At 43.8% G+C, this 51,009-nt stretch overlaps 1 protein-coding gene across 1 annotated transcript; it reads left to right on the top strand.

Annotated features, from left to right (window-relative positions):
- The first annotated feature begins 21,360 nt into the window (after positions 1-21,360).
- LOC105567023 (thyroid receptor-interacting protein 11-like) lies at positions 21,361-50,081 on the top strand. Its single transcript, XM_012021532.1, has 13 exons — positions 21,361-21,715; positions 22,349-22,428; positions 26,778-26,852; positions 41,314-41,481; positions 41,566-41,673; positions 42,611-43,007; positions 43,101-45,821; positions 46,179-46,282; positions 46,383-46,482; positions 49,253-49,334; positions 49,402-49,570; positions 49,683-49,778; positions 49,851-50,081. The coding sequence occupies exons 1-13, from the start codon at positions 21,613-21,615 to the stop codon at positions 50,010-50,012; spliced, it is 4,365 nt and encodes a 1,454-aa protein (XP_011876922.1). The 5' UTR covers positions 21,361-21,612; the 3' UTR covers positions 50,013-50,081.
- The last annotated feature ends 928 nt before the right edge of the window (positions 50,082-51,009 follow it).

Here is a 51,009-nt window from a genome sequence, read left to right as displayed (position 1 = left end):
GAGAGAGAGAGAGACGGGGGGGGGGGTTGGGCGAGAACGAGAGAGTGGCGAGAGGGTGGGAACGAGAGGGTCTGGTCTGTGCTTCGCTGAGCGTGGAATCAATAGGGGGTCACTGGCACCAACAGATACAATCGGCACATTTTGAATCCCGCCGTGCCGCGCCACGACGCTCAACGTACGCCGAGCGTCGTCGTGTCGCATTTTTTCCCTGCTTCCTCGGGAGGGAAAAACCGGGCGGACGGTGACTCTTTGAAACGGCCAGGACGATTCTCCGGCGGTTCTCTTTTTTTTTCGGGAACGCACGACAATGGCGCGCGAGGAGAGGCGCCCGACTAAAGTGCCGTGGCGTCCTGGCGATCGATTATCGCCGACTCGTGCCGCGAATTTGGTCTGCGTTTTCCGCACGTATCCCTCGGGTACTTCGCGCTACGAACGAGGTTCGTCCCGACCCTCTGTAACGACCACCGTCGACCGGGGAGGAAAGCCAACCCTCTTAGACGGTGGCGACCCGGCGGCCGCTGCGTCTGGTTTCGCAGAGCCGCGAGGGGTTTTAATATCAGGCCAGATAACGAAGAATATAAATTGACATCCCGCGCTTTTAATCGAATCAATAAACGGCAATTTCGCAACTTCGATTCGATTTAAAACTCGTCAGCAGCGCGCGGCTTATAAATAGCCTGCTATATTAGAAGCTTGTGGCAACGCGAAAGTAGTAATTCTGTAGCCACACCACTCGAGATCACAACTTTTGTAATCTCGTTACGCGGATAATTTTGTAGAGTCGACTTTACGATCGGCGAATTCGCCATCCGTTCGTTATTCCGATTCCGTCGCAGATGTGGGGATTCGCAGTCGCGCGGGGCATTTTAGAACATTGACGCTTATTAAAAAGCATCGGCCACTTCCAAGATGTATAAGGTACCTGGCACTTCCACGACGTCGACTGAAATACTGATCTTTCCTACACGCGTCGATACGCTCGATATACGCCCGCGTACGTGGACCGCGGCGGTGCTCGGATGATGCAAACTCTTAAGCGTTTGGGCTCGGGCCAATATACAACATGCTTCAATTTATGTGGCATCGTTTCGGTCGCGAAGGTCTCCCACCGCGGCTGTCTACGAGGCGCGCTGCAATTACGGGCAATCACATTAGCCTTGTTTTCGGCGCTGTCGTATATCGCGAATTATGATCGGTACGTGGATACAATGAGTTCTTACGAAGCCCAGCCGATCGTTAAGCCGATCGTTAAGTCCGTCCGTATTGTTGTCCGTCGCGCGCACGCACACCACAGTCCACATCGGCCGACTCTTTTGCCAAACTCGGAGATCGATTCGGCCAAAGTTAAGCGTCGTCATTATCCGCCACGGTATTTACTCCAATTCTTGGAGTGAGATACGCTGACGACTCGGTCTTAAAGCGAGATTCAAACACCAATTCTTCAAGCAGAACTTCTGTTATAAGCCTTTCTATATGTCGCGCGACACACATTAATTAATTAATGAACACAATGGTGTTTCTAGAATAATAAAGCCTAATCTACAATACTGAGAATCTTTCCTCCGCCAGTTGAAATGAAACGTAAGGGGAAAAATTATTCGGCGTATCTGGCAATATTTTACTTAAGGGATACACAACGTTTCGACTGAGAATTCCGGTCCCTTTCAGGTGAAAGGCGTCTTGATTACATTCTACAGTCAGACAAGTGCCAATCAGTCGGAATCTGAAGACTATAAAATTATCGCGTGTCAAAGAAACAGAGTTACAGAATATAAAAGTGAAAAGGATACCAAAATTTACTCGTTTGTCAAGAAACATAAGCAAAATTGAAAATTCCACTTTACGTATAACTACTAATCTACAATGTGCTCTCTGCATCTAGAAACAGTCTATTTTATATAAACAAACCGAACCGCTTAAAACAATTGTCGACAATGTACGATTGTACGGTGCATGATATACAATTTATCCACTTGCGCAAATTTTTTAAACGAATTTATCGGCTACAAAATATAATAGAATGTTTCTATAGACGCAAAGAGCGCATTCCCATAAAGCAAAAAAAAAGTTACAATAATATGTTGCTGAAACGTTGCAATGTTGAATGTTGAAGTATAAATGTCCTTTCGACGTTGAATCTAGGTTAATGTCTGTACATTAATTCTTTATATTGCTGCAACGTTAAAACAATCTTGAACAAATTATTATTTTTTGACACTCAAATAGACACTTAAAAAATGTATAATTATGAAATGTACATATAATATTTTTGCAACGGTCTGAAATTTTCCGAGCTAAGATTGGATTATTATTTTAGTGGAATAATTCAATTCCAGAACTTCCAGCAGTCGTAAACACATTCTGCTAAACGCGACCGATGTTAAACTCAATATAATTTAACAATATTTTCTGAATGTTGAATAGCAACGTTTACAAGACATTATAATTCAGCAGACATTAGACATCTTTGCAATATCTTTTCAACGTTGAATTGTAATGGAACGTTTCTGAGTACCAGAGCGGCGTGTGGACTGCACAGTAGAACACTTTCATCTAAAAAACATTGAGGTTTGAAGTCTAATTCGTATCGTATTATGCCTTTGAAAATTTCAATTATCCCGTCGGAGTTCAGTCGTCACTCCAGCATCCCCTTTCCGATCTAAATTGTACTGTATTTAATACTATCTGACACTCCATTAGGTCTTTTTGAACGCCCTTGTTTTTATTTATTAATTTTCGTCGATATCCAGCTTCTTATAAAAAAGTAATCGAATAACGGATTTAGGATAGCGGGGACCGAACGTCACTCCTCTTTTGAGAAAAACTAAAATTCTCCGTTAAAGGAGCTGGATTTAGAACACACGTCGCGCTCTTCTTGTGAAAACTAAAAATGCCGCGTCACGTTCCCTTTTTGTTCCCCGGGATCCGCGCATATCGTTCCCCTTTTACAAAAGTCGAATAAATCGGCAAGCAAATTTATTAGTAGACGGCGTACCCGCGCGAGATATACGGACGCACCCCGGCACTGCCCTTTATCACGCGATCTCGATCGCGATTCCCCGTACCTCGCGATTCCGTAAAAAGCCGCGGCCGGCACCTCGGGATTTCTGTAAATCCAATGAATTTCAAATAATCCCGCTTCTCGCGGCCACTTAAGATTATTGACATTCGCCACGGCGACGTCTGAAATGCCCGACGCGTCTCCATAATCCGATTCAATTAAAAAGAGGACGCTCTCGTGGAGGGTGGAAGGGTGACGAGGGGGGAGAGGGAGAATCTGATCAATTCCACGATCGCGCGGGGCGAATGGCCCATAATTTTATGCTCGTTATCCCGCCGGCAGAACTTTGATTTGTCAAAGGGAAAGTTCGGCGAGAAAAAGGGAAAAGATCATAATTAGTCAACTCGATAATCAACGCAGACCTCGGGTAGTTTTATTGGCGTTAATTCAGTGACGTAGTACGGATCGTTGACACGTGGGATTTAATAACCGTTTGTACCTCTCCCGTCGAACTCTCCCCTTTCACGTTGTACAATATGTGTGTGTGCGTGCGGTGAATTTCGCAGCTACGCCTCTAAACGAATATATTAAACGCATATGAATAAAAGATGGATTATTATAAAATCACCGGGTATCCCCTCGGTCATCATAGATTACGTGATGCAAAGTTGATCCGGAAAAAGCTCCTCTAATTTCAATTTCAGTTTTAATCCTCCCTTGATTAACTCACAAAGTTAATAAACCTCAGCAAGCCTAATTTGATGTTAACGCGCCGGGCATTTCGGCCATTGTGCGCGCGTTAAATAAAATTTCGGTCAAAATGGAATCCAATTAAGACTTATTGAGATACGTAATTCTATTAAACGTACACCGCCGGTCGTCGGGCGACGGGCCTCTTCCGCTCTCCGTGCTAACGGCGTCGTTGAGTCAACTTATGGGGTTTTATGGAGTCTCATGGAGTATCGGGCCTTCGGTAATAATGCTACGGATCTAATGGCTTTAATTTAAAAGATCGTGCTCCAGCCCGACGTATATTGTCGGATCGCGACGAGTTATGGGCAAGTTTCATACGCGGCACGTCTCGCCGTGAGATATCGCCGACGGTCGGGCACAAATTAAAGGGATAAATAATAATAAAGGAGAGAGAGAGAGAGAGAGAGAACGAGGAAGAGAGAGGTAGATGGAAAAAATGAGAGAAGAATTTAGGTAATGTCGACCTACTAACTCGTTCATTTTCCGCGTTGAATCCGAGAGAACGCCTGTGGCGATGCGATCTTCTACTTTCTTGTATGACAAGTGTTTACATAAAAAAAGATTGCACGGATAAGCCAATGTTATTCTATAATCTTCTTGATGTCCAATCTTTGTTGAATCGTACAGGATGCATATAGGATAAGTGATCTAATTTGAAAAAAATTGTGATAAGTCGGACTCTCGTCTACTTGCTCTATATCTTGTCATATTTCTCTTCCCGGGGATCTTTAAAAGTTCTTAGGAAATAAGGAAACTTTCTGGGGACGCATTTCCATTTTTTTACAGGTATTATTTTATAAGTGCTTGAAATTAATCCTGGGAACATATTCTTGCCGCCAACGTGCATTAATAACGCGACTTTTTAATGCAAACTAGTGGAGCGCCAGGTCTCCGTTTTACCTTAGAAATTACATGTACATTGAGAAACGTTATATATGTGTACTGAGCACAAATACCATTATAAGTATAGGTCATCATGTACCAGGTATATATAATAAAGAAATCCTTTCCGTGAAAGTTATATATAGCTCTTAGATGGAAGATGTTACTGTGTTATCGAAGCAAGGAGGTATTTGAGAAAATAACACACTTTCTAAATAAAATCGCCGTACGGAATAAGAAATAGCCGATAAATAAGTCATAATTATTCGAGGTGTAATCAAATCAGGTGCACTACGGCGATAACGAATAAAATAAATCAACGAACGTCCTACTAAAATGGATCTGATCAATGGAACGTTGAATCACACATCGACCACGAGAGTTGAATGGATTAATCTCAAAATCAAACGCAAGACGAAAGACGTAAGAGTTTTCTTTCGCGATCGTATCGAGTCGGCGCCGCCGAGGGCTGGGATCGTCGTTCTGAAAAGGTATTAACATTATCTTCTTTTCCAGAGGTGGATATATCCCGATTTAGAAATTTACCTCGTCTATCGATCTCGGCATTTGAAACAACGTCGGGCGGAAAGCGCGGAATAAGCTCATCGGATTTAAAAGACAACCCGACATACCCACCCACTCGAGTAATCTTGGAATAATAACGCACAGTAGAGTGTGGGAGGGTGGCGAGTGTGGCGCAGAGAAATGCGCGCTGCTTGGTAAACAAATGAGCGAGACGATCCGAGTTCAAATCCACGGACACCGCTGGTTTTTTCTCGGAACCTCCCGAAAGAAAGTGCACAACCACCGAGGGGGAGTATCTTGCCACACATAGCCCTCCAGAAGGGAGGTTTCCTAAGGTTAGCAGCCTACCGGGGATGAAGTAAAACCAACTGCTCAAAGCACCAGACCGAGAACTGGATAAAACAGGCTTTAGGCCTAACACACGAGAAAGAAGAAGAAGAGTGTGGGAGGTTAACATTACCTCTCCTTACGTTACTCGCTTGTCATTCGGCTCGCCGCCATCGCCGACGGTCAACAGATCGATACAACCGGCGGTCCCTTTGGAAAAACGAAATTCAAACGATGTAGATGTCGGTTACTCGTTGATGTTACACGCCAGGATGCGCGATCGATCGATTCGGAATCTCAATGGACGGGTAAACGCTTCCTATTTTTAGCGGCCGAATGTCGCGCTGGATTTCAGGTCGAGCTCGCGCCGACACGTTATCAAACGAATTTCTTGCCACCTAATTGTCGCGCCGCACGGCGACGTGTTGACTCTCGTTGCGGCACTCGTTAGCCCCTTCTTCACCTTCGTTTCTCCCTGGTTACGGGAACATATACGCGTAACGACTTGAAACTGGACCTCCTATCCCTATCCGGAAATAAGATTGGATTTCTCGCCGTACGGAATGGCATTTCTTATCCCCCGGACACGATAAACCTGTGCCAGTTAACCGATATCCCGATAATCAATTTTTATATTTATTGTCGACGGCTAGTTTGAGAAAGTCCGTTCTCATAATTGCGCGCCGAGTTTCACGTGGCTCATTAGCTCCAACTTGTATTCTGATATTTCACGTTAGAATTGGCAATCGATCTCGACGGAGACCTTGCATTAAACCGGAACACGGGGGAAGACGGCGCGCATCGAGTCGCTCCACCGCAATCAATTCTGTCCAATTACACAAATGTCGCATTTGCAAATTCTGCATTGGCGCAGCCCAAACGCCCGGTCGTCGGGCGCAAAACAAAATTCTGACCCTCCCCCCCCCCCCCGCTCGTCATTAACGTCCGCGAACTGGTTCTCAAAATTTTGCCACCCCCTCTGACGTCGCAGCCCGCGATATAGGGCCACGTGTCGATATGTCTCCGGCCATATCGGACGTCGATACCAGGCTGATGATTCACTTCTACGAATCGCTGGGAGAAGACGTCGAGACATCCATCTCTCCTGGTCCCATTCTCACTCCGTATTTCCGCTCCGGCAAGCGGAAATACCTCGAGCGTCGAAATAAAAGGTCCAAGGATTTTAATCGCTTGGCCGTGCTTCATATTTGGATAATAAAGTTCGCGACAACCGCGGACAATGGTGCGGCTGAAATTCTTGGGCCTCTCGCTCGCTCTTCTGTAGCGATAAATTACGCGGCATTTGTTGCAGCGCACTCAATGAGAACTCGCGATTGAGAATCGAAAATTACTGAAATCATATATTTGTTTCGTACGGTCATTCTCTACGGCTCTCCTCGCGTCTCTGCAATCTGCATGTATGTACAGTACAAAAAAAAAAGAAGGAAACGCGCCGGCGATTATTTATGCCCGGGCGGGACGGGGAGTCATGCGAATAAACTCGTTGAAACAAAGGGTAAGGTATTAACGGCGCGATTAATTTTGTCGAGAGTATTTTTCCGCGGTATTGTGATTTCCGCGTTTAAGCTCTCGGAACGGCACCGGATTCGGACGCTGAGCAGGGTAGGAGAATATAATGTACGTCACAACGGCTCTCCGTAATTTAAATAAATCACGCGAGTACTGTTCAAGAATTGAGACCGTGTAACGTTCTCCTAAATAACCCAGAAAATGTAGGAAAGAAAATATAAAAAAGAAGGTATCGATCTCGAATATATTACGAGGAAACCTGTGCATAGCTGTCCCGCACCTACAGAGAAATCCATTCTTTTAACGCTACCTTCCGGCACCTGCGAGTGTCAATCGTTTGAGACGCGACGCGTTTTTGAACAAAAAAAAGCCCGATTCGAAATAATACCATTTATTAGTTTTTTTCCCCCCCGTTCTCTCCGTTGAGTCCTTTTTAGTTTGTATTCTTTTCACATTGCAAACCGACGAAAGCTCGCGGAATTAAACGTCCTCACGGCAGCTTCTACGCGCGTGCACGTCGGAACGTATTGTTAGGCCGTCGCATCTTGGCGGCGTTATTGACAATGCCCGATGCACATGCAGCATCCGCTTTAGTGGCGCGATGCAAGCGCTGCTACACAGCATCGTCCCCAACGGCCCTGTCCTACCACCGTCGCGTATTTTTAGCGGTAACGTACAAAGTGAAGCCCGATCTCTCTCCCTTTCTCCCTGTTTTTTAGTGCGACACGCTTCTAACGATGCCCTCCCCCCCCTTCCGGCGAAGAAATGCAAAACCGATGCAAACTAGATGCAGGGAGACCCCCAGCCATACTTGCCCGCTATTTCGAACCAGGTCGGGGTCAGACCAGGAATGCGAGATTTTTACGACAGCTCGTCCTTCCCCCCCCCCCCTCTTCTTTGTTTAGAGAAACATTCGCATGTGCGTTTTCTGAATATGTCGAACGAAATTGTATTTTTTATAGTTTATAGCTGCACGACTTATATTTATCTACATAAAGATTTCTTCTATCGGAGAACAAAAATAGCCTTGATGATAAAGGCTATTTAGCACAGGTATCGTCATTTAAATAGAGAAAGGAAGAAACAAGGTTTAGTTTATATTTTCTGGTAATTATCTCGTTCTGGAATCGGACCTTTGTCGCACAAGTAATAATTTTAAAGGCTGTGTTTGCAGAATCGGTAGCAAAAATACGATTTTGTTTTGAAACAGCAAGGGTTGAAACGTACTTGCTTGCTCAGCTTCCTCTTTTCTAGTTACCGCGGATATATCTGTACGCTACCTATCTTTCGATCTTTATCATGCTCGATCTCTTTTCTTTTCAAGTCAATTGTAATATGGGGGCACGTGGTGTAGGGGTGTGAGCAATATTTGAAATTATTATCCTTCATATTCCCTCAGCTCTTTCTAAGATTGTCCCGATTGGTATTCGAGTAAATGCACTAGACAGACAGCGACATAGCTGTCGTAAAACTGTTACGGATAAACGACTTACGATAAAGAGCAGACTCACATTTCCATTAAGGATCTATCCGCTATCTTATGTTTGGCGAGCCCTTACCTGATGGGTAGAGAATTAATGGGAAGAATTCACGGGCGTTAGAAATCCGTAAGGGAGAACGCGCGCGACAGGGAATGAAGTTATACGGGAAGGGAGGGGGGGGGGCGAGACGACCATTTGTTTCACTCGATTCTAAAATACGGATTGCCCAGCGAAGATAAAAGAACTCGCTCGAGAAGCGCCGTTAAGATCGAGCCCTTTTTCGCGCTGGCGTTAAGATCGACGAGATTAGAGACGTACGACTCGTCTGGGAGAGGTGAACGGCACCGTTACGATAGCGACGTACACTTACTCGGAAATTCACGATAGGACGCCCGATATTCCACGAGCACCTGTCGGCAACACGCCGCAAAAAACAGGTACGCCAAACGGAATCGACAGGAAGTCACTCCGGCGGATCGCGTACGTCGAATATTTCATATCACAGGGCGATCGGTTGTGAAACAGCGCGCCTGGGCGCTTTCCCTCCTGTCCTCCTGCCCTCCTTTCCGTTCGGATTCGGATAAGCAGGTTTTTCGAAATTTTCTTTTGTGTCGAATCGACACCCTCGCCCGCGTCCCACTGTAGCGTCGCGCCGCTTGTAGTCATTACACTTCGTTACGTCGATTGTGAAATTATATTCTCCGCGGATCATGGAGTTTTTAATGAAGTCGAAGCCGAGAGAGAGAGGAAAAAAAACGTTCGGGGCTTTCCCATCGCTATTGTTAACTAAATCACGCGGCAGGATTTTATTCTCCGACAGTGACTCTCACTTGCGGCGTTAATCTCGCCGGCGGATTTTGCTCTTCGATTAAAATTCGCCGGTGGAGAACATTCGCGGAATCTCACTCTCTAAAAATTTATCTCTATTTATAAAGGAGGTTTAATTTTATACATATAGAATTAAATCCTGACGTGTAAAACTAGTCTGATAACCAAGAGTACGGTATAACAGTTAAGCAATTATGTCAAAGACGGAAGTCAGCTAGTACGCGGAAGTTGACGAAATTTAATGCCACAGAGATAATTAAAAAACCCGCCAAGTTTACTAGCTGGTTAATTTTGAAATTGCGGCCCCGTAATATCTAATTTCAAAGATTCCGCGAGGAAAAAACCCAGTGAGGGAAAAGATCCTGGCTGTCGAAAGGAGCTTCGTGTTTAAACGTGGGCAGAGAAAGCTTTTTCGATAATACAGAATCGTTTGCTTTGTTCGTTATAACATTAAGCCTCGTAGCCTCATCTGCCGGTCCGCCTTCTTTATGTTAAACAAGATTGTGCGCCACAGAGGATTAATCAAACTTGATTGTACATCCCGGAGGGACGTCTTGCCTCTGGTAAGATTGGACGATCAACGAACAGCACTATGCGCGGATGCACTATACGTGGTATCGTGAATACTTTGGGGGAAGCTAGCGTACGTCCGAAAGAGAGGAAAGAAAGAGAAGGGGGTAAAGAAGGGAGAGGTTTACCGGAGTCATACAGCGTTCTCGATTGAAGCAATCTGGGCCGCTCCGACAACAGTTTTTACGAGCTCGTTCGTTCAATTAACCACGCACGTGACACACACGTAGGCAGCGAATGCTAAACATATTCCACCTTATTTTACGTTACTTTTTATGTACAGTTGCGATTGCACAGACATTTTTGCTGGGACACGTGTGATTTGTGCGAAAGGGCAGGTCGAAATCGATTATCCGGGAAAACCCCGAAGGGTCCGTGTTACCAAAATCAAGTTTTTCGTTGTAAAACTACTAATGGAAAAGATTACCCTGAGATTCAGATCGGCAGGGGGGGGGGGGAAAATATCAAGCTACAAGTGGAATTCTTCGTTATCTTGTGCAAAGTCTACGTCCATCTCTCCACTCGTTAATTAAACCGACCTTCCAACGTCCCATCCGTTCCCGGATAGATTCGAGATCGCTCTATCCCGGCGCGACAGAGATCGGCGAGGCGGGGGAGACAGCGTGAAAAACTGCCACGTACCTGGAATCCTCAAACTCATTTCGGTTCTCCGACCGCAAGTACGGAGTCGCGGAGCGACACATTCGTCGCCGCTCGTATCTATAGAGCTAGGAACGGTCACACCGCGACGACTGTGGGCCTGAGCAGAAAGATTGTCGTAACCGTTTACGATTCCGTCGTAAGACTGAAGTCGATGTCGGAAGTCAACGCACAAAGAGTTGCCGTAGACGTATGTCACTTTGCGATGCGACGAGGGCCTGTTGTACAATACGTCGTATGTCGGAGCGTAGCTGATGGTTTTTGAAAAAAAAATTTTCTCAACTACCTTCCGACATCCGACAACGACATACGTCTACGACATAGTGTAGAAATGCGATATACGTCCATGACAATTCCTTATGCGTTGACTTTCGACATCGACTCGTGCCTTACTACGAAATCGTAAACACTTACGACAATCTTTCTGTTCAGGCTCGCAGGGCCTGAAAGATTGTCGTAACAGTTGACAATTCTGTCGTAAGACCGAAGTCGATGTCGGAAGTTAACGCACAAAAAATTGTCGTAGACGTATGTCGTATTTGTCGCGTCGCAAGGCGACATACGTCTACGGCAATTCTTTGTGCGTTGACTTCCGACATCGATTTCAGTCTTACGACAGAATCGTAAACGGTTACGACAATCTTTCCGCTCAGACCCTATTGCGGGAGACACTCGACCTGAGACCTGAGCCCTATACGTGAGAAACGAGCGTGAATCCCCCGTGTGCCAGGTACATACCTGTGTGTGCGCACACGGATTGTACGTCGTACGCGCTCGGCACCGCAGCCGACGATGCGATCGTCGCACGCCGCGGGCGCCGCGGAATCGGGAGCGGAAAATCGATCGCACTCGCCGCGTGTGTGCGTTTGTGTGCGTGCGTACATATTTACATTCGCACCGAGCGTGTCCGTGGGACGACGCGCGAGTCAAGGCCCGAAAGCACGAGAAAACTTAAACTTAGGACTTAAGGGAAGTGACTAATGACAGTCGCGAGAACGTAAGCAGCCATTTTTTGGAACTTAAGCAACTCCGAAAACTTGGACTGGTTGAAATTCTGAAGACTGATGGCAGAGAACGATCCGTGAACGCTTAAGACCTGGTTTCACCAACGTTTAACTTTAAGCTCAGCTTCATTCGTTGTTTGTCTCTTTCCAAGTGTTACTTTAGAAAGAGACAAACGTGAATAAAATTAAGATTAAAATTAAGCAACGTTTGGTGAAACCGTACCTAAGTCTTAACTCTTGCTACTTACGTTGTGTAGTGTTTCCAGCTTTATCGCCGAGGAACGGTACGACGTTTACGGAAATATGGGAGGTCAGAGCCCCAGCACATGGTGACTCATATACCCCATACAGCACACAAATGTTGAATGAACATCTCGGAAACGTTCCATTGCAACATTATTATATATCGATTACAAAATATAGATTCAACGTTGAAAAATATTGCAAAAACGTCTAATGTCCGTTGAATTGTAATGTTTTGTGAACGTTACACTTCAACATTCAGGAAACATTGTTAAATTACATTGAGTTAACATTGGTCGCGTTTAGCAAAACTTTATTTACAACTGTTGGAAGTTTTCTGTGCTGAAATTGGATTATTCCTCTAAAAGTAACACTGGTCATTGAAAAAAATTTCATGAAACTCGTGATTTGTTTGAGAAGGACCATACGAGTTTATGTGCACTTGTAGGCAACGTCAAGATTTATTAACTTATCAACTTTACTAATTAACTAAACACAAAATGTGATAAGAACATTTCTGGAATAATGGAACATTTCACGCTTGTTTGGATATTCTTAGATATTCCGCAAATATTCCGAAATGTTTTGAAATATTCTTGGGATGTTAATTTCGAATTTTAGGAACATTTTATAAATATTCCAGCATTATTTAGCGATTACTGGGTACTGTACGTTTTCTTCGATACGCAGACATTTTCTAAGAAACAAATAGACACACAATAGCAATGGATCGCAATTGAGTATTAAAAATAATAATTTGTTCACTATTGTTTTAATGTTGCAGCAGCATAAAGAATCAATGTACAAAAATTAACTTAGGTTCAACGTTGAAAACATATTTACACTTCAACATTCAACATTGCAACGTTTCAGCAACATTATTTTAACTTTCTGTGCTGTATGGGATACGTTTCATACGTGTTTCTTAAAAATCTAGGCCAGTCAGATTTTATACTTAAAATAGTTGTAGATCGTCTTTAGATACTCCGTAGCCAATGAAATGTTCCATACAGCATAGGATAAACTTAAGACGGTCTTAAATACGAGTTCCGGCTATGAATACCGGCCCTGTTTTATTAACATTAGGAAACATAAAAAACCAGTATGTTCCACTTGGGTGGTTAGGAAGAGAAGCAGGTCAGACTCGCCTATCTCGCGTTTGCGAGATTAGATAAATTGACTGAAATATCGCCCGCGATTCGCTAACATCCGCTAACATCGCGTACCTGTACACACCGAGCGTGACGGCGGGTTGCACGAAACCCGAGGGAAGAGTCGAGTCGGGTAAACGCGAGTTCGAGAAAAGATCGGAAAGGTGGGCGAGCGAAGCGGACGCGTTAAGCTAGCGCCACACTATGCGCGATTCGTGATTCGCAGTTTGTCCTTCGTAATTGGTTATTTGTCGTTTCGTTCGTGTTAACTTGGACAACTTTTAACCTTTACTGCAGTTACCGCAGGACTTGTATAATGAGTCTACAATTGGTCTAGTTGCGATATTAATCGAGAACCACCACTGTTCTCGTCAAAAAAACTGCCCGGCTAGCGAATCGCTGCGAATGGCGAATTGCGAATAGGGTGGAGGAACTTTTCCTCCACTCTATTCACGAGTATGCGAATCACGACTCGTGCGTTACGAATCGCGCATAGCGTGGCGCTTAGCTTTACTCGGCGCGATTCTTCTCTCCCTCGATTTCGCGCAAGTTCGCTCGGGATTTCGCGGGAGGCGCAGCGAGAGGGCAAGTTAAACGACTAGCCGATTCGTGAGCGCAAAGCGATATCGAATTACTGAAATCAGCGTGCGCGGAAAACCGGATAGCGAGCGGGCCTCGGCCTCTGAATTAACTTCCTTTGAATAAGGCGAACGGGTATCTGTATCCAGATTTGCCTGCCTGTGACTCCGCGTTAAAAAGAAAAAAAAAACAAGAAAAAGCTCAATGTTAAATGCGCGAAGCCGGAGAGAAAGAGTCAAACAGCGAGTGATCCTTCCTATTGCATTTTCTCGGGGTAAATAGGCAGCTCGAGGGAAGATGAGCGTTTTCTCCTGACTCGATTCCGGCGTTCCGTATCCGTCACGATTTATGCGCCAAGGGGCGAGAGGCCGAGGGGGGCGGACACAACAAGCGGCACAAATCGTTCGCTTACCTCCCGTATCTCTTTCTTTCGCTTCTCTCCTCGCGAGAGCTAGAGCGAACGACTCGCCACCTGACTCGCCTCGCCGCCAGTGGCTCCGCGTAAATTCGGCATCGTCGTGGCGGGACGCGCGCCCGAGGTCACGTTTCGGGCTTAATTAACGGGCGAGCGATCCGAGTCACGTCGACCGAGTCCGGGCGGGAAACCTACTTTGGGAAAAACGTAGACGACGTCGCGGAGTTTCTCGCGGGGACGAGGGGAGGAGCCGGGGGAACAGCCGCGACAATTGAACGCGCCGTTAATTAGTCGGGAGAATCAACTCGGGTCTCGCGCTCATCCGGTCGCGCTCCGGATGAACGCGGGAGGGGAGGGGAAGGAAGATGACACGCCGGAGGAGAGCGGTCGGAGACCGAGTACCGCAAAGATTCAAACTCCGGTCGCGTCCAACGTGCGGGATCCGGCGGCACGGCGCATGCACCGGCCGTGAGAAAAGCCGCCAGCGGCCCGTACGGTTCGTCCACCCGGATCATCCGCCGCCGCCGACGCGCAGCCACGCCACGGGGAGATGGAGAACGAGAGAGCGTTTTCCACGTCGCCGTCGACACGCGCCTACTGCCGCCGCCGCCGAGCGGGACTCGAGCGATGACGCGCGGCCGCGCGCCGCGACGACGATCAATCGCGCGCGGGAGGTAGACCCGACGGACGCGGCCGAGCGTCGGCGAGAAGGTGGTGCGGCCGGCCCACGTTTCCACCGATACCGCGCGCTCCGTCGCCTCTCTCGGCAAGCGAACCCCCCGAGGAGTCTACCCCCGTGTGGGCGAATCGAATCGCAACGCGCCTTCGCCCCTGTCGACCGTACCGATACTACGTCGCCGACATCGGCCTCGCGGCGGCGGGGGGTGGCGCCCGAAGGGAGATAGGAACTCGGGGAACGGACCCCGCGCGAGGACTCGGCGGCCGACGTGGTTCCCACCGGACGCGACGCGACGCGCGCGGGCACACGCGATCGCTCGCCCTCGCGATCTCCTTTCCGGCGTACCCGCGCAAGGGTCGCGCGGATATCGTGCCGCGGTATCGGGGCGGCAGACGGGTGGATCGATTTGTCGACTCGCGTGCGCCTCTTCTCGACGTCGCCTCGCGAGGAGCGAGCGATCCCCGTCTCTACGCCGCGCCGCCGTCGTCCTCGCCACCTTCGCCTTCCCTCTGCTACGCCACCTTCGCCGTCGTCGCCGTCGCCTGCGCGCTTCCCGTTACTTCGTGCATCTCGCCGTCCGAAGGGGCGAACGAGAGCGAGAGAAACAGCCGTTCTCTCTCTCTCTCTCTCTCTTTCTCTCTCTCTCCCTCGCGCATCGCCGCCGCCACCACCGCCGGCGATAATTACCTTTTTTGCCGCGCCGCGTTCAAGGCATACACTGGTCACTGTATTTTAAGGCACGGTGCACTGTACTGGCGTCTCGATCCCTCGGGCCCGCAAAACTAGCCGCGATAATCCGGAAGCCGCGAGCGCGGAGTCGCACACGGGGTGTACCGAGGGTGGCCGGGCACTGAACGGCCAGATGGCGCTCGTGCCCGCGCGCCACCCCTATCGCCGAAGCCACCGACGCATCTCTCGCCGCCGCCGCCGCCGCCGCCCCCCCCCCTCTCCGCCGGAAATCCCTCGCGCCGCCGCGTCCTCGGGAGAGGGGGCGCTCGACTCCGTCCCCGATTCTGCCCCCATGGGCGCCGACGGGCATTTTCGCGGTGGGTTGGGAGGGGTGGAGGCGGGTACCACGTGTTCGAGCGAGTTTTTTCGGACGTACATTACCGCGCCACCATTAAAATTCCCCGCTGTCTCGCGCCCGTTCCGCGGGGCCTTATGGAAAAATTCGCTCCGCGGGGCGAGCTCTCGGGGAGGAATTTAATATTAAGTACGAGTAACGAGGTGTTTATCGGGTGAAAAAAGTAATGACTCTCGGGAGGTCCCGTGCTGTTGATCTCGCGCCACTTTTAAATCACGCCGTGCAATTCCGTCGCGTTGAAACGTGCCGGCGTAAATTAACGCGAATGTAAAACTGTCGGAAGTAAAAGGGGATTTCCGACGGTCGAAACGACGTCGAGGGGGGTGGGGGGGCATTTGTTGCTCGCGAGTATCGCGCGGATCTCGGAACCTGCGTGCAAAATGTTTACCTTTCTTTTTTTTATCGGACAACAGGGTGGGAGTGACGCAATCTAAAGTCCACGCGGGTCTAAAGTTAGACCCTTATTGACGCTTCTATTTACGGCATTTTGTATTCCGTTATCCTTTTGTGGATTCGTGGCTTGTTCGGAGGGGCGAGTGTTTTTTAATAAATCAATAATCAGGGCAAGTAAGGTAATGAGACACGGCGACGATGCTGCACTTTCGCTCTACCTAAAGAGAATAGCGCGAAGGGGACGCAGTTTCCACCGCGCAGCCCGAGCACGGCGTGCTTTCGTTTTCCAGATAATTTTTCGAATTCTCCTCCGTGTACTTGACACACGATATTGACCGCGCGGAATATTCTCCGCGTACTCTCGCGAAACATCCGCTCGCGAGAATAATAACCCGCGAGAAAAATGAAGGCCGTGCGCAAACACCAATACGTTAATTTTTTTTTATACAAATTATACGCCGTGTTTTTCATGCGCGTAATTGTTCCTGCTAAACGATGTCTTGATTATAATTTATGTTATGTCTAATAGTTTTATTTTATGTATGACTTATACAGGGGAAAGTCCCCTATTATGGGATAGGCTTCTAATGCGAGATCAGCAGGTTTTTAACGTCCAAATTCAATCACTAATCTTTTTCCGTGACGATTACACGAGCTAACGATGAATTTTCCATTAAACAGATTTCACCTCAAATCCCGCTATCCCATATTAGGAACTCGTCTCAATAGTAGGGGATATTCCTATATAAGTACGATATTTTTTAATACTAGAAACGATAAAACGCGCGCTTCGCGCGCGCAGGTTGTGATCGAGCATTGTATATTTTTAAAAATTTGTATACACACGAAGAAATAATTGTATGCGCAACGTCAATTTAAAATAATAAGTAATTTGTCACTCACTGATACGGTTCGCAACAGCAAAGTTGAACATCGCTAACCGTGTTAAACTGTAACAGTACAAAATGTATACGATTATTATAGACTAATTATGTAAAATCCAAACTATTGTATTAAATATACTTTATATTTTATATTTTTGAAAATGGGTATTTATTAAGACGATTATATAGAATACCGAAAGTCTCCCTTTTAAATATGAACTCGCAAAATTTTATTTAATGAAAACTCATAAAATTTATATGCATGGTTTTGTCTCCTCTAACACTTATTCGAATGCTCGTTCGAATCATTTGAATAGATAAAATAAAAGCACAGAACAGATGATTCACTTTGCACAAGTAGCAAATAACAAAAATGTAAGACACTTACCTTACGATTTCTCTGCCGTTGCCCGATGCCGCCTATGCCTGCTCCTCCTCTCAGATTTTCTTGTTGCACTTACACTCACAACACTCGCGAAAATCGATCGCGCGAAATTTCGGACACTCCCGTACGCGATGTGAAATATCGCGAAACGCACGAAACATTATTAACAAATATCGCGTGACTTTCATGCAAATTACTATCATGCAAATTACTCAAACTAACAACTTGCATTTTTTATTCGGAAGAATAGGATAATGGATATCACTTTTGAATTGGCGATGTAACGACGTGCAGTAAGCGACGTTCTTTTCTTCCAGCCTGTTCGAGTTGCGAACAACGACGGAGCGAATTACAGCGCGAACGCCGAAGTCGCACAAATATCTCTCTTTTCCCGAAAATGGAACAGATTACACGAAATCGATAGATAGTTAAAAGTGCGGTGTGTAAACGAGATGTAACCGCGACAAAGTACCACGTTTTACTTTCATATTTTAGATGCGTTAGTCTCGTAAAATATCCAAATACACGTTGATAAAGAGCCGTCGCCTCAACGCGCAATTCGTTTCTCATTACAAGTTGTAGAAACTCAATAATTAATCTAGTAGCGTTACTTGTCACTGATAAAGGTGTCCAAATCAATAGCGTTTTATCCTTACATTCTTCACGATCGAGTCTTGGAAACCGACAACGCAAAAACAATATCACGCACGGAGCAACTCGCGCCACTGCTTACCGGCTCGACGTTCGGCGAGTGACTGCGCGGTGACCTTCGTGTGAACAATGGTCCGCGTAGCGTCGTACGATACCGCGCCGAGTGAAAAACAACAAAAAAACGTTCGTTTTTGTGTTGAGAATTCGTTGGCCCATCTACGTAATGGAAAATTCCGTACTTATCACTCTCTCGCCGAACATCGAGCCGGCAGGCAACAGCGAGAGTTGTTCCGTGCGTGATATTATTTTTACGTTACCGGTTTCCAAGACTCGATCGCGAAGAATATAGGAATAAAACGCCATTGATTTGTACACCTTTATCAGTGACAAGTAACGTTACGTTCGGTTAATTATTAAGATTCTAAAACTTGTAATAAGAAACGAACTGCATGTTGAAGCGACGGCTCTTTATCAACGTGTACATGGATATTTTACGAGACTAACTCATCTAAAACATGAAAGGTAAATCGTGGTACTTTGTCGCGGTTACATCTCGTTTACGCACCGCGCTTTTAACTATCTATCGATTTCGTGTAATCTGTTCCATTTTCGGGGAGAGAAATTTGTGCGACTTCGGCGTTCACGGCGTAACTCGCTCTGTTGTTCTTCGCAATTCGAACGGGCAGGAAGTAAAGAACGTCGCTTACTGCATTTCACGGTATTTTACGTCGCGTACGGGAGTGTTCGAAATTTTGCGCGATCGATTTTCGCGAGTGTTGTGAGTGTAAGTGCAACAAGAAAATCTGAGAGGAGGAGCAGGCATAGGCGACATCGGGCAACGGCAGAGAAATCGTAAGGTAGGTAAGTGTCTTACATTTTTGTTATTTGCTACTTGTGCAAAGTGAATCATCTGTTCTGTGCTTTTATTTTATCTATTCAAATGATTCGAACGAGGATTCGAATAAGTGTTAGAGACAAAACCATACGTATAAAATTTTGTAAGTTCATATTTAAAAGGAAGACTTTCAGTATTCTATATAATTGTTTTAATAAATACCCACTTTTTTAAATATAAAATATAAAGTATATTTAATACAATAGTTTCGATTTTGCATAATTAGTCTATAATACGGTCCTTTAAAGAGAAGTGAAGCACATCGCGCTTCGAGAAAATCAATCGGCATCGCGGAGAAGGGCCTTAACTGTTCGATATTAACGACATTCGCGCTGGTAACATGTCTTTTTTAGTAAGGGATTATGACGTTCGCTTAGACCTTCCTACTTTGGTGCAGGCATCTCGAGCGGTAACAGAAAGAAACATCATACTTCGGCAAGTTCTCCTCGCGCTTCCTAAACGCGGTTTGTATGCGTTTCATCAAGCGACTCTCCAATTTTCGACGTAACGAGGGAGACGTAACGACAGAAATAACATTGGTTTCCATGCGCGGCGAGTATATTTTCAGTAAAAATAAATTAGCATCGCGCGGACGCCGTACTTGCGGCAAAAATCGATAATTCGCGATAACATTTCCGAAATTGCAGTCATTCGCATGTCACAAATTCACAAGCTCATGAATGATGTACAATTTCGACGTAACAAACCTCGCAATTATAATCGAGCTATAACAATATTGGGATTGAATATGAGAGCAAGAGGATAAACGGTTCCTGTATATTTAGCGTTTTATTAGAACTTTTATTAAAATAAGAATGTAAAATAAAACGGGGAAATATAAAAAAAACCTTAGGTATGTACATAATATCGATAATCTTATATACTTTTAAGCTGCAGTAATTTTATTTTTAAAAGCGTTCTTTATTTGTGACATAGATGTGAAACTTCAATTTTATTTAGATGAAATTTGAAAACAAATCTGAAAATAGTCTTAAATATAAGATCAAATTACACATATGATTACTCTAGTAATACTGTGTATTGGCTAAATATTTACTAAACATTGACTAAACATTGACCCAATTATTGGTTATATTGGACCAATGTTTAGCCAATATTTAGCCACTGCACTGTACTACTACGGTACGCTAGAAGGCAATTTTTATACAATACACACATATCAAGATACAAATTTAGATACTGCGATAAATATATTACCTGAAAAGTAAATTTTTATTACGGAAAACTAATTGAAGATTTAAGGACACTCGTGAGATATTCATATAAAACCAGTCGTATGCGTGGCACTACAATAAGTTTTTACATGTAAAGAAAAAACTAAAGGCAAGAACCAATCATGTTAAAGAATCACTGAATATTCACCGAGTTGCTCGTTTTACTGCACGTAGCCAATGAGCGCATTATAACAGTTGATAGATACATAGCAAATGAATGTGATTGGTTCTTACTCTTAGACCCAACCAATCACATTTAATTTTGCACATTTAATACTATAACCGCCCACAAAGCGGACTGGTTTATAGAGTCCGTAATGCGAGGTCTACAATGCGAGTCGCAGAGTCGTAGTCGTAAGAATAATCGACTGCGATTGGTCAATTCCATTAGACACATAAGAATTGACCAATCATAGTCAATTATTCTTACGACTACGACTCTGCGACTCGCATTGTAGACCCCGCATAACCTTAAAACAAAAACAGGAAAGTTCAATACTGAAATCTCAGTGCTTTCGTTCAAGAAACATTGTGAATTCTTCGGCTTTCATAGACCAGCCTTTAAGTTGTTAAAAGAAGAAGAAAGTAAATAAAGGGAAGTAGGTTAACCCCTGGTCCACAATCTTGCTTTAAGTAAGCTGTAAGCCTTAAGCTGTAAGAAATTAACCAATCACAGGCGAGAGTGAGGGGAATAAATGCCTGTGATTGGTTAATTTCTTACAGCTTAAGGCTTAGCTTACTTAAAGCAAGATTGTGGACCGGGGGTAAGAAGAAAGATCACATTAGAACATACATTTGATATGATTTACAAATATCGATAAAATAATATACCTTTCAATTGCACGTCTCGTGTTCAACTAGAAATCCAGAGGAGAGTGGTTTTCTCGATGAGTTTCGGAACGCAATGATAATACTAATTTCGAGATTCTCAAAAGATAAGAATTCTTTTATTACTTCATTGCGGAATTGTGTTTTAACTTTGATGATTTTCCAAAGACCCGGAGAAGTTTTGATTTTCGAAATTATCAATTTCAATAATTGAAATACTATACTTTTATGTTAGTGCATATAAATTACACGTTAAATATCTTGTTTTCTTTATTATTTTAAATGTTTTGATCTTTTAAAGTTACGTCAAATTGTAATATTAAATATCATACCATTTCAATTGTTTCAGGCGACCTCGACAGTTGGCATAATCGCTCACTGCGCTGACCCGTGGACGAGTGGCTCGCGCTTTACTGTAATTCAGTGCGTTACCAAACTCATCAAGAATGAAGTGTTTCAATGTGTCTGCCGCCGAGTGTACGTGTTGGCATGTTTTGTAATTCGCATGGACATAACGAATCCGAGTTTTCCGTCATCGCGATGTGTCACGCGCGCCACGATCGTCCTCAGTGATAAATTCCAGTGCGCTTATCGAATAACACAAGCGACGTACGCCGTTAACACGTAAAATGGCGTGGTTCGGAGATGGTTTTTCCAGCCTCTCCAGTTTAAAGGGACAGGTCACGAATTTCACGAAGGCGGTCCTATCCGATGGCATCGTCGACGAAATGGGTGCGTGTTAATGTTCTAAAAGTATAGCACGATTCCGGATCTCATTATTTTCGTAAGGCGCAGTTACTCCAGGAAAAGGTTAGGTTACAGCTGTCAAATGACGGTTCTACCTTACCGAGCAGCTATTACCGACCGAGTGAAGCTGACCCTGTAATTCGCGCGAAATTCTTTTCTTGTAACACTGTTTTAACGGCTGTAATTAAAACAGTTATGCATACACTGGTCAAGTACAAAAACCCTTATCTTTTCTGTATCTGTGTTTATTTAAAATATAAATTTATTAAATATGATATGGTTAAAACTCAAGTCAAGAATTCATGCATTTTAAAAAAACAGCAATTCATACTAATCTTCCGTAGTTTTTAAAATTTATTGCTTTATTTATTCTACTGTAAGTTAATTTTACGTTATTATTTCAATGTTTGTAATTGTTTGATTCTTTATTTATACATTTTTTGGATTTCTGCGAGAAAAAGTTTACGGCTTTTGCATTTATTTAAAAACTCGCCATAATAATTCTTTTCCAATTATGTCATCTTTAAATTAATAGTCCAAGTTAACAACGACAAGTACGATTTATAAGACTCCATCGAGCGCATCCGTCAGTTAATTCTGACTGTTGTTTACTTCCAGACGAGCGATCGAAGGCGTTGAAGGAGGCGAACGAAAGATGTAGCCAGCTGCAAGATCTGCTCACCGCCAAAGATGCGGAGGTGAGTGTATTTGTATTACCTAAATTAGTTTGTGTTGTATTCAATTATACGTATGTTATACATATACGTACATTTATGTTGTATGTTTATAATTCTAAATTTTTTGGAACCGCGCGTTTAACTCTTTCACAATTTTACCCGTAAAAACGACCCGAAGACATTCGGGCGATCGACTTATAACTCGATACGCACGTTCGCGGTGTCCTTTTAAATAATTTTCACTGATAACCTTCGTGGGTGCGTTTCACACATAGGAAGAAAGAAATGAAAAAAAGTCACGCTCGATATACGCACAGATGTCTGCTGGTCGAGATAAGGGGGGAAAGGGCTACGTTGTGATTAGAAATTATTTTAACAGATGTCGCGTTCCCCAATAATCGCGAACGAGTGTAGAGCAAACACCGCGTCCCGCCTTATCCGTTATAACGATATTACGATCACGGATCTTTTAGACCGGTCGAAGACGACGGATCGGCGCGTAAAATATGTAGGGTACGATGACGAAATTAGGATCGGATACCAGATGCACAGTTGGAAAATTTTTGTTTTCTTGTTAAAGAAAATGCCGTTTAAAATTTTTGTGCTGAATGTTTAACACATTTATGTGTTAGTTTAACATATTACTCTTGTGTTAGTGGAACTCAGATGTAAAATTATTAAAATACTTGAAAAGAAATGTTAAAACAACGCAATGTGTACTTACTTTTTAATCTTACACAATACATATGTTCTATATTATTAGTAACCAAATTTATTTGTTCAAATTTACAGAATAAAATGTTGATTTTATTCTATATAATATGATTTCGAACTGTCATTTGACTTATTACATCTGTAAAATGTAAAAATTACATTTTTTTAAATTCATTTTGTCATTAAAAACGTGTTAATTTTACACAAAATTTATTTCGAATTATTTTAAGATTCACATTTATTTTGTGTTAAAATATTAACACAGTGTGATTATTTAACATATCCATATTATGTTAAATTAACACAAAAATTTGTGTGGACCGTTTGGGACATGGAATAGCTGTTAAATTTAACACAAAGTTTTCAACTGTGTGCGGATCAACAATTTTATGAGTCGCTAATAAGCGACATTTTGAAGTACTTAATTCACTTAAATTTGGCTCTTTTCTATATATTTACAATTTTATGCTGTATCATCGATATCGTAAAAGGCATCGACGTGCTTTTATGTCGCTTAGCTGCGACTCGCCAAATTGTTGATCCGCATTTGGTATCTGATCCGAATTTGATCACCTTACCCTGAGAACTGTCGGAGAGTAGAAAGGAAAATCTCGGATTTTATATACCTGTACAACATAGTTGCACGGTAGCGACTGAAAAACATAGTCGCTACCGTGCACGGAGAGAATTTTCCTTTAAAATTAATCCTGAAAGTCACGTAATCGTGGGACAACACGGTATTTCGAATAATTTTATGCTATATTGTCTAGTAAAGTGTGCACTAAGTATAATTACTAGTGAAATGCATGGGAAAATTTCAAAAAAGTCTCATAAAGTTGTTCCACGATTACATAATTTTGAGGATAAATTTTAAGAGAAAATTCTCCCCGTGTAGCTGATCATGGTTTGCTACAAAATATTTTGCTGCCATAACTACAAATTTCCAAACCATAGCAAACGGTTCGCCGTCGCACCTGATACAATAGGCACAGCAAAATACTCAGCTATCACAGCTAAATATTGCTGTCGACATTTTACAGCTGAAAAAAATTTAGTTACCACGTGCAGTTTTTTTTTAGCTACGGCAGCTACGTGTTTCTTTTCCGCGCATAAACGTGCGCTCGTCGAGGATTTCGATAATTCAGGATATTTCCTGGATCGATGGAAGAGCGTTACGATTTTGAGAGAGGCACTTTATATACGCCCGGACGCATTTTTTTACCTAATGGCGAACGGCCGTCGGGGGCTCGGGGCTCGAGGCTCAGTAGGGAACCCCGGCGGGGCGACGGGGGGTTTCGGCGGTACCCAGGGGTCATGCGAGATAACGCATCGAGGATCGTGGGAGGTGGGGGACCGTTATCGCAATGCAAACGCGAGATAAGAGCGGCAAATGTAAACGCGCATCGTACGTCCTGTATCCACCAGGCACCACCGGACTTCCTTCTGACTGTGCTTCCTAATATTTAAGCCGGGGGGATCCGGGACGCGATCGCCTTAAGCGCCCGAATCAGCGGGATTCTCTTCGAATTTCGCGGATAAATCCCTCTTCGCGAGGGCCGCACTGTAAAAAAAAGTTTGTAAAATTACGTACACAGTTGGAAATTTTGTGTTAAATTTAACAGATATCACATGTCCCAAACGGTCCACACAAATTTTTGACATTTAATTTGACATAATATGGATATGTTACATGTTACATGATCACACTCTGTTAATATTTTGACACAAAATAAATGTGAATCTGAAAATAATTTGAAATAAATTTTGTGTAAACACATTGTGTTGTTTTAACATTTCTTTTCAGTTATTTTAATAATTTTACACTTGAGGTCAATTAACACAAGAGCAATACGTTAAATTAACACATGAATGTGTTGAACGTTTAACACAAAAATTTCAACCAACATTTTTTTTAACAAAAAAGCACAAATTTCCCAACTGTGTAAAAATTTATGTACTTTTGCCAAAGACGTTTTTTACTCTTTGCTGTGTAAATACTTGTTTACACTTGATGAAAAATTACAACCAATTATAAAATTTACACAATTAAAAGCAAGCAGTTTTCTTATTGTATAAGGTAATAATTTTATGTACAAGGTGTAAATTTACAGACGTATGTAAATATACACCTTTAATAGATGGTCCCAATATTACTCACTAGAATAATTGTAATTTTACGTGTAATTTTTTTTACAGTGCGGTCTTCGAACGCCGGAGGCCCGTCCCTCCCGCCGCTTGGCAACAATCGCGAAAACCCGTGACAATATTCGTTTTGTCTCTGAACCTTTAGGGATTTCTTTATTTGCGAGCTCCGCTTCGAGCGACCTGCCCTCGATTTCCGTACATACAGAAACGCTTGTCATATCAATAGTGTTAAAACTTTCAGGCGACTTACGCTCAATCGCTTTTCCATGCATGGAAATGTTTTCTCGTTACATTGATAGTGTTAAATTTCGGAAAATGCACTCTTGCAATCAGTGGCGTAACTACAATGTTGGGGGCCCCCGGGCAAAAATTGAATAGGGCCCTTTATATAGGGGTCAAATTTAGGGATCATTCCAAGGTCAACTTGAAATTTTCAAAAGGGAACGAAACCCCTATTTTGACAACAAAAACGGATAGAACAAAAGATTAAGTCAAGATTTGTCATTGATCCAGCTATCTGTAAGTAATCTATGGCTCACACAAAACCCCTTCCTTTTTTCTTATACGGGCTTGGGACCGTCAATGGCAAAGTTATGTTATGTTTTTTTTTGCAATTTTGCGTTTTTATATTTTTTTTGTATTTTATATTTTTATATTTTTTGTTTTTTATTTTTTTAACTTTTTATTAGTAGGGCTTATTGGTAAATTCCCTACTGTACTAAGACGACCGTTGATCCAGCCACCTAAGGCAAGATTAAAAGATGAACAAAAAATCATTTAAAAAATATCATTAGATTATCTGCTAAATTCATTAATTTCCGAATCGCACTTAAAATTTAATTTTTCGGACCTTCTTATCTGCAAATACGTTGATAATACTGTGGAGATTATTTCTCAAATAGTTTGCTTCTTCATGTTCAATAGAAAGAATGCATAACAGTCCAGGATATTTAGGGGGCCCTTCGAAGCTGGGGCCCCCAGACCATGCCAGGGCTTCCCGGGTGGTAGTTACGCCACTGCTTGCAATAATGTTAATACACGGAGAGGATTTTCTCTTACAATTTATCCTGAAAGTCACGTAATCGCGGGACGACGTGGCACTTCGGTGAACTTTATGAGAGTTTTTTGACATTTCATCATACATTTTACTAGTAAAATGTATACTAAGCATAATTACTGGTAAAATGTACTGGTAAAATTTGAAAAAAAAACTCAAAACGCCACGTTGTCCCACGATTACATGATTTTCAGGGTAAATCTTAAGAGAAAATTCTCTCCGTATAGTAAATAGTAATAATCCGTTAATACATTGAAAGTTTAATAATAATAAATATTAATGCTCGGTTTTTTTTAATACCGTGACAAGGTGACACGTGCGCGCACGCACGAGAAAGGAACAAAGAGCATATTATATCAAAGTGCAATAGCTATAACCTTCGTGCAATTTCTTTTTTTACGCGGCGTTTTAATTTATATGTATAACTTATATAAGAATCGTCTGTCGTGCACAGATTTCTCTCCTGCGCCGGCAGAATTGCGAGCTGCAGAGAACCGTCATCGAGATAGACGCAAAGTCCAAGGAATCGGTAAGTCGATGCTTCTGTATTAAATAACTGCGGATAATTGCCGCAAAGAGCCTGCTAACGGTTGAGAAAAAAATAAATATTAAAAAACGCCTCGCCACTTGCGTTAGGCGTTGACTTTTTGCGGTATTTCGAGGTAATGGAAACCGATTATTTTTTATTATTTCTCGCCGTTGATTGGAAGATACGTGTGACGTTGCGTGCCGCGGCGGCGCGCGGAAATAGGAAGGCAATCGGCAAGAACGACGGTCGCGTCCTGCTCTTCCTCCGCGCTCTTTTTTTTTCCCCGCTTTTCGAGCGGACGCAGGCGTAAGCGCGGTTTTTTCGCGAACGTTCGACGCGTCGATTATCACCTTTTGTAAGAACCGCTCTCGCGATTACGTGACCTATAAACCGCGCGTGGAGCGTCGCTGCGCGCCCACCGTCTCTCGGTTCTCTCACTCTCTCTCTCTCTCTGTCTCTGTCTCTCCCTTCCTCCCCTCCCCTCTTTCTCTCTTTCTCTCTCCTTGTTAGCAGTCGAGACTCCCGGGGCTTCCACATCGTCGCGATAATTCAGTGTTGTTACATAATTGTAATAATAGAGCGATCCATTGTCTCTAAGTTACCTGTTGCTGCCGCTCATTAAGTTGCAAATACGATAATACTCGCGGGCGCACGCGTATTTATACATGTGTGCGGGAAGCAAATGCGCCCGCGATAACGGCAACTAGCCGTTTGGCATTATTTAGCGGATATCGATAGTAACTGTTAATAGGCGGAAAGGCCTTTTTTTTCCTTATCGGCGCCCGATAAGGGACTTCTGTTGCGTCATCGTAGGACATTGTGGTATAATTCAATATCGCGTCGTCGCGTGTATATATTTTTCGTTATATATTATTTTCCGAAATCACCGCGACGCCGTCTCGTGAACGATCGCGCGCGTGGAAGCAACGTTTCGACACGGGCCGCGACCCCGGCGGAAAAAGGAACGTCTGGAAAAAAAAGGAAAGAACAATAAGAGAAAAGAAAATGGGAGTGACGAGATGTAATTAAAAGTGCTCACGGAAAGGCCCGAGCGGCGCCGTATTTGCGGCCCCGAAACGTTTCGGATTTTGTTTCGCGTCTTTCATTGTGTGGAACGTAGTACGCGTTAGGAACGAAAGATAAGGAGGCAACACGTCGCTGCGTTCTTACACTTTATTACGTATCTTGGATCAACAAAGGATCGGTCTCACTTGCCGTGGAATGTGTCACGAATTTCTCCGGGAAGAGAATTTCTTTTACTTCTTCTTTCAGGCGAATCAACAACCGTCTCTTTTGCCCAATCTTTTTCCCTACCTTCCCTTCGCCCCGCCAACCGTGTGTATTCGTCGTATTTGCATTGAAACAATTATCGGATGTTTGATATTACTTTCGAAACCGTCGCAACGCGCCGAGAGACGTGGGCTACGTGCAAAGCCGAGGAGTCTGTAGACGCGAGCCGCCGCAAAACCGGAGAGAAACGACGAAAGAACGTTGTACATTAAACTTTGTATATTAAACGCCACGTCACTCTTCATTCCTGATAATCGATAACGTGGCAAAGAAGCGCGGGAGAGACAAGAGTACGTCGGTTTTCCAATTCCTTTATATTGTAAAGGCAGAAAATGGAAGGCAGAAGGATACGATGATTCATCGCCCGCGCGTCGTTACGTGAGTGCATCAATAGTCCTTGGAGTCACTATCGAAACGAGCGCATCAGTTCAGAAAATTGCCTAATACGCCGCTTGTAGTTTAAGCGATAGAGAAATACCACGTTTTTCGTTTAAAATTTCGAACAATTTTGATCGATGACGAGCGCTGGAGACGCGCGCGTTTACACAATGAGTAACGAGACAGCTGCGCACGATTCAAAAGAACCTAATAATAAGATACATGTATCTTATTGTTAAAACAAATGTGACAAAAGGGGGACTACTTGAGTCGAAATTTTGGCCCTATGTTGAACCTTTAATTCTGTTATATAGTAGGTCGAACTGCAAGTACAAAATTTACTCCTGCTTTAAAACTGATAGCGTCGGAAATTTCTACTGTTGCCAATTTAGCATTAAAGTAGGTCCTCTTAAGTAGGAGCTGAAGTAAATTCTTAGAATTGAAGATTCAATGGAGGAGTAAAAAATATATAATGTCATCAAAATAGGTTATTGCTGGTCTATGTAGGTGCATAGATCAGCTAAGTAGGTGTAAATTATCCTTAAAAGAATCAAAATAGTACCAAAATTTCGACTTGGGTAGTACCAACCGAAAGATGATAAGGCGTACCGGTAATTTTACGAAGAAGTATATTTATTGAGGTTTCTCCAAACCTCGGTCCTCCTTCTGGACCTTCTTCAGTGATGTGGCTATGTCTTATTCACAAAATATTATAAGAGTAATACCAGAAAAGTGTTAAAACACATGTAAAATACATCCTCTGAGGACTCTTGGTCATCAAGTATCAAATACTTGTCCAACGTCTCAATAATCGAGCCATCTCGCATATCCGGTATAATGAGTCTCATGTCTGTTCGAGTCGTACTTAATGAAGTAAAAAAAAAACGAAAGTCATAAAGGTAAATTATTTGAACTAGTGAGAGAAAGACGAGACAAAGATAATAACTTAGTAAATAGAAAGAACAACGATGAATAAATAAGTAAACGAAAGGATCGATTCATATCCAATAAAATTTTATTCTTATTTTTACATATTGCATTTATCGAGTAAGGTATACTTATAAGTATATCTTACTCGAAACCGATATGCCTGTATTATTACATATTACGTTTTTTCCACTTGTTTTGGAGCCTCGGCTCCGAGTACTCGGTTGTAGAGAAGTCAGATCTTTCGCGGGAGATTTCTTCGTGACGCAATAAGAATAAACTTCATCCTGTGATACAATAACAGTCGGTTCGACCGATCGATTTCGATTAGTAGTTCACGTACCACCCCGCAATTTCGTCGCCTCGATAACGCACCGAAGTGCGATAAGCGTACGCGATCAGGGGGTTGCGCTCAGTTTTCAGCGCACGATAGTGGCTATGGCTACTCTCTCGATCGGATGCCTATAAATACAGGCCTAACCGGGCTCCTCCGCGTTAAGTTAGCCGAGGTGCCATTTGTGCGATAAAGTTAAAAGCAGATACGAGAGGTCTTTTGGAAAATTTGCCAAGGTTAGCAATGTCGTTATTACTATTTTGCCGGTCATCCTACTTTGCGACGTGACGTCTTCCGTTTGTCTTCAATTTACTTCAATGCCACGCTGTTTAAACTCATTTTTTAAAAATAAGTTTACGTTGTTTTCTATTGTATTTTCGTTCGTAAAGTGCTGCACACCTCGCAATCGATCTCGTTAATTTCATGATTTTGCGAGTAGTGCGACTTTAAAATCACTTCTGCTTCTTCCTCCTCGTGTAATAGGCTTAAAGCGCGTGTTTATCCAGTTCGTACTGGTACTCTGAGCATTTTTGGTTTTTCACTTTATCTTCGTTAGACTGCTAACTTTGCCGAAGAAAACTTCCAGCCTGGAAGCTACACCCCTAAAGACGTGTGGGTGGCAAGATACTCTCGGTGGTTGTCACTTTCCTCTGAGAAGTAGCGTTCAAGAAAACCAGCGGTGTCCATGAAAGCCGAATCAGACTAGCAATTGCAGACTCGGATTGGATTGGGATTGGGATTGGCGATTGACGATTGTCTTCTAGCCAATGAGAGTAAATCGCTGGCTGCTTTGCTCTCATTGGCTAGAAGAAAGTCGCCAATCGCCAATTCCAACCCAATCCGCGTCAACAGTTGCTAGTCTGATTCAGCGTTGACTGGATTTGAACTCGGATCTTTTCGTTCATTTGTTTACTAAGCAGCGCGCTTCTCTGCGCCACACGCGCCACTTTAAAATTACTGGAGGGATAAAAGACTGCGGCAGACAGTAGAGTCACGCAGGAAAGAATAATATCGGTAGAACGCCATTAGTGCTGTGTATATTCGCAAAGGCATAATTGCATTACGATCCATACTTCCGTTTGTCATTTCGTCGACTTCGGTTCTCCTTCCGCTACCCTTATTGCCCTTCGTCAAAAACGATTTTGCGTAGCTGCGAGAAAGCAGAAACGATGCCACGAATAATCAGATGGCACAAAACACGGGTGTCTGTATAACAGTTGCGGTTGTTCTTCTCGTCCCCCCACGGTCCGTCGTGTCTCGCTGACAATGGACACAGCTCCTTCCACCTTTCCATTTTAAATTTGTATTCCTAATCGTTTCCCTTCTAGGCGGAAGAGACGAGTCTCCGTGTCGGGCCTCCTACCGCGATTACCGCTGGCGTGCTCTCGTTAAAATGCTCTCCCATTTCCTTCAGCTGTGCCCGCAGCAAACGCGCTACCATAGGGGCCGATAAAAAATGTCCTGTCGACGCCTGCGTTAATAACAGCGACGCGCCGTGCGTTCCGTACGCGATTGCGTTCTAAACGGCGAACGGTCTAGTTGCGTTACGCACGACTTCTAAATAATTTCGTCCGACTGTTACATAATGGCGAGCAGCTCTAAGAGCCTTTCTGACCTCGACTTTATAACTGTCTTACTACCGAGGGGGTTTCCAAATATCCCCGAATATGATACATTAATCGATACATAATACGATACATTAGACTCAAGGGAAAGTAAAGGCCGCCGAATCAGACTAGCAACTGTCGACGCGGGTCGGATTGGGATTGGCGATTGGCGAGTCTTCTAGCCAATGAGAGCAAAGCAGCCAGCGACTTACTCTCATTGGCTACAGGACAATCGTCAATCGCCAATCCCAATCCAATCCGAGTTGGCAATTGCTAGTCTGATTCGCCCTTAAAGCCCGGTCACAAACTTCTATATACTAGACTGCTGCCTTCGAGCTGAAAAATGAGGCAAGAGTTCCGCCATGTCTTATTAGATAAATAAAGTAGTATGTGTGCATCGGTGTGTCACTTATTTACCTAACAAGACATGGCGGAACTCTTGCCTCACTTTTCAACTCGAAGGTAGCAGTCTAGTAGTATATAGAAGTCTGTAGGCCCGGTCTACAATGAGTCGTTAGTCGTTAATCAGAAGTCGGAACTATATATCAATCCTTTTTCTTTCTGGGCGAATGAAAATGGGCCGACATATAGTTCTAACTTCTGATCAACAACTTATTGCAGACTGGGCCTAAAAGAGCGTCGCGAAGTCTATCCGCGTTCGCGGATCGCGAGGTGGCTTGCGGTTCGATAAAATAAATTTCGCGACGCGCGGGAGAGACGAGGCACGGCGCGAGGAACACAATTAAGGGGGATAGTTTTTCGGGAAAGTCGCGGTGCCGTGACACACGCGGGCAGGGACGAAGACGAGAGGTGTTCCGACACGTATGCACGCGCCATGCGCTCCTCTCGCACAGTCTTACGTGTGCATCGCCCCGCGTAACCTCCACTTAGTCCCCTCCCTTCTATCCTCCTCCTCCTCCTGCTCTTCTACCACCACCACCACCTCCTCCTCCTCCTCCTCCTCCTCCTCCTCCTCCTCCAGCTTGGCTAGAGTCGGCCGCTACGCTAGCTGGTGGAAGATGGAGCTCTCGAGACGTACAGTCATTCGGCGACAAGCGCGTGTCGCGCACCTCGCAGCCGAACGTGCGCCAACCTGTGATGGACAGCCCCGGGTTACCTTTTCCGCCTGCCCCACGGGAAGATCGCCCGGGACGATCGTACGTCGATGTACCGCGAGTTTCGACTTGGAGAACGGCACGAGGGGGACCGCGGCGGCACGGGATCGGCGACCAGGTCGCGACGATGACGACGGCGACACCGACGATGACGATTGTCCCACCTGCCTAACGTAAGCCGCACGATTTTGAAATCACTTCCGCCGCGGGAGCCTCTCGACGCGGGAAGCGTTTTACTTCGCGTTCCAGACGAAATCCGTGCTCGCGTCGAGCCCGCTGCTGCCCCGGATAGCATAGGCTGACGTTACTTGTCGCCATTTCGACGTTGAAATGACCCTTTTGGCGACATTTCCACGTTAGAATGACGACAAGTGACTGGTAGCTCGCGCTGTTCAGCGAAGACTCGCTCCTCGTCTTCCTTTCTCGTCCCGTTTCGCTCTGCCCACCTTCGTCGCTGGGGACGCGCCGCGGAGCCGACGCGACGTTCGCGCGCGAGTTTCCCGTCGCCGCGAGGGAGAAAAATCGTGTCACGATCGCGAAGGCTTCACTCGTCAACTTTTCGAACGTCCCGCGACACGCAGTCGCAGTCGCGTTACGTGGAAATAATCGCATGGCAACTTTCCTATATCGCGCCATTGTTTCGCGCGCAAAGCGATGACCAGGCAACTTGTCGCGCGCAAGCGCGCATCCTCCGCTATTTCGTAAGTTTCGCGTCGAGTTTCCCGGGAGTTTTCCCTCCCCGCGCGGCGAGTTTATAGTCAATTCGTAATTCGCGATTTGTTTCCTCTTTCTTCCCCTTCTCTCTTTCACGCGGGAGATTAGACCCCGCTGCCGATTCATATCGATCGTCGAAGATAACTCCATTTTGTAGTTTTATACGCGGTGACTCGTACTTCCCCCCCTCCCCCACCACCCTTTTTCAAGCCTAACGTTTGCTCGAGCGACATTCCGGTGCTTCAAGATTAGAAACGCTTAGTACGACATTCTTTTCGATGTAAAAGCAATAACGTTTCTTTTATTCTCTCCCCCCCCCCCCTCCTCCCGCCGTTCGACGATATAACGTGCTCTATTTGCGTTACACGTTTCACAGCTGCGATATAGATGTGCAATAGGGGAATAACAAAGTCGACTTTCAGATCGTCTCCTCGATTTAACACTAATTCTCAGATTATTTTTAGAAGTGTATGCAGAATCCGGTGCATTTTTTCCTTCGTAAAGTTATCCCTATTATTATTGTATTAAAAATTCGTTTTTTTAATAATATAAAAATTGTACGATAGACCATTGTCCACAAAAAACAATTATTTTCTGTTAATTACACATGGAGTATTGTATTGTAATTCTATTTTTAGAAACGTGTAGAATTCCTCGACACGCTTCCTCTGTAAAACGATTTTCTTTATCTTAACAGATCCGCAATATTGTTGTATTGTAAAAAATCTTTTTTTTTTTAAACAATTGCACAAAGCACCGCGTCATCGAAATTATTTCTCCAATAATACTATTTAACAGTATTGCGTTGTAAAACGTTCGAAAGACACAAAGTGTGGAAAGTAGAAACGCGGGGAAATTCGGGAAAGCGGAGGCTATAATTCAGCGGCGAGTATTTTCGCGGACGTCCACGGAATGCAGGAAGGCCCCTTCGATCGTCGGGACGTTGGAGGAACGAGCGATGGCTTATTTATTTTTATTCAGCCGCGGCATTACGTGGCCACGTCGAATTTGCGCGTTTTTCGCGTCAGGCCTGCGGCTCGCGGAGTTATCGGTAGATAATGCACGAAGGACAAGCTTACCTATGATTACTTAACCAACGCGACGCGCGATTACCCGCGCGCCCGCACGACGTTGGACGGTACATCGTTGCCGGTTGCAAAAATCAGTATATTACTTGCAAACGACAGAAGCCGCGTTGGCTTATCGTACGTCGATTGAAATAAAAAAATTCCGACTTAGGTGCACGCGCGCCTCGATTTGATTGACTCGCGTCAATCTCCCGAGGTGGAAATCATATGAAAAAGTATTGAAATGTATTCTAGAGAGCGACCAGCCGGTTCGTTTCCGCGCTTGTTTCACGTCCCGCTCGGAGTCATCGTTCTGACGTATGTATGTACAAGAGAAAGACCTATGATTCGCGTGTACGCTCGCAGATGATCGATAATTCCCCGTTTAATTTGTTAAAATAGGACCGAGTGAACTTGGGGTAACAATTAGAGGGTCAAGGAGATCGCTAGGATATCCTTACACGCAACGGCCCGTATGTGTACAGTGATGGACAGAATGGATGCAACACTTTTTTTTTAACGAGTTTAGGAACATGCATTCAGATCGAGGGTTACGTTGCAAAATCTTCTTCGAGGACTGTGTTACTCGATTCCGAAACCATTTTGAGCAGTTCCGATCTACTTCTCGAGTTCCTAAACTCATTAAAAAAAAGTGCCGCAATCATTCTGTCCTTCACTGTACAGTGATGGACAGAATGGTTGCAATAATTTTTTTACACGAAAACGTGCGTGTAGATAGAGGGTTACGTTTAAAAATCCTCTTCTCCGAGGAAAATTTTACTCGATGGCCAAAACCATTTGGAGCGAACTTGGTTCAAGTTCCGGCATCGTGGAGACGGGCCTTGAGAAAATCGGCGCGCGGCTTGCTTTAGTTTTGAGAACAAAAGGCTTGTTTTCTACTGCCGCACTGGTAAATTAAACTATAGTACAATAAATCAGAGTAAGACAAGAATTTTTGTTTTCATTCTAGCTTACTGCACTAGTTCACCAGTGCAGCAAACAGAAAACAAGCCTAAAAATGTGTACGCAAAAGATCGAGGGGGAAACCGCTGACCAAAATCGTGTACAACAATGCCCGCTAATGCCCAGCGGACATTACTTTATCTTATTATCTAATCTAATCTGACTTATCTTGTTTTATCTTATTTTATCTTATGTTGTTTTTATAAGGCCCCAACAGGGCTAATGCCCAAACTAATGCCCAAAAAATGCCTAGCAATGCCCAGTAATGCCGCAAATCTGTACGCCACAATGTCCTCAGCGGTTTCCCCCTCGCAAGAAATATAAGGCACTAAAGATCCCGCCCGACCGTATAAGGAATTTCTATTAATCGCGTTAAAGATATAGATGCTCGATTACGTTACTTTGGAGATTCGGTATTAGAAAATTCTATCGAGGCACACGCGCGCGCGCAGATGCAGTCTCGGGAAGGGGTAAAAGGATTCTGTGTACACGGTAAAAAGTATTATAGGCTATTCAGTCGCCTTCGCTCACAATGGCGGTATAAGAACGCCACGTTCGTGCATTCATCGTTTCGAAGACTTTCGAGCATTGTCGACGGCATTAATAAACATAAGCGTTAAACCCGGAGAACGATCGGATATGGACATACGTGTAGCTGAAACCGGGTAGACGAATTAAACGCGCGACGTACAACGTGGCACGAAGACCTCAACGATCCCGACGACGATAGACAGAATTTCCGTTCTCGACGGAGACTCTTTAAAATGTCGTGAAACATAAAAAAGAATTCTTCAATTATTAACGAAAGCCACGTTAAGGCGTCGCCGTATCGACCGTCCGACGCGTCGCCGGCGCTCGCAGGGAGAGACCTCTTTTCTCTCGCGTTGATCAAAGATCAAGAACGTCTGGGTGCGAATCTCGGCGCGACACGGTTACCGTATATTTTTCAACCGTACTCGCGTACTGTGGCTATACTCGCTGACTCCCCGTCGTCTCCGATGACGATTTCTTGCTCTCCGCGAGGAACGCGCTGAGCCCTGACTTCTCAGTATCTAACACCAGCGATGGTGTGTTATTCGCTACGCTCGTTGATAATGCTCCTCTTCTTCGCGCGCATCCTCTCGCGGTCGCGCCGCGCCGCATGCGCCTCCCATAGATTTCTATACATATACTAACTAGACTGCTAACCTCCGAGCTGAAAAGTGAGGCAAGAGTTCAGCCATGTCTTGTTGGGTAAATAAAGTAGTATGTGTGCGTCGGTCGGTCAGTGACACACGCCGATGCACACAACCATTCCGTCCGTCACTGTGAGGAACGTGCATTTAGATTCAGGGTTCCGTTTTAAAATCCTCTTCTTTGAGGAATATTTTACACGATTGCCATTCCGAGACCATTTTAAGCGTTTCTGATCTATTTCTCGAGTTCCTAAACTTATTTAAAAAAAAAGTGTCGCAACCATTCTGTCCCTCACTGTACAGTGACGGGCAAAACGGTTACAGCACTCTTTTTATGAGTTCGGGAACATGCATTTAGATCGAGGGTTACGTTTTAAAATCTTCTTCTCCGAGGAATATTTTACTCGATGGCCATTCCGAGACCGTTTTAAGCGTTTCCGATCTATTTCTCGAGCTCCTAAACTCTTAAAAAAAAAAAACAAGTGACGCAACCATTCTGTCCCTCACTGTACAGCGATGGACAAAACGGTTGCGACACTTTATTGTAATGAGTTTTTTTATGAGTTAGGAACTCGAGAAATAGATTGGAAACGCTCAAAGTGGTTATGGCCATCGAGTAAAATATTCCCCGGAGAAGAAGATTTTGAAACGTAAGCCTCAACGCCTCCGCGCCGCTAATTAATCGTCCGCGTTGCGATTTTCGAAGACCACGAGAGACGGTTCGGCCAGAGGGGACGTGACACATTCAATTTCGCCGATTTCCTCGCTCAACGAGCACATTCTATTATCGCGCCAGCGAGTTATCGCGGTGCACGCGCGCGCGCGCGCGACAGTCGGCCATTGGAATATCCATGATCGGGGAGCATTACTTGACACAGGATATTCGACAATGCGAGGGTCATGCGAGTCGAAACCGGAAGCAGTAACCTGCGGTTCTCATTCTACCGAACGAGACCGCCTTTCCTCCGCGGCGTCCCGCGGTTATTTGTCGCCATTTTAACGTCAAAGCGTCGTCGAAAGCGTTATTGCGACGTCGGAACGGCGACAAGTGAGGTCGGGCTTGACTACCCGAGGCCGCGCCAGGCTGTCGCGAATCCGCGCGATTCCCGAATGCCGTTCCTATTCTTCTCTCCGTCCGAGCGAAATATGTCTCGGAATCGCATTTTTGTCAGGCGCGACGTAACCGTAAACTCGTAACTGGAGAACAGCGCGCGCAATTTTTATTTACCACGCGACTCGAGATCGCGTTCCACTCGGTTACCCAAAATCCATCCTCCGTCGCGTCGCGCGCGCCGGGTCCCGTCCCGGCGAACCGACCGATCCCGAAGACTTGCTGCTATTTACTCGGGTATTATTCGTTGAACCCTGAACCACGGCGTGAACATCGCGCCCGACATCGCGTGTCGCGGGCTCGCGCGCGCGTGCATGCGTACGTGCGTACATGCCTGCGTGCGTGCACGCGTGCGTGTGTGCGACATCGCGTCGCGGCCACTCGGTTACGTCACTGTCGTCGTGGACATTATTATGTTCCTACTGACGCAGGTACAATATGCCTGCCACGCTATTAGAGCAGGCCGCGTTAACCTGAAACCCCTCCGCGCCAGCGGAGTGTGTGTTTCGTAACGTCGCGCGCGCGACAGAGAGAGAGAGAGAGAGAGAGAGAGAGAGAGAGAGAGAGAGAGAGAGAGAGAGAGAGAGAGAGAGAGAAAGAGAGAGCTAGCTAGCTGTAAGCGATATATCCCTTATTATCAGTAAAAAAAGAAATGAAAAATACGCGAGTCGTTTGAGAGATGTCTCGTACATACACGCGATGAATGTCGCGATCCCTCGTCCTTGCTCGTCACTCCTCTCCGAAGAAGAAGAAGCGGCTTTGACTTCGAGGAAGAAAAATGTCGCAAGTGCTCGCAAGTGCGAACATGGCGATGCGTTAGCGGGCTGTTGAGTCTATACGTGTATATCTAATACCGTTTAATTGTATTAAGCGATAAGATCGAGCGATACTCGGGCGCGTTCTCCGCCGTGCTAGATCCGCTTGAAGAATCTACGATCTATGAGAGAAGGAGAGAGAGAGAGAGAGATAGAGAACCAGAATCAGAATTATTATTTATTACACGCTCTGGGAGTTCTGGGACAAGTTCCCTAAAGTGTAGGAACAGTTATTACAAAAAATTTAACTATGAGTGAATAGTGCATATGAATAGTAGTTGAGATAAGAATATAAAAAGAAATAAGATGAAATATGAAAAGAATGAAATAGAGAAAACGAATAAAAATGAGAGAGAGAGAGAGAGAGAGAGAGAGAGAGAGAGAGAGAGAGAGAGAGAGACGCGCGTGTGCCTTTTCCGTTCAATTTGCCGCGCAAAAAGATCTCGAAACGGATGATTCGAACAAGCGCGTCCCAGTTGGGAAGAGAGCACGTGTCCCGCCACGTTATGTAGCGCCGTAATAGCGATTTCATTACCAGTCCGTTTGGACATGTAGAGCAACATCTGCACGCCGGGATCGGCGCTGGTGCGCGAGAGCCTCTATTAGAAATTCGTTCCTCCCAGTCGACTCCGTTCTACCGATTCTCGTGTCTCCTCCTCCTCCTTCCTGCCCCCCCTCCCCCCCCTCCCCTTTGTCTTTTGCTGCACACAGCTAAAACCGCAACACGCGCGACGGCCGAATGCGGCCGGTACACCTCGTTGGTTTTTCATTCGCGAGATTACGATAACTCGCGCGCGTTTACATTGCGATTGATAGTAACTTCCTTTCCCACGCTTAGTATCAGGATTGCGTTATCTGCGCGATGCGCGGCGGCGGCAGTGGCGGCGACGCGTCGACGCGCGCGCGAAGCAGCATTGCGACGGTGTTTACCGTGTTGATATCGGCGTGACATTAAAAAGAAAAGGAAAAACGTTCGAAAAGGTAAAGCGTGGTATCACACGAAAGCAACTTAAACAGCGAGACTAGGGAAATGACCGATGACTGTCGAGAACGTAAGCGGCCATTTTGAAGCTTGAGCAATGTCGAAAATTCCGATTGGTTGAAATTCTCAAATCTTACGTTTTACTGCTTAAGTTTTTTTTTCTTGTGTTTCCAGCTTGAGGTCCGAAACAGTAAGACTTAAAATTTTCAACCAATCGGAATTTTCAGCGTTGCTTGAGTTTCAAAATGGCTGCCTTCTCGTTCCGTACCGTCATTTTCCTAAGTCTGCTCAAGTCTTTTCGTGCGTTCGGGCTTTAACAATTGAACAAAAGACAAACGTTTCGGCGCGCGATCGACGAATTTCGAAAAACTGCTCGCGGAGTCGCGTTTTTACGCGAAATCGCCAGGTGTGCACGTTGATTTGATCAAGTCCCCCCCCCCCCTCTCCCTTTTATTCCGCGATGATCGCTGCACGCCAGCCTGAAATAACAAATTCCATTCATTGAATTATTCAGCTTTATGGCTTTGCTTTTCATTTGCACACAAAACGTACGGACATTTTTACGTCGGTTTCATATAACAGCTCGAGCGAGCCGGAGCCGTAATTACTTACCCGCGGACGTCCCCGGGGACGGTTTTTGCACGGCGCACCTCGCGCATCGGCGCGGGCCGATGAGAATAAACCGGCGGTAATTGTTATTCCACTTTTGCGATCGTGGATTTTACATAAATGTCGTCGCGAACGACACGCGCGTCGGACGCGGCGTTAGACGTTTCCCGTCGCTCTTAACATACCGAAATGTGTAAAACGAATAAAGAGAAGAGAGAGGCCGTCGCGGAGGAGAGAGGAGAAGGGAGAGAGAGAGCGCGCTCGCGAGAGAGAGAGAGAGAGAGAGAGAGAGAGAGAAAGAGAAAGAGAGGGGTGGAGACTCTTGTCGTGAGCACTGTATGCAAGTCAAACGACGCATTATTCCTTGACCTGACCCAACGAAACCTCCTTTCATATTCATTAGGAGCGTCCCACTTCGGTCCCGCCGCTTTGAACCACGAAACGCAACCGTGTGTCTCCGATGCAACGCACGGAATCGATTTGTATGAGAGAGAGAGATACATATCGGAGGGGAGGGAAAAAAAGTACACCTCCCACATGAACGGAAGCGTTAAACAGATGTTAAATAACGATCTACGATGGAGTACGGTCGGCGTGCCGGGTCTTCAGCGGCGTAACTTCGCGCCGAGCACGCGTCGAATCCGACGGGGATAACGTATCGCTGACGGATCGGAGACCTAGACTTTGTAGAGGAAGCGAAGACGTACGTCGTTGCTCGCGCCTGATATCGCTAATCGCGCGCTATCAGACGCGACGAGTCCCGTAAAGCCCCCGTGCTCTTCCGTCCTCCGTCTCTCGAGTTCCGCGCTTTTCCCGCGTCGGGCGCGCCTCCTCGTCTCTTTTTCCTCATTTCTTCCTCGATCCGAGCTGGATGACGCGCGTCCAGATGAGATTCTGACATCTTATCGCGTGCAAGATCGCCCGAGCACAATGCTATTCCCGTGTCGCAGGGCCGTATGCATAACGCCCGTGCGTGTCATTAGCATTTCGACAGTGTGTATCGTTCACCTCGAAAAAGATTTCCGTATCGGTTACGCATCTGCGGATCGGAACGGGACGCGCTGATCTAAGCGCGTTGCGTTCTCAAAGAGCCACCCGTTTTTAAGACGGACGAGGGGCCACACGTAGGCATCTAATTGTCCCGACTTCCTATTCTTGAAGATTCCTTTCTCCTCTTCCACAACGACGCACGTCCGCGTACGTAGATTCCGCTGATAGGTTCTGCGTTCCAGCTCGGATGTAGATTAGGTACAAATTGACTTTCAAAATGTATCCAAATCGGAGGGGAAATATGCGGCTCCGATGCACCGGAATTTCGGAGCGTCGGAGAAGGCGGCTCGGCGCGCATCACCGTAATCCGGCCTTTTGTTGCAGAGGGACGCGGGTCACGCCGATGAGGCCGAGGGCACCTTCTGGGATCTGTCGTGCGTCGACAATCGCAACGCGAGGAATCAGAGTCATGTACGCCAGCTGCAGGAGCAGTTGGCGCAAGCCACCGTGAAAGTACGCGAGTTAGAGTGCGAGCTAAAGCACGTTCAGAAGGTAACAATTGTTAACAACAGGGTCTCCCACTCTCCCCCGTGATGCGACGTTAAAAGTTGGTGAAAATAATAAATATATATACAGATGAACAGTGCGGCCTTCAAGGATGATATATCCGACGGACATCAGAAGGCCGAGGTCGTGCGGGCGAAACAAGACATGCTGAACCGCATAATACAGATGGAAGAAAAGGTACGGGATGTATCAATAATTTTGACATCAGTCATTTTCCGTAATATTTTTAATTTTAAATAAGAATGAGCCCGAAGCCGTAAATAAAGTATAAAGTTACCTAATTGAAGTAAGGGGGAAAAAAGACGCTTTTCCAGAAGTTAGATATTTCAGACACGCTGGTGGGAACAACTCAGGCTGCTTAAATCCGATGGGAGCATTTCTCGAGCCGTGGGTCCACGAGCCAAGAACTGTATCCAGGTTCTAGTTCCGAGAAATGTGTAGCCAATCAACTTGCAGCTTTTCCGTAAAAGATGCACCTGGACACAGTTCTTGGATCGTGAACACAGGGCTTTAGAAATTAATACTCGCTATACTGTTGCGAGTGAGAAAACTTGTTCTCAATCTTTTTGAAGTTTCTTTATTAATCGCATCGACTTTTTTTGCACGATTTTAAATAATAAGCGAGCTCACGAATTATTTGTGAACGGAGATTTTAAGAAAATCGTGCAGATCATTAAAATTCTATATGTATAACTAATAAGTTACTTTTTTTAATGATATTCAGTTTCGCCATTTTGCGTTCTCTTACACGGAAGAAAAATTAATGTCAGATCAACTCTTACACCCTCAAATTAACGCGTTCATTGTTTTGTATATACAATTTACAATCTTCTTACAAGCACTTAAAAAGCTTACATTCCAACAATATTACAGTCCTATTTAAATACTGTAATTGTCATCTCAAGAATACATATAGCTATTTTGTTTCCTTTCCATTCCATTCAAGAAAATTATTCTTAAATAATAAGCGTACATTTTTCTTGACTGAATTGTTAGAAAAGTGCTTCATTCGAGTAAGTTTTTCTTCCTTTAACGCAGTACAATCTCGTTTCAAGACTTTCACGTTGAGACTAAAGATATTTTCAAAAGAAGAATATTCTTTTTTTCTGTGTAGACTCGGGAAGCAGAACGAAATGCTAAACATATCCAATTGGACGAAGCCAGTCTTGTCAATGATTTTCGTTCGGTAATATCGAAATTAAATTCACGTGAGAAGTGCGATTTGGTCAGCGGAGCGCTGAAAGCTCTACAAATCGAAAACGAGACGCACGAAACAATCAAGGACCACGAGAAATCCAAGGAAGAACCCGAGAAGATCGGTGGCTTCGAATATAATCCTTTAGCGCTCAAATATGCAAGCTCGCAACAGAGCAAACCGCACGATTCGGCCCAAGAACTTTTGATCAACATGGAGGAGACGGCGCAGAAGAGAATAGAGGAGCTCCAAAACGAAAATAAAGATCTTCTGGATGCTATGGAAAAACTGGACGAGGAACATACGCAGTCGATTGGTAAGTAAATAGTAGAGTCTTTTCTGTACGTCAACGGCCATTGTCTCGTTCTTACCGTTGTCAATGTTGACATAAATTTCGATTTTTGCGCAGAAAAACTATTGTCGCTCAAGGAAGAAAGTAATAAGAAGCATCGCTCTCTACAAAATGCGTACGAACAACTTTCCATAGATTACAATGAGACTCAGAAAAGAGTAATTGAATTGCGAAACAATGCGTTGAAACACGATGAAAATACCTGTACAGAAACGACTCATCAGTCTGTTCAAACTGATGCGGATAAATCGCACAACCGCGTTCACATAACAGTTCCCTCGCAAGAAGCTGACGTAGTATCAGAAACGAGCGTTTTAGACGATATTACCGAGAAGGTTAAAACTATTTTAAAGAACTGTACCTTGAGTAGCATTGAACCGGGAGAATCGGTCTTTGAAGCTGTCGCGAAACAGTATGTTGATTCTAAATGGAAACTCGACATTTTGGAAAGGAAAGTAACAGAGCTTACTAGAGATTTGAAGGAAACCGAAGAGATGAAAGATGGCTTGCAAATGGAATGTGAGGAGCTGCAGTCTCACATCGATTCGTTATTATTAGAGAAAAATATTAGAATGAAACCGTATCACGGCTTAGAACTAAATTTGCCGGCTATTCCTGAGGCAAGCGAAGAACGAGTAGCTTCTCTGGAAATGGATGTTGAAACTTTGCGAGATGAAGTGAACCGTCTCTCGACTGAGAACAAAACGATACGAGAAACAAATTCAACTTTGCTTGCTGCACAAAGTAACGAAGTGCCTTTGATAGACAACGATGATTCGCAAAGAGATAAAAGTACCAAACTGTATACGCATGTAGGGGAAAACAAAGAGCTTCCAGTAACCTCAGAAATGAGTATAAGTTCGAACGAAGATATAGCGTCGGTCGAGCAACTGACGTTCGATCATGAAAACGCGAAAGAGGAATTGGAATTTTCGGTATCCAAAACGAAGTTGTTAGAAACTAATCTTGCATCTTTGCAGGACACCGTAAACAAATTGGCGGAAGAGAATAAAGATTTGTTACAGAAGAATGATCACTTGGATTTGCAATTATATGACAGGGCTGTGCAAGAACGTGACCTGCAAGAAGAAACTTATCATGTGTTGAGAAACTTGCGAAAACGGCTCGATAAAGCTAATCGTGAAAAAGTAGAATTGGAAAATGTTATTTTTTGTAAGAATGAATCATTAAGAAGGATGGGGTCTCTAATTGACACGGCACAATCTGAAGTAGTAAAATTGAGTCAGGATAATGATAGATTAATTAAAGAAAATGTATCTCTGTCGGAGCAATTAACTGCTATACACGACGAATCCTCGGGTAAGATCGAGCTGTTGAACACAGAAATGTCATTGCTTCAGCAAGAACATGAAGACTTGAAACACGAGGTATCGATTTATAAAGAAGAGTTACCTGTGCTGAAGCAAAAACTATACAAGGCGCAGGAATATAACACAGAACTGGAAAACAAATATGCGTTAAAGATGCAAAGCGAGCAATCCGAATTACATAAGAAAGATATTCATAGTCAGGCGATGGAAATAGAACGGCACGGAAACGAATTAAATCTTAAAGAGCCGTTTACTGAAGATTTGAACTTGCTACGAAACAGATGCGAGCTTTTGGAACAAGAAATAGAAATGCTTCGTAAGGAAACACAGGAATTAAAAAAAAATACCACGGAGATATCTTCGACAAACAAAGATAGAGCTAATAAAGAGGAAGAACTTTTAATTGCTGAAGATAATTTTGTCGGAGTACAAAACACAGACGTAAAAACAGAAAAACACGATTTAATGACAAGAGATATGGATACAATGTTAAACGAACGACAAATGTTTGAATCGATTGTCGATGAAGAAAGGCGAGAAAAAGATAGCATAAAAGCACGCAATAAAAACTTAATGGATGAGATCAATGATTTGCGCAGCAAGTTGCAATCCGCTTTCGAGAATAATAAAGAGTCGGCAGAGATGGCTAAACAGACTATTGAAGATCTTTCTCATATTATTCAAGGAAAAGACCAGGAGATAAACATTTTGCAAGCTGAGATAACTCACGTGAAGAATATTATCGCGCAATCTTTGAACGATCTTACTGCTATCCAAAACCAGAAAAGTGAGGTCGAACAACTCGTTTCCGTTAAACATCACGAAAGTTTGCAATATCAAAGCGAGATCCAAAAGTTGATTCAACGCGTAAATGAGCAAGCGGTTCACATCCAGGAATTAATTTCGGAGCGAACAGCGAACGAGATGCGCAACAAGGCGAATATAGAAGAACAGCAAGCAGACCCTGATCGTAACGGACTTGATCATTCCAGACAGAGTACCGAAATCGCGGCTCTGAACAAAAAATGTGACGCCTTAGAAGCTGCTCTTGTGCAAGAGCAGTCCAACACGAGAATCCTGCAGAACCAGCTTACTGAAACTCAAAACAAGGAAGCTAACTCCGCTAAAGAATTAGAAAGACTAAGAACGCACTTGGTCGAAATGGAATCAAGCTATACGGAGGAAGCTTTGAGCGCCGAGAATAATCGTCAGGAACTAGAAGCGAGATTATTGCAGGCTGAAGAAAAAGTGAAGAGCAATTCGAACGCCCTCACATCGGCAAACATCAGGTCTAATCAGCAGGTGGAAACGCTGCAGCAACAAATAGCTCTGATCACTCAACAGCGGGATCAGATACAGGCGAAGTTGTCTGCCGCAGAGGACAATATTCAGCTGCAGTCTGCCTCTTTGACTAACTTGCAAATAGTCTTGGAGCAATTTCAACAAGGTGAATAATATTTTGTAATGTCATTATTGCAATACAGTACCGGCCAAAATTATATCGCCTTTCGATGTTTGGAGCATAACTAGTTTTAAAGTGCACGAAAAGTTCAAAAATCATGGTGTACTTTGTCACATTTCGTTATCCTTCATATACTAGATGCACCTGTTATCAAGTTGTAATGTAAACTACTGTAAACTTTTGAGCACGTTCGATGCACTTCGACGAAAGTTATGCTCAAAAAATCGAAAGGTCATTTGGCCGGTACTGTATACCATACAAGTAGTAGATACTATAATAGGTATACCTACATACTGTAGTTCTAAAATATTATGATGTATTAATAATATGCCATATTTACAGATAAGGAACGCGATGTCATGGCGACTACAGAAAGACTTCGATCTCGACTCACCGAGTCATACGAGAAACAAGATAAATTATTAGATGACATTTCGAATCTTCAGGTTTGCTTTTACATCTTTTCCGTGCATTTCGCATACCAGACCGACTGGATTTATTTTATTTTTTTAAAAAACTACATATTGCACGTACGTGTGCTTACAGCAACAGTTACGTGAAGCTAGAGAATGCTTGAAAGCTGCCTCTAGACTAAGCGAACAACTGGAGAAGAAAGACGAACAAATCGAGCGACTCAACGAGGAAGGTAACTATTATCAAACATTACGTACATCTGGCATTGTCTGCATCTTGTTCCCTGTTTATGGCATGATTAGTGTTTTTCAATCAAATTGTTTTATGCATCGTGAGAAGCGAGTTGAGAATGAGTTTACCTCTCACGATATATCGTGAGATATATAGAATCTATAGAAGATTGGTCACGTATCGTTCTTACACATACTTCTGCTTTTATCTTAACCCATTGCGATGGACTGACGAAGGTCGAGTCGCGCGCTACGGCATAAATTTAATAATGCATCAAATATAAGTTCAATATAGTACATGCATAAACGTAGTATGTAACAAACATCATGTCGGAGCAATTTGATGGTATCATCCTGCTGCGTCGCGACAGCTTCGCGCTGTCAGCGGAGAGCAACAATGAAAAATGGATCGCGCTGTTCAAATACATACAAAATATGGTAGCGACTTCAGTCAAATGATTTGCCAAATTATGCTATAAGCACCACAGATAGCAGCGTATGTGATAAATAAGTCTCCAAACTGTATATACAAAATTTCCGCGTTCCTCCTCTCTCCAACGATAGCTGCGCTCAAGTTTCCTAGCGGTTGCCGCGATGATAAGTCGACAAAATAATAATTCGGACACGTGCACTGTCACGAGGACATTACTAAATTCTTGCTGTGCAGATCTCCGAACGGAATACATCAATCTTATATATGGCTTCTTTGTAAATAACATAAAGCACGCAACGCATACGAGGAATCGTTTGGAAATGATTTAGGTAGCACCGGAAGGGACGTCATTCGTATGTTATGTATATAACACCCACGATCGAGGAGAGGATACGATAAAGTGTCGAGGGCACAAACGAACTACAGATGTAGAATTATCAGTGTGTTCGCGTTCTGTGACTAATCTGCGAAAGCAAACACGTACACAATCCGGTGATGTATTCAAATATCAGCTGGTAATTCTGGGATTTGTGACAGTAGCCCAGGATTCTTGCTGGTATCTGGCTACGAACTGGATCATCGCCTTTGCATACTCACAAATCACGTATTGGTTGGTTCATGCAATTGCCGCTGGTGCTGGTACTACGTTTTTGCACTCTACCACATGCGAGTTCTGTTTTTTTTTTCTTTTCATCCCTTGTTGGCGACTCTAACGAAAACTGTTCGGTAACTTAAACAAAAGCAAACAGGTATTAATGTTGCACCTTCTTTTATATATTACGTTAAGCTCAGCTCAGTATCCTCATCGCCTGTTTTCGTTGGATCGAGTCATTTTATGTTATTTTGTAACTAATTACAAGTACAATGACTAATTAAATGTACGATTGAATGGCTGTATATCATAGCGATTCCCCAGTAGCAATCAATTTTTGTGTAATAGATCAAATTTGTACCTTATTACCTTGCACATGTAGTAGGTATTGTCCCGTTTTCATTTTACATTGTCTAATAATGCAATTACACTACGCAATAATGTAATTTGATATTGTATTTTATCTGCCGAACCGCATGCAAAATAACGATGTACAAAAGAGGACATGAAGTAGGTATTTTGTAATTTTTCAAACCTGCACCACGTATAGCGAGCTGTATTAACGACACTAAACATCGAAACGTCGGATCACGCGATCATAATGGTATACTAATTGTAACGACAGGTAGGATTGTTTCAAAATAATTGCCACTACTTTTATCTACAAATCTCAAAATGTATTATTTTCTCTAAACGAAATATGTTGGAACTTTATTTAATTTCTGTATAATTGTTTGGAGAAATCGAAGAGCTTAGGCGACTCGAGAGAAATAATTGTATGATAAAACCTCACGTTTTGTTCAATTTTACGCGAGATTGCATCGTGGTGACGAAACGTGTCACTCCATATGCTGTAATGTATAATACATGAGTACAAATATTAGATGCAGTGGTAGAATATCAAATAGAAATGAAACTGCAGAAATGTCGATTGTAAATGAATAACACGTAGTCATAATTTGGTAGCGATGGCTGTGGGTAATCTCATGCGGTAACTGTGAGCGTGTAAATACGAAAAGCTCATATTACCTCGTGGGGTTTCCCACCCGTTACCAAGATTCGTCAAAATTATGAGCTTCTTAGTTAAAGATCATTTTTGACAGTCAGAAAAATCGCTTTTCTTTGGCTTTTAGTAAAGAAAGAGAAATTACGTTTTTTTAAAATAATAATTTACGTAAATTTCGAGGAGTGGCAAAAGATAAAGCGTTACGTACATAAGTTACTCTCTTTTCCTCTCTTTCCCTTTCTCTCTCTCTCTCGGAAACTCCGTTCGAACGTGCTCCGGTACGTGACTCCGGAGTACGGATCGTTTTACTAAAACGCTTCTTTAATTCTAGTGGCATGCGCGCAACCTTAGTTTCGTAGAACGGCATGATAAACGAAGAATGCAGCATGAGCAACTTAAGGCGCAGGCGAGAGTATTGCATCAGGTACTGGTGTGATATCGAGGCAACCAGTACTTGTGTTATACTTACGCTCGTGTCTTTTCGAGCTACCAATTCGAGCCAACTTTACAACGATGGATACCGCGCATGGTGTACATAAAAAAAAATATCCGCAATCGATTCCTTAAATAAGTATCAACCACACTCCGCAAGAGATTTGACAGTTACCTGTGGATGAATGCATTTACTAAACCCTCTCATTTTTCTCTCCAAAATTTGCGGCCCTTTAAAAAGCGCACAATTACAATTATCTCGTTTATTTATCATTATATTAACATAATAATTGCATTATTCATTTTTAGTAGCACGATTGACAGCGTCCTTGAATTTCGCTGACCAAAAGATGAAAGAGATAGTGGATCACGACGAGGAAAAGGTCGACAAGTGAGTAAATATGGTCCACATTTAACGAAACGGACGAAAGAAAGTACCTTCTGGATAATTCTTGCAGAGTTCTCGTAAAAAATCTTCTTTTGGGTTACTTGTCTTCGGCCACGTCGGACAAGTCTTCGATCCTCAGAGTTTTTGCCAACGTCTTGGACTTCACAGAGCCGGAGAAAAATAAGACCGGCTTGAACAGCGTGGCGGCACACGGTAGCAAAGATTGTGTATCGTTAAAAGTACGTACTTATTAATTTTATTATAATCGATCAATATTCATTTACGTTCAAAATTCAACAACTTGGCCCATTACGGCCGCATCGCCGATATCTAACGTTCTATATCTTGCAGGATCGAGAAGCATCTTTATCAACAGCCTTCGTGCGATTTCTAGAGAGCGAATCTAAGCCGAAGCCTCAGTTACCAGCTTTACCGATCGTGAATTCAGTAAGTAACAATGGTTCAGCGCGATAATCCTCCATTAAAAAGCATTACTCTCATTATACGCTATAATTGCAGCCTTCGTCGCGACCAGGATATAACAAACAACAATCGTCATCGTCATCATCATCGACGCAATCTACACTACTGTTGTCCAACGTTGCTCTTCCGACATTCCCAGACTTTATGCCAGCCAGAAATACAGGATCTATCTTGAAGGAGGTGTTGAAAGACAGTTGATTAAGCGCATTATATTAAACTTTGTACAAATAATGTTAGAAGTTACAATACATTCGATTGCATTTTATATCGATCTGTGATCGTTACTTCTACCATCTCATTGCATACAATTTTCATCACCTCACAGGACAAACCTAATAAGTATTTAAACAAACAACTGTGTCCATGAAACACCGAAAAATATTCAGTAATGACTCAGGAAATTTATACGAATAATTTAGGATATTTTAAGAGAGGAAATACTATATGTGTCCGCTGATTAACGTTGAATGTGACAGCTTAACTTTTGTAGCGTTCAACTCGCTTGGCTGTTGTGATAATTAACTCACAACCAAGCTCTGGAGACAGTCTAACTGGTTCTCAAACAAATCGACCAACTAAAATTTTCGAATAATAATCAAATTAAGGCGACGTTCTTAAACGCAGCTCTGTAGGACAGTAAAGTTATTTATATAATGGCTACTATATTAAGTTCGATTAAATTCCATCGAACAGATAACAATACATCTTCTACTTTCCTAAGAATATAATAAAAACTACCTACGGAGTTGGTAAACAGCAGTATACACATACATACACATACCTATACATATGAAGAATGAGAGAGGTTCTTGTTTCACTTGAAATAATTTTAATGTAGCCATATGATGTTACAATGAACGGAAAGTATTCTATACCGCTGCACTCTTTCGGTGCAGCAAAGTAACAAGATTCTCTATTTATAACGGTGACATCATATTATATAAGTAATAAATACATAGTAAAGTTTCGTTGTGTAACTAACGCGCGTACTAAAGGTATAAATACAAAATAAGACTATGTATTCGAACAAAATTTAGTGTACAAAATATAAATCTATTCAACGGTTTCATAACACATATACTATTATCATACTTTATACGAGAGATATATACACACAGATCAGCATTTCTTCATTGAAGACTCGATCATATCAAAAACTGGACAGCATTTAACATTTTATGAAAAATTGTATATA

Source organism: Vollenhovia emeryi, unplaced genomic scaffold, assembly GCF_000949405.1.
Source record: "Vollenhovia emeryi isolate VEMERY1.0 unplaced genomic scaffold, V.emery_V1.0 DF939141.1, whole genome shotgun sequence".
NCBI lineage: Eukaryota > Metazoa > Arthropoda > Insecta > Hymenoptera > Formicidae > Vollenhovia > Vollenhovia emeryi.
Note: the sequence above shows the minus strand (reverse complement) of the source record. Positions and strands in the feature narration are given on the sequence as shown.

Excerpts from the sequence above, each read along its gene's own strand:
- LOC105567023 (XM_012021532.1), top strand. The coding sequence starts at position 21,613 with ATGGCGTGGTTCGGAGATGGTTTTTCCAGCCTCTCCAGTTTAAAGGGA. Across the intron at positions 21,716-22,348 it reads TGGCATCGTCGACGAAATGG|ACGAGCGATCGAAGGCGTTG; the intron begins GTGCGTGTTAAT and ends GTTTACTTCCAG. Across the intron at positions 45,822-46,178 it reads CTTGGAGCAATTTCAACAAG|ATAAGGAACGCGATGTCATG; the intron begins GTGAATAATATT and ends CCATATTTACAG.